Source organism: Coloeus monedula (assembly GCF_965178545.1).
Source record: "Coloeus monedula genome assembly, chromosome: Z".
Classification (NCBI taxonomy): Eukaryota; Metazoa; Chordata; class Aves; order Passeriformes; family Corvidae; genus Coloeus; species Coloeus monedula.
The window spans coordinates 10,819,310-10,891,212 of record NC_138822.1 but is presented as its reverse complement, the minus strand read 5'-3'; the positions used below and the strand labels follow the sequence as shown (position 1 = coordinate 10,891,212).

At 41.2% G+C, this 71,903-nt stretch overlaps 2 protein-coding genes across 2 annotated transcripts; one reads left to right on the top strand and one right to left on the bottom strand.

Annotated features, from left to right (window-relative positions):
• The first annotated feature begins 12,264 nt into the window (after nt 1-12,264).
• GRAMD2B (GRAM domain containing 2B) lies at nt 12,265-37,378 on the top strand. Its single transcript, XM_082300860.1, has 13 exons — nt 12,265-12,360; nt 24,050-24,172; nt 26,229-26,310; nt 26,628-26,694; nt 27,666-27,769; nt 31,196-31,291; nt 31,991-32,062; nt 32,184-32,264; nt 32,923-33,034; nt 34,683-34,805; nt 34,999-35,086; nt 35,607-35,708; nt 37,253-37,378. The coding sequence occupies exons 1-13, from the start codon at nt 12,332-12,334 to the stop codon at nt 37,362-37,364; spliced, it is 1,191 nt and encodes a 396-aa protein (XP_082156986.1). The 5' UTR covers nt 12,265-12,331; the 3' UTR covers nt 37,365-37,378.
• A 16,198-nt stretch (nt 37,379-53,576) lies between these two features.
• On the bottom strand, nt 53,577-69,620 carry ALDH7A1 (aldehyde dehydrogenase 7 family member A1). The gene is made up of 18 exons (XM_082301186.1): nt 69,423-69,620; nt 69,268-69,321; nt 68,312-68,377; nt 66,596-66,676; nt 64,167-64,290; nt 63,418-63,550; nt 62,750-62,794; nt 62,341-62,418; nt 61,347-61,444; nt 60,328-60,369; nt 58,652-58,746; nt 57,706-57,790; nt 57,310-57,416; nt 56,464-56,580; nt 55,924-56,021; nt 55,685-55,758; nt 54,844-54,919; nt 53,577-54,074 (listed from the first exon to the last, which is right to left on the bottom strand). The coding sequence occupies exons 1-18, from the start codon at nt 69,594-69,596 to the stop codon at nt 54,020-54,022; spliced, it is 1,602 nt and encodes a 533-aa protein (XP_082157312.1). The 5' UTR covers nt 69,597-69,620; the 3' UTR covers nt 53,577-54,019.
• Between the last annotated feature and the right edge of the window lie 2,283 nt (nt 69,621-71,903).

The following is a 71,903-nucleotide window of genomic DNA, read 5'->3' as shown; positions in this document are numbered from 1 at the left end:
GGGCAGGAGACACGGGGTTTCCCTAGCCCCTGGTCAGCCTCGTTCCCCATTGGTTGAAGAATCTTCTAACTTACAAGAGGTGTAGGCAGGCCCATTATCCATTTTGATTTCTTCAGGGACTCCCAGGGTGGCGAAGGCAAGGAGAAAATGCTTGATGACGTGGATGGCATTTTCTTCTGCATGGGCTGACGCAAACACTGCCCCAGAAAATGTGTCGACTGACACATGCACATATTTGGATCTCCCAAAGGATGGGAAGTGGGTTACATCGGTTTGCCACAACTGGCAGCTGTTCAGACCACGGGGGTTGACTCCAGTACCCATAGATGGTATTTGGTAGTTCTGGCAGTTCAGGCACGTTGCAATGATAGCTTTTGCTTGATCTTTTGAAAGCTTGAACATTCTGACGAGTGCAGGAATGTTTTGGTGAAAAAATGCATGTGACAACTTCGCCTGGGCAAAGATGTCAGGGACATTTGCAGTCTCTGCTGGCATGGCCAGTGCATCTGCTCTCCTGTTCCCTTCAGCAATGGGGCCAGGGAGGTCAGTGTGTGACCTCACATGCATAATGTAGTAAGGCTGTTTTCTGTGTGAGATTAAATGGATTAATGTCGAAACCAACTGGTATAATTTTTGGTTGGAGACCTCTTTTAGAAAAGCATGTTCAGCCCTCATAGCTATGCCAGTGACATAAGCCGAATCTGTGACCAAATTAAAAGGTTCATCTTTAAACTTCTCAAAGGCTCTGACAACGGCTGCTAACTCGGCAATCTGTGAAGATCCCTCTACTATTTGAATATCAGACTCCCATTTTTGAGTATTGGGTTGTCTCCAAGTCATGACAGACCGATGTGACGAGCCAGACCCATTGGTAAAGACAGTCAGAGCTTTGAGAGGTTTTCTACTTTGGATTAATTTTGGAATCAATTTAAAGGCTGCATCACAGTAGAAAAGTCTATGTTTTGGCATGTGGATGGAAATTTGGCCTGTGTAGCTTTCTAGGGCGAACTGGAGGCTCTCATTTGTCTGGAGCAAATGCTTCAGATTTCCAGTGGTCAATGGCAAGTATATGCATGTGAACTCACACCCTGCAAGAGAGCGGAGACGAGTCCTGGCCTTTTTTATTAAATGTGCCATTATTTCTTGGAAGGTGGTTAATGTCTTTGTAGGTTGATGGCTTGTGAAGACCCATTCAAGTATCAGCAAAGGGTCTCTGAGTTGAGGGTCCCATTGGAAGATCAGTCTGTGTAAACGGGGAGCCTTACCCAAAACTGCAAACTGGAGAGGCAGGCTGGGTTCAATGCGATGGGCTTGGCGTGAAGACAGGGCTTCCCGGACTGTGGTGATGGTACCTCGGGCTTCAGGTGTGAGGGCGCATGGAGAGTCCAAGTCTTTGCTGCCGCGGAGGAGGTTGAAGAGGGGAGTGAGGTCTTCTGTTGTGACTCCCAGTAGGAGGCGTATCCAATTTATGGATCCGCACAGGCTGTGTAAGTCCCTTAGGGTTTTGGGATCATCTCTGATAGCGAGTTGCTGGGGTACGATGGTTCTCTCACGGATCTGGAGGCCGAGGTAAGTCCATGAGCTGGAGTGCTGCACTTTGTCCTCACGGATCTCGAACCTGCTTCTTCTATGGCTTCAATTGTCTTTTTAAGAGTTCTGTCCAAGTAAGTTTTTTCTGATGCACAGATTAGGATGTCCCATATATTGGTGGATGATTGCTTCCGGGAACAGGCTTCTGATGGGGGACAGAATGTGGGCGATGCACCACTGGCAGATGATCAGGCTGTTCTTCATGCCTTGTGGGAGGACGAGCCAATGGTATCTTCTGAGTGGGGCTTGTTCGTTAATAGAGGGGACGGAGAAGGCGAACCATGGTGTGTCCTGGGGATGGAGTGGAATGTTAAAGAAACAGTCTTTTATGTATATGATGGCCAGCAGCCAGTCTCGGGGCAGCATTGATGGTGATGGCAGGCCAGGTTGGAGGGGGCCCATGTCTTCAATGACCTCATTGATCTTCCATAGGTCATGGAGTAGTCTCCATTTGTCTTTGCCGGGCTTTTTCAGCACAAAGACAGGGGAATTCCAGGGGCTTGTGGTCTCGGTGATGTGACCTTTGGCGAGTTGCTCTTCCACCAGGGCTTCCAATGCGCTGAGCTTTTCTTCTTCAAGGGGTCACTGTCTCACCCATTTTGGGTTGTCAGTCTTCCAGGTGAGTGGGGGAGTAGATGGTAGCGCGCGTTTCTCAGTGGCCTCTGTCAGAAATCCTGGCTGGGAATGGTGAGGGTAGCCCCCTCACTGGAATAGAAGGTCTCTGCCCCATAGGGTGATGGGGGCCCTTACCATGAATGGTCGGGTGGTTGCTATCTTGCCCTCGGGTCCTTTGATGATGACACTCCGTTTGCTTCTCATGGATACTGCTCCAATCCCGGAGATCATACCTGCCACTGGCTCCAGTTCCCAATTCCCTGGCCACTCGGAGCGGGCGATGATGGTCACATCTGCTCCAGTGTCCAGCATCCCTGGGCAGTAGACCCTCTCTCCTTTACAGAACAAGCTGCACTCGATGGTCGGTTTGTTTGAGCCCACAATCTCTATCCACATTGCTGTTGGATTGAGAGGGAGCTGTTCTTGGCAGGTCTATGGAAGTAAAAAGGATTGTGCAGTCAGTGTTCCCTGTGGGAGAAAGAAAGGTGTGTCCGTGCAGCAAAGCTGGACAAGAATCTCTTGTCCAGGGTGCACTGTTTGTATCTCAGGTAATACAAAGAGTTGTTCTGGGCCATGGAGGATATCACTTAGGATAAGAATGTCCCATGGGCCGTTCTGCGGTCCATACTTTCCTGTGGGGATACGATAAAAACGCTTGTCAACAAAGTTAAATGGCAGTGATGTTACCAGTTGGCGTCTCGTTCCGATCGGTAGCGCTCCGTGTGTTGGATCCTTCTCATGTGTTCTGGGATCACCTGGGATGATGGTGCCAGGTGAGGTCCAGTTGTCTGCTCTTAGTGATCCAATGTGGAGTTTGCAGCCGGGGCGGGGTAGTATGGCCTTTGATTTATTGTCTGAGTGCAGAGCCTTGACACTGCGCTCCGATAGAAGTTTTTTGGACGCTGCTGGTGCTGTTGCTGTCTCTGGTGCCTTTGGTAGGCGGCGCGACGGTCCTGGGTGGGTGACCTTTGTGGGCAGTCCTTTATAAAGTGTCCAAGTTCGCCACAATAGAAACAGCGGGCATTCTCCTTAGAGACTGCTGCAGCAAATGCACTGGAAACTCCCTCTGTGATTCCTTTTACAACTGCTTGGGTCATTGTGTTCTCTGTGGATGTGTGTCTAGTACAGGTCTCTATCATTTGTTCTATTGTGGGTTCTGTGTCCATAGGTAGGGCCCTCAAGATATTCTTACATTGTTTTTTAGCATTTGCCATGGTAAGTTTACCCAAAAGTTCTTTTCGCCCATCTGGGCTCTCTATCTGTTTCTCTAAGCTAGCTTTTAAACGATCAACAAACTGAATAAAACTTTCATTTACTGACTGTTTGATGTTAGAGAAATATTGTGTAGGAACAGAATCATCTGGAGTAAGGAGCAGCGATGTCTTTGCTGCAATAGCTATGTCTTGTAATGCCATTTCAGGTAAGGTAGTAGCTTGATCTGAGGGTTTTTTGGAGGTCACCTTCTCCAGCCAGTTGTTCTACTGTCCAATCTGTCTGGTTTGCATCTTTAGGATAAGTGTCAGACAATGTTTTTAAATGTCTTTTCCAATGCCTTTCCCATAACATATATTTGGCAGGGGAAAGGATGCAATTAATAATGTTTTTAATATCATGTGGCACTAATGTATAGGCAGAGAAGGTGGCTTCCAATAAGTTTCTAAAGAAATGTGACCCTCTCCCATGTTCTTTTGCTGCCTTGCAAAGCTCTTTGACTTCTTTGTATGGAATAGGTTTCCATGTTCTTGTAATTGATGGACCACCCCTCCTCCCTTTCCCTATAATGACTGGGAAGGCTGAGATTTTCTGGGCTAACTCCCAGTCTCCCTCCCGGTTTACCTCCCTGCGTGTCTGTGCCCATCGATCCTCAGATTCAGAGTCAGAGCTGCTGCTACTGTCATCTGAAAATGAGGGACTGGCTGTTGCAGGGCGGGGCTGGGATACAGGGGGCGTAGCACGTCATTTTTGAAATGCTGACTTTGCTTTAGCCAGGGCAGTAGTAGCAGGGGGTCAGGGGTGTTTTGAGGGATGGGAAGGGGGTCTATTGTGGCAGCATGGGGGTGGAGAGGTTGTACAGCAGCAGGTCATTTGGGGGGGAGGTCAGGTTGCAGGTGGTGCCGGTTTCGCAATTCCATGTGGAGTCGGCATGAGCTGTAGGAAGGTGTGGGGGGCCGGTGGGCTCTAGGGCAGGAGTGGAGATGGGAATTGCGCAAGAACCCGTGGTAAGGGGAGGGGGGTGTAGGGAGAGAGGGATTAGTAGCAGGGATTGCGTTAAGATGCAGCTGGGGGGGGGAGAGAGGGGGGTCTGCTGGCATTTGCCAGGGTGGCAGGGCTATTGGTGGTGGGGGGGGAGGGAGATTCCACTCCTTGGGCGGCAGCCTGGGGCGGTGGCGTGGATAGCTGGGTCCCGCCAGCGGTGAGAGGGACAGATGCTGGCGGGGGGGCGTGACGCCTGTTCCGTGCCCCTCAGTGCATCCGTGGGGCTCTGCGGGACCGGTCCCGTGTTGTACCATGCTTGCTCCGTGGGTGCGGGGGGGGGAGACAGTGGTGGAGGGACGGCTTGCTGGGACGGGGCTGCCGCAGTGGTGCTGGGGTGGGGGGATAGGGCGCGACACCACGGGGAGCAGGGACACGGCAAGGTGGGGGCAGTCAGAGGCACCAGGAGCTGGTGCGAGAGGGGGAAGGGTGGTGTCGTGCACGAAGGGTTGCGAAATACCAGGGGCACAGGGAGATGGGGCTGGGAGGGGGGTCAGAGCCGTCCATCCCAGGGAGGGGGGATGGGTCTGGGATGGGTCCCGCACACACTGCCTGGGGGGTGGCAGCGGGACCAAGGGGGCAAGCGGGGGGCTTTGGGTATGGGAGAACGGCTGGAAATAAGGGATCGGGGTAGGGAAGTGGGGTGGCCGGCGCCCCAGCCTGGCCAGGGTCGGGGCAGCAGGCGCGGTCCGCGCTCTGGCTGGCCATTGCCGGAGGCGGAGAGGGGAAGTTGGAGGGGGGGAGGGCAGAGAACGGGTTTGGCTGAGGGGGGTTGTCGCACAATACGTTTTAACCATTAAATGAAATAAAAGAATGAATTTGGAAACAGAGAGGTTTCCTGTGGCTTGAAAGGAATAGAGTTTCTTCTCCACTTTGTCCCAGAATGGATCAGAAAGGACAGAGTCTGTGGTGGCATCAGGAAAATTTTGAGATATCCAATTAGTGAAAGATTTGAGATTTTTCTTAGAAAGCACACCTGTAGAGAATTTAAAGTCAGATTTTAAGAGAAGGGTTAGAAGAAAGGGGTATAGGTCTCAGATTGGGAAAGGCTGGGTTTAGCTTGCCTATTTCCCATTTAAGTTCCTCCCTCAGCAGAAAAAAGAGAAAAAAAACCAAAAAGGACTTTAAAAGTATTGCGCACAAGAAAAAGAGGAGAGCCCCAAATTTAAACTTATAAATCCCATTTTCTGGTGAGGCTGGCTCCTGTTGAAGTCCAAAAAAGGTCTGCTGGGGAGGTGGTCCGGCTAGTTCAATCCTCAGAGACTTCTGTCCTAGTTTGGAGAAGCGAGGGTCTCGAACTGTCCCTGTCCAAAAGGCCTGCTAAAACGTAGGTCTATTTTCAGAGGATCAGCACACGAACGGCTGGCTCTGTCTTAGCGTAGTCAAGATGCAGCTCAGGCCAGGAGTCCGAGGTCCGGGGTCCAATGGCTGTTCAGGTGCCAGTTATGACATCTCTGACCCAGGAAGAGGTGACCGGTCCGGAGAGATGGTCCCATAAGGAATCGCCTTCCCGAGGCCCAGTGTCTTCCCTCAGCTGCTGGCCAGGAGGGCCCATGCAGAAGCTGTCAGCTCTTTAGTGATATCAGCTCGTGATTCCAGCTCAGCTCTGCAGGGCAGCCTCCACGCCAGACCAGAGAGGAGAGGCTCGTGTAATACACTACTTTCTCTCCCCAGACTGCCCTTCACCAATTAAAGAAAAACACAGCCCATATTTTCTCACAATGAGTCTCCAGCCTGATCTTCAAATACTTGCTTTACAGTATATGTATATATGAGCAATTATCACAGTACAGTAAAAGGTCCTTAGTGCTTTTTTTTTTCTTTTTCTGTAAGACTTGATCATAATGAAAGCATATGGTTTTCAAGTATATTCCACTCACATGAGCAGTTCCACATTTGCTTGTTTAATATAAAGCACTGCTCCACGAATATTACTAAGAATCCTGCTATTCAGAGCTTTTATCACTCATGAGTGTGTCCTCTCACTCTGGAGTTGCTATACCATGTACAGTTTGACAGAGCTTGGCCACAGTTTCTTTTTCAAATCCTCCAAAAAACTCACAAGCTATATTTATATATATATCATTGCTCATTGCTTATTACTACCACTGTCATTATCAGATAATAGCAAACTGGACTAAGGACATGTGTATTGGCAATTTGCCAGAAACGAGTCTCTGATAAAAGTTAAGATATTGTGATACGGAAGAAATTATTAAGCAAGGGTTCATTTTTTTAGTGTTGAGGCTTTAGGCATCAATTTATTTGAATGTAAGTTTCTTCTGCGTTAAATAACAGATTTGTTCAAATCAGAGAGCTGTGCACACCTTGGGAACAGAGCCAGATGAAACTACAAGAGAAACTGAGCTCCAGGACCAAGGAACTCCTTTCTAGTTCTTGCACCACTGAGGTAAACGCAGAAACCTCTGGAGATGAATGAACAAAACAGGCAGTGGTAGCATTTCTCTCCTACACAGGTAGCTAAACCTGCCAGACTGAAAACCTAAGCACTTGAAAGAAAGCAAATTTTATTTACTTAAATATCTAAAAGTCAGATTCTCACCTCCTAAAACCAGCACTTCTGATGAACTGCATATAGTTACACAGGACTTATTCAACAAGTCTGCCTCAAAATTAGGACTAAATTAGTAGATACATTTTTAGTGCAATAAAAAGCCTCCAAAAACAAGATGAGGGGTAGGCAGTCACTTTTCCTACTGGTTCCAATCCTCCCATGCATGCCTTGTTAGTGCACACTTACACAAGAACAATCCCCAGCATACCTAAAACCCCACACAGGTTGCTGCACCCAGGAAAAGGGTGCTGGGCCTGAACAGACACATGATGCTTTCCCCAGCCCTCTCAGTTCCAGCTCTACTCACAGTCCAGGCAGCTGAAATGGCTCCTATTCTGTTATGGTTGGATAAATGAGATGCTGTATATTACCACAGGTTGTGTCTGGTGTAAAGGGGTGGGAGAGGCTTTGCAAAGAAATGCCAAGTCCACTCAGCTGCTCCCCAGGGAAAAATAATGGAGCAATGTTTCACAGGTGCAGAGCCTAACAGGCTGAATAATCTCTCTTGTAAATTAAATCTCATTTCTTTTCCACATGTGCCTTGACTTAAATACTCCATGAATATTTGTTAATGGTGTCTCCCAGAAATACAGCCATTTTAAATGTCATCCTTTCTATGCAGCTTAGTGCAGAGTCTTCAAATTTTCCTGTACTGGAGCCAATTAAACCCACATGGTCTAGCTAAAATCATACAGCAATCTCACACTTTTTGCAGGATTTGCGTGCCCAACAGGTATGGCAGTCTTGAGCCAGTTCACCATTAACACGTCTTTCTTATTACTGATTTCCTGAACTTATTGCAACAATACCTAACACTTAGTTCTTGCACCTCCTAAAGACTAGGCATTGAAAGATAATTAATTCACTTCATACACTTTTTAATCTAAAACATACCTTAGTATCTATCTCCTACACAGATATCCACTAAAAGAAACCACTCTACTTTACATATTCTCCCTTTAGCTCATGTGAGTAGTCAGCTGTTAGGAAGTTATTCTATTATTAATTTTATTAATATGTTCTAACTCATTCAAACATGAATATAGACCTTTGTCTAGACATGTAACTTTGAACTCTCATCCCAGGATTTTCTCTCCTTTCATTGTGTACTTACAACCACAGACTCCATCTTAGCTTTTTGAAAACATTAGTTCACCAAACTGAAACCTGAGTTGGGTATTAACCAGGTAGTAAAAACATTTTCATATGCATGTTGACAGTTTGTGCCTGCCATGCAAGATGTCTTGTGCCAAATGCCACTTTAAATCTAACCTTCCTGAGGGCACTCAACTTGCCCCACAGCTCTGCCAGCACAAGCCCAGGGAAGGCCAGGGGTAAGTCATGCTTGCTGGCTTTTTGCACCATATTAGCTCATTTTGTCAGTTCGTAGAAATGAGACAAGGAAGGGCAAGGCCCATCTGGAATTAAATCTGGACAAGGATGTGAAGAACAACAAGAAGAATGTCTTTAAATACATCAATAACAAAAGGTAAATTAAGAAGACACAGAGAAGGCAAAGTTACTGAACACCACCTTTCCATTGGTCTTCACTGGGAAGACCAGCCCTAAGGAATCTCTGACCCAGGTGACCAGGGTAAAGGAATGTTGGAAGCAAGACTTTTCCTTGGTCAAGGAGGGTTGGGTTAGAGAATACCCAGGCAAACTCAACATACACAAGTCCATGGGCCCTGATAGGACACACCCAAAAGTGCTGAGAGTGCTGATAGACATCATAGGTATGCTCCTTATGATCATCTTTGAAAGATCATGGAGATCAGGACTGGTGCCTGAGGACTGAAGAAAGCAAATGTCACCCCAGTCTTCAAACATGGCAAGGAGGATTCAGGGAGCTACCAGCCAGTCAGCCTCACCTCAGTCCCTGGAGAGGTGATGGAGCACCTCATTCTGGAGGCCACCTCTATCCACAGGGAGGACAAGAAGGTGATCAGGAGTAGTCAGTATGGATTCACTAAAGGCAGATCATGCTTGACCAACCTGATTGCCTTCCACAATAAAATAACTACCTGGATGGATGAGGGGAGAGCAGTGGATCTTGTCTACCTCGACTTCAAGGCTTTCACACTGTCTCTAACAATGTCCTCACAGGCAAACTCAGGAAGAGTGGACTGGATGGATGGATTGAGAACGGGCTGAACAGGTCATAATCAGTGGCACAGGCTCTAGCTGGAGGCCTGTCCACAGTGGTGCCTCCCAAGGGCCCAGTCTTGTTCAACTTACCCATCAATGACTTGGATGAAGGGGCAGAGGCCTCCTCAGCAGTGTCACTGGCAATGTAAAGCTGGGATGACTGGCCAATACCCCAGGGTACTGTGCAGCCCTTCAGAAGGACCTTGACAGGCTGGAGAGATGGGCGGGGAGGAACCTTCTGAAATTCAGCAAAGGCAAATGCAGGATCCTACACCTGGGGAAGAGTAATCCCATGCAGCAGCACAGACTGGGGGCCAACCTGCTGGAAAGCAGCCTTGCAGAGAAGGACCTGGGTGTCCTGGTGTCCTCTGTGAGCCAACAGCATGTCCTTATAGCCACACAGGCCAATGGTACCCTGGGCTGCATTCAGAAGAGCATTACTAGCAGGTCAGGGGAAGTGATCCTGCCCCTCTACTTGGCCCTGGTGAGGCTTCACCTGGAGTGCTCTGTCCAGTGTGGGGCTCCTCAGCACAAGACGTGAAGCTCCAGTAGGGAGTTACTAAGTTGATCTAGAGTTTGGGACATCTCTCTTATGAGGAAAGGCTCAGGGAGCTGGGCACGTTCAGCCACAAGAAGGGACAAGTGAGCAAGGACCTCATCAATGTCAGTAGGTATCTGAAGGGAGAGTGTTAAGGGGACAGAGACAGGCTATTTTCAGTGGTGCCCAGCAATAGGAAGAGAAGCAACAGGCAGAAACTGATGCACTAGAAGTTCCACCTGAACATGAGGAAGAATCTTTTACTATGCGGCTTACCACACACTGGAAAGGTTGCCCAAAGAGGTTGTGGAGTCCCCCTTGCTGGAGATATTCAAGAACTGTCTGGACACAATCCTGTGCCATTACTCCAAGATAGTCCTGCCTGAACCCGAAGTTTAGACCAGGTGATCCACTGGTCCCTTCCAACATTACCCATTCTGTTGTTCTGTGATTTTTCTGTGCAGACAAGCCAGCCTGAGGTGCTGCTGATGAGAAATGAACCATAACCACCTGCTTGTCTGCTCAAGATGTAAAGCCACAGATGGAAATATTGGCTAATCACCTCAGAAGTTCAGATTAGTAGAGCAGTCCAGGGCCAGCATAAGTATTTGGACAACTGCCTGCTTCCACGAGTCACCAGGGAAACGCGCTGACAGAAACCGGCCACTGCCACCTTCCCCCCTGGGACCGCGTCTGTGTGAAACCGTGTATCTCCTGTACCCCCGCATAAAACATTAAGGACGGCTTTTGTTGGAGCCGGCGGGAGCCGGCGTCTCACGCGACAGCGTCGCGAATGAATAATTTAGGGCTCGTAAGGGATCGGCCTCACGGGGAGCGCGGGGCCGCCTCGGTCACAAGCTCCGGGGCGCGGGCGGCGCCGGGCCCGGCCGGGCGGGCTCAACCGGTTTGCGGCGGCTCCGGCTCCAGCCGGCCCCGAGCGGCGGCGGCGGCGGCGGCGGGTCCGCCCCAGGGCGGGGCGGCGAGGGCGGAGTGGGCGGCGCGGCTCGGCCCGCCGGTGGCGGAGTGCCTTGTGGTGGCGGGGCGAGTCGTGCTGCCCGTGCCGATGGTGCTCATGACCGAGCCGCGGTGCGATGCGGAGGAGCCGAGGGCAGCGCGGGCCGCTGGCCGGAGGGAGAACAGGGGCGCTCCGCGGCTGTGAGTAGTGCCCGCGCCGGGAGAGGGGCCCCGCGCGGGGCTGTGCCCGGGCCGCCCGCGGGGCAGCGCCGGGGCCGCGGGGAGCTGCGGGCAGGGGCGGAGGGGGAGCCCCGGAGCGGTGGGGCCGCGCTGGTGGGGGCGTCGGCCTGGAAGTTCCCCGGGAAGAGTGGCCAAGGGGCCTCCGCCTCCAGCCTTAAATTGAGCGCGAACACCCCCGCGCAGCCAAGACCCGCTCTCGAGTCCAGCGTTGAACTCCGAAGTTATACTTTTAGGAGCAAGGCGTATAAATACTGCTTCTAGTAATTTCACCCAATAGCATGGAAATCTTTCTGAGCCGTTTCACAGAAACAGAGTAGTTGTGCTTTATCGCTTAAGTTAAAGTATACGGGTTCCTGTGGGAAGCTGTTGTCCTTTCCTCTGGGTGCCTGGAAAACCCAGAACTTTGTTAAAAGTTCACAGAGTCTGATACAGACAAGAGACATTAAAATGGGAGTTCAGTCTGATGTCCCAGACAGATGGGGCGCTCTGAAAGGATGGTGGTTGCTTGCCTATCCTGGCATGGTTCCCCACTGGTCTCCTCGCCCAGCGTGGCCGTACCCATACTCGCGCTCTTCCTTTTGACCTAAGAGGTACCATAAAAAATGAGCAGGTGAAGAGATCAAAAATACTGTTCATGAGAAAGAGGAGGCCCTGCTGGCTGGTAAAGGCTTTCTGCTTGGAGTAACTGGTGGAAGGTAGGGAGGTCAGAGGGCTCAGAAGGGTGGGAGTACTCCCCTGAGGCTGCTGACCTTCCCAACCTCTGATGATGACTGGGAACATCAAGAGTTAAAGGTTCGTCTCCTGCATTGGTCTCTTGCTTGCTGCAGAGATCTCAAGTTGTTTAGGTGCTTGTGTGTCATGGCAATGACCATCCCATGAAAACATTGCTGGAATCAAGCAGCTGTCTGTTTCCATACCAGGCTCCCAATTCACATGGGTCTTGGCAGTCCCAAGGACAGTGTTTGAGAAGTTAAGCATCTGCAAAACAAGAAACTAAAACATGTGGGGCTTTCTCCTCAAAAGAAGTTAAATAGAGTTAACTTTCTCCTAATCTGAGATGACTCCTCTTCTCAAAGAACTTTCCTTCACGAAAATTTAATCTTAAACAGCTTGCAGGAGAAAGGAGAACAAGTTACTAGCAGCTAGCTCTTTCTCTTCAAAGAAATTCTGAGAAAGTCTGTGTTGGTTTTTTTCCCCCAGCTGTTGTATGTGTGATCTCTAAGCAGGTGTACTCCTAAAGTGTTGCCAGAAATAACTTGCTTGTTAGAGAGCACTGGGAATCAAAGTGTCTTCTAAGTATCCTTTATCCCGTATGATGTAACCACGAGTGACTTCACACTACAAATGAAACATAATTCCCAGACCTTCTCTAGAGTCTTCTGACTTCAAGCCTTGGATCCTGATTCCTGTGCAGAGTTATGCCAGTGAACCTGATGAAGTTCTTCAGGTATGCAAGATCTGTATCTGATTTTTCTCTTGAAAACAGAGCTTGGAGTCCAAGATAGTGTACGGAGAGCTTGATCTCGGAGACATTGCACATGCATGGGTAATGCCATCTCCTTTTGCCACTAGGTGTTGAGTCTTTCAGTCCTTCATCAATTAACTGTTTTAGAAGCAGGGTCAGTCTTAGCCAATGTGATAAATGGTGAAGTCTTACTATAACTCTCTAGGTTTTTTTAGCTATGAATTTTTGCTGTTCTGTAGGTGTCATGCAGGGGAGAGCGAGGCAGTCTTGCTGTACTTTAAGATACAGTGTTCAGCAATACTAGCCTGGGCAGTAGGAGGGTGAAAAGACTGGGAAAGACAAAAACCTAAAAAGCTTTGTCTTAAACTAGAAAATTGTTGAAGCATTTGCTCTTTGGAAACCAAGTTGGAATTAATTTTCCAGCCCCATTTAACTGAGAAACTACTGTGTTCATTTGATTGGGAGTTAACCTCACAAGCCAGGTGTCTTCGGTTTGACTAATGTGAAGTTACAGGGGAGATTGTTCAGCTCAAGACCAGAATCATGGCTTAAATTCAGCTAGAAGTGAGATTGCTACAAGCTGAATTGTCGAAGATTTGGTTTTAGAAAATGCATGTGGATTTGATGGAGTTTCATTCCCCTCATGTACTTGCAGGGAACTAACAGAGCTGATGATGACCTCTATTTGAAAAAAATGCTAGCAGGGTTATAGAGGTTTATGGAACCTTTCAGTGTTTTCCAAAGCTCACCGGGGAGAGAGATGTATCTGTGTAAAGAGATTTATGTGTATGCAGTAACCTGTACTTCCTAGAGGTATGCTTAAAATGTTGTTCAGTTTAGAGATGGACTTCATAGCTTAATATGCTGCTTCTACTGTAAACGTTCCCTGGGGGATAGGTGCATCTGATGGATTGAAGTTGTAAGTCTTTTGGGTTGTTCTGGGGGTGTTTTTTGCAGGGGTTTCTTGGATCAGTTTTTCTTAAATATTTCAAGATTGGAAACTAGAAAGTCTGTATTTATCCAACAGTGATTCAGAATAGTTAAGTACTTGCATACTGATTCAGAAAATGGGCTACTCTGGCATGATTAGTGATACTTATATATTTGCAAAGCTTGCAGTAGATCTTGGTGAGTTGTACAACCCCAGAGACAACACTGTGTGGAAGATGGGCACTGTTACTATGCAGAACCAAAATAGCAATGTGCCAAAAGTTTGTCATTATGTGGAGTTCCTTCCAAGCAAGTAAAAAATTTGTGGACAGAAAAAAAAACCTTCCAAGTGGAGTTCCCTAACCATTACACCCTGATGTGGCCTTGGACCAAAAAGGAGTTAACCCTTGCATTGTATTTAGAGGGTATTTATCTTTTTGACCAGAAAGTGGGATGTGTTTTATTTGTGGTGGCACTGGACCTCCTGTAGAAGCTGTCAGCTGTGCTGTAGGGACAGCTGGTGGAACAGATGTTTTAGCACTTATTTAGAAAATAAGAGCGTGGCATATTAAGGAGAAATGGCAGAGGAGTAAGAGCAAGCAGTTCATATGCCTTGTCAGCCTCCCTCTGCTTTTACCCATGCTTGCTTCTGACAAAGTCCATGTAGCACTTTCTGGTGCCACGGGTAGTGTTTATCCTGGTATGATTCAATGTGTCTGTATAAGTGTGATGTGATGGGTTACTGTATGGCAAGATTCTGCTAACATTAAGTGGCACATCCTGTCCTTTATGGTTTACAGAATCAGGTAAGGTCCAATTACCAAATGTAACTTTGTAACTTAAAGAAATGAAGACATTGGGACTTCAGAGTATGAAATATACGGAAGGTTTTAGTTGGGGGGTTTTGTTGGGTTTTTTGGGGGGTGGGGGGAGGGTTGTTGGGGTGGGTTTTTTTTTTGTCTGGGGTTTTTTTTGGTTTTTTATTTAGTAAAAATACATTGCAGATACTGGGAAAAATATGCTACTGCAAGCAATGGAAAACACTTGCAAGCAAATTGAGTACTTCTTGGCAGGAAGAATGTGATTTTTATGGGGTTTTTTTGTCTGGTATATTATTCTACCATAACAGATCTTTCTTAATAACTGTTTATCGGTTGATAAATTAAAAGAAAATCAATTGACTGACTTGTGCTTAATCACGATTTACTATGGTTTTTTTCTTAAAATCTCTTACTTGAGAGAAACACAAAACACAGAGAAAAAAGGGGAAATTATTTATTACTGATTAAAGGTTTTATTTCAACTTTGATCTAGGTTAACTCATTTCCAGCAGCCAAACTTCTACTGTGAGGTTTTTTTTCATGAAGGGAAAAAGGTGTAGGTATGTACTTTCAGAGGATGAAGATAGTAGCATACACTAAATATAATATTTTTTAATTCTTCCGTAGTAGTTCTTCCTTATTTTTATAGCAAAAGTTATAACACATGATCTGTAAAGAAGGACATACTTGCAAATGAAACATTTAAATTTAAGATGTGGCAGGGGTTTTCCAGTCTAGGTTTGAACCTTCATCTGCTCATGATGATGTTTTTTAGTCACTTCTGGTTTTTCCCTTTTTTCTCCCTGCCTTTCCTACTTTGTTCACTTTATGTGCATGCTTAAATTATAAAAGCAGCTTTTTAAAAATAATTGTTCCATGTGTAAATGCATGAAATGGATCTGAAGAGTTTTTTCATTCCACTCAGGTGCCTCAAGTGGCTAACCTGAAATATGCCCAAATTATTTATGGTTATATGCAGTCTGTGAGAAATGTTTGTTAGTCAACATAATAACTACAACTTTGGGCAACAGGATTTGTTGCTGGTATTTGACAGAGGATGCATAAACATCGTATCCCAGTATTGTCTTCTTGCTTCCATCTCCATAAATGTTGCAGTCATGTGGTTAGAAATTATGTGCTTATCTGATGATGCCACTGCTGGGACTCATGATCTTTTATGCTCTGTACACAGCAGCTGCCATGTCCATGCATATCCTTTCCGATGATCTTTTCAGGCCTGTGTTACTTTAACTAAACTTCTACCTGGCACTGACCGTCTTTGCCTCTGTCCTTGAGAAATAGTGCACTAAGTTTAGGGAGGTTAATAAGCTCCAGAAAGAGGGGCAGGAAACAATATGTAGGCTGCAGATAGGCAGCAGACAATTTCAGCAGGGTAGGGAACATAGAGGCAGACTGAAGCCTTCGCCCTCTGTGGATAGAAGAGGGAAACCTTCTAGTTACCTGACTATGAAACAGCAGTTCTGTACATCCCCCATAAAACCAGCCATACCCTGGCATGTCCTACACGTGCCTCAGTTTAGCCCTCTGGTTATCGTTTTAGTCTGTTCGTGGAAGAGAGACTACCTAGGCGAAAGACTCTTGATGTATTTTATAGCTGCCATCTGTGCTGTGCTAGCTCAAGAAGAGCTGTTTAGATTTGTTCAGTCTTTTTCTCAACAAGAAGGAAGTTTATAGTACAAAATACATATACAATTATATGTATTCCTATTTGGTTTTGAGAAATTCTAAAATACGTGTAAATATGCTATGGCCAGCATAGGAGAGAGTGTGTTTTGCCATGGAGGACAGCTTGTGGCTGGCGGAAGGGCTCAGATTGAAGAAGGAAGCTTTGAGAACATTCAGACTCAGTGTCCTGGTGACATAGAAAATAGAAAGTCCAGTTGGCCTTAGCAGGTGTCTGGCTACCATGTGTCACACCTGATTCTAATAAGACTACCTTTTCCCAAGAGTCTGGAAGGAAAATGGTTCCTTTTATTCACTGTCACAGTCAAAGGCACTGTTGTGACTAGTGTTGGTTAGACCCATTTTTGGAAGGTAGTATTTCCTAGTGTGAAATAGTAACTTTTGGGTTCAGTTATCCACATTGTTCTGATCTTTTCCGTGAACACATAGGCAGGCCTGTAAGAGTAACCATAGGTTGAAAAGATAATAGTGGGAAATTCAAAATTGCCAGATCGTTGGTGAATGGTTCACTTCTGTCCTTGGTGAAATGTGTGATGAAACATCAAAAATGTACCTAGGTATTCCTTGAAACTTCAGATTTTGTCTCTGTGATTAGTGTTGTTTTAAACAAGGAAAGCATGAAAAAGCACAGTAGATAAACACAATGAGAAGTTCATTTTCATCTCATTGTTTTACATTTGGCTTTGTTGTACACTATTCTTGCTGGGGGACCTCACAAAAAATGTAAATAAGATATGTAGGAGCAGAATCTATCTTTAACACACTTTAAACAGGGAAATCTTATCAATGATTTTTGGATTATCTTTTATCAATGCCAGTTTTCAAAGACACTGCTTTATGAGAAAATCCAGCTCTCCTTCTCTTTGTATATAATGTCAGAAGAATCAAAATTATTTTTTCTCATTTACATTGATAAAACACTTTGTGTAGCATAGTGAGTCATTATTTCTAAAAGTGCCATAGAGCAGAAGCTGCTGGTTGAGGTTTTCATGGCAGCTTCACTTTTTAACAGCAGAGAATGGAGTAAAAGTGTTGGTAAGATAGTTCCCAAACCTCTGCTTTCATCTCTAACTGTTCTGCATTCTTAATAAGTTGTTAATATAATTGCAAGTGTCTGGGTTTTTTTTTTTTTGTTGGTTGGTTGGGGGTTTTTTTAAGTATTTGAGTCTGATATAACTACTTAGGTGGTTTTTTTTTTTTTTTTCAAAAGCACAATTAATGCTGGCAAACTGGCATCCAAGTTTTGCATCATGTTGAGGTATGTTTCTCTGGAGTTCTTCCAGAAACAGAGGTGCAGCTTCAAGTAATGAGGCTAAACTTTTATGCTTATTCTCTGGTGATTTGGCCTCATTTGTAAAGATGCTTGTGCTTTTTCATATAGATATGTGTTGTTTCTGCCTGAGTTAAGGAACAGTTCTGATTGATGTCTATATGGTGAACATATAAATTGTATATAGATGCAGTATTTATCTTTTTTATTTAATTTGGTATTGAACAATTCACTGAAGTGCCTTTTCCCTCTTTTTTCACCCTGAACAAGTCATAAATCAGGAATTTTTTCTTTTCCCTTTCTCCTGTCACCTCTGGAAGCTAAAGATAAAAATGTTGAGTTAAGACTGTACACTTCCTTTTCAATATGAATTGTGATCCTGTTTTTGTATTGCTTTGGGTTAGAAGATTAGGTAGTCTAGAACAAAGAGACATGAAAACATTTTCTTCTGAAGGATGTAAGCAGGTTGAAGAATGAGAAAAACACATGCTCCCTCCCAAAGTAGAGGTGAATGAGTGTATTTTGCTTAATTTTCTTTTTTTTCTCCCCCAGAAATGTGTCTGTGAAAGATTTCTGTTGTGTGCTAGATCTGACTGTGCCTATGGTCAGATAAATAGTTGTTGGTGATCCTACTGAAACTCCCATCCTACTGAAAACTGCATGCTGGGAATTTTGTGGAGTTGAGTGAAGATACATAGGAGAGGGCTTTTGCTTTTTGAAGTGGATATATGAAACGGAAACTCTTGAGAAGACAAGACAGCTAAATGGCTTATGTTCCTGTTCTAGTGTTAACTTAGTAAAATATCTTGTTATAGTGTCTCTTGTTTCAGAGTGCAGGGAATTCTTCTGTGGTTTTTTTTTCCTATGGAATTTGATAGCAGTCTGGTTTTGATTAGACGGGGAATACAGACAGTTAATAATAGATGGTATTTAGAGCAGAAAATTTACATACTTGCTAATGACGTCTGCAGTGTCACAGTGATCTTGCTAATGTCCAAGTGGTAAGGCAGTGTGAAACTTGATCTAGTTATTATGTTAAATGTCTATTCAGTTAAGGAGAAAAACCTAACTTTCTCTGTCCTTAACAGTGTTGGAGGGGTTTCTGTTCAGCATTAACTCCAAAATTTCATAGATTTTTTAATAAAGACATTGCAACACAGACATATGAAACTACTCACAGGTGAGTAATTGTGTTCCAAGAGATAGGTGTGGAATAGAACACAGTAAGTATTTCTGCAGTTAATTGCCTTGATATATAAAATTAGATTCAGATTTTAAGGAAGTCCTAAACAGCTGGGTTAATTTCTCTTTTTGGTGCTATCTGACATCAAGATTCCAGCTCTGCCTGCAGATGTGTTTCATCCTAGAAATGCTTAGAGAAGCACGTGGTGTATGTGCAAGTGTGCTCATCCATATGCATGTTTTACACAGTTAATGTGCAGCTGTGTAACTCTGCCTCCATTATGCCGTGTTTGACTCTGATTCTCTTCTGAGGAGAAGAGAGTTAGCCTGCTCCTTGAGCAGCATGAGGAAGTTAAATCTCAGTCTGGTTCATACCTATTGATATTGACAAACTGGTCTTCTCCATCATGCAGGGTTTCGCATCTCTGTGCCGTGATTCATGCTTTGCTGCTCTCTCTGTTTGGTATAAATACATCTGCTGGCTGTAGATTTGCTATACAGAAGAATACAAAATCCTGCACTTCAGAATCAGCTGCTTTATTTCGTTCAGACTTCAGCCTTAAGTACAAGCTGTGCACAAAGTATATGGAATTTTACAAATACAAAATGGATACATTATGTCTATCTTTAACATCTATTATAGCAGTTGTTAAACAGTTTCTGCCCCCATGTAATTAGGGTAGCTGTAGCTCATTTTCTGCCTGTTTTGATAGTTTGGGAGTCTTAGTGATAGTCGATGTTTGGCTGTTCATTTGCATGGTAAAATTGGTATGTGATCTTAGAAGTACATTAAATCTTGACGTTATTTCGAGGCATTGTTTCTGCGGGATGTGTTATCTCTCATAAGCGGTGCTGTGTGCCATGTAACACTAGAGCACGGCTGTAGAGTTACAGGACGCATTTTGCTTCTGAGTGACCAGACTGTATAAACAGACAACACCTAAATCCTCAATTTGTGCACTATTGCTAATTTTTCCAATATGGAGACCATTCAAATCTTCTATGAAGAGGACAGCAGGAGAGTTTACAGTGGAAAGGTATTTTCTTCAGTCCAGGACTGAGGAAGTTGAACTGTGTACAGTATGAAAGCAAGCTCATCAGATAAAACACTCCAGAATCTGATGACACATGCAAAAACAGTTTATTCAGGCTGGTGTGGCATAGAAAAGACATCTAGTAGAATGATGAGATATGTCTTCTTAAAGAAAACTTCAAGACTTTAGACCTAGCAAAGGTAGTTTGGGATGATTGCTTCTCTAGGACATGATAGGTCAAGGAGAGTAAGTTCTTAGGAGGACACCTCTGACGTGCAGCATGCTTAGCAATGTCCTTCCAAGCATTGGTACTTCCCATCTGGCCCTCTTGTAGTCATCTCTGCTTGAAGCATGTTGCTGGTATGTCTTTCAGATAATGCCTAGATAAATCTCTTCATCCTGCTCCATGTTCTCTGCTTTTAAAAACCTGCCAAACTCTGTCATCTTTATTTGGGATCCTTAAATGTTTGTAGTCTCTCCCTTTAAGTTTCTGTAAGAGTAACCCATTCCTTTACCTGAATAGACTTATGTCAGGGAGTAAGAGTAGCTTAAATAACATTGTCTCTTAGCATTAAGACCTTTCACAGTACTTTGATTCCTTTGTCAAATCCTGTCAGTCTGCCAATGGCTACCCGATTAATCCAACAGAACCAAAACATACAGAATGTCATTGTATTTGTGATGGATATTTTCTCATGCACTTTACCAAGCATGGTTGTGGACATTAGGGGAGAAATTACTCCCCACCTATTTTGGTTGATCCTTTGCAGTAATACAGCAGTCTAACTGCTGTTGAAAAAATTAATTCTTTTTGTTTAATGGAAGTGAAACTGGACCAACAGAGCTTCTAAGGTAACATGATGACCTAATATGTATGCTCCATCCAAGAAGGAACATTGCACCAGTGCTGAGTCACATTAAACCCTTAGGAAATATGCTTTGACTCCAATTTTGCAAACAATTGAAGATGTACCTAACATCTCTGATTATTCAACAGGCATTTCTGTCCTTCTACATAACTGATCTGCAATCTGTAGACTGGAGGACTGGTTTGTCACAACTTATTGTGGCTTCTGAATTTCTAGACCAGTTATCAGGTGGACCAAGTAGCGTGGGTGCCCTGAGGAAGCTTTGTGGAAGGATTTGTGTGGTTGCAGGGATTTAAAGACAGTAACCACCATATAGTTCTGGAATTTTGGTCTCTTTTGTGTATGCCTGAGAAGTGATCGTGTCTGGTTCAGTGCTGTGCTTGTCAAAGACAGCAGTTGTTCCTTGAGGGTCACTTTCCAAACTGTGGCCTATCAGCACTTCTCTCTCACATTGTTTTTGTTCAGTGCTTCTTACTCAAACTAGTTTTGAAGGGAACAGATGAAAAGTTGCTATTTTAGATTAATGTATTTAATCTTTTTTTCATGAAAAACTCCCATAATGTGGTACTGTATAACTTCACAGGGAGTCTGAATTTTTCAGGTCCTGGTGAAGGTTACTGCCAAACAAGAAAGTTTGAAGTTCAGAGATGTTTATGCAATATGAGGAACTTGACACACACATCTGCCAGAAAATTTTGGTTTCCCAGAAACCATTCAGATCAGAAGTGAAATTCCTCTGACTTTTGAAATGTATTGATGAATAATGTGCTTCTGAACTACATTAGAATGGAACTTAGTCCACTGCCTTGGTTTATGTAATTCATAGCACTTTCCCTTAAGCACAACTAATGTTTATTTTAGCTTGCTTAGATGCAATGTATGATCTCACTGTAAGTGCAGGACTTGGCTTTGAAAATACTCCCTACAACAACTGTTCTTTATTTGGAAACTAGACACAACTTCTCTCTTTATTTATTTTAGCCATTATTTTAATAGGCTTGGTAGTAGTACCAAATATATGAGAATTTTTTCTTTCATTTCAATGGTTCCAGTGTCACAAAGTTCTTTTGCTTTGCCCTGACATTGCGAACCCAGTTCTTTTATGTGCATCTACTGCCAACAGTTGCAGTAGGAATCACTCATTTCTTAAGTGGTCTTAATCTAATTTGTTGTTGTTCCTGACTTTTGTGCTCTTTTTACAAAGCATTTATGAATACTGACTCACTCATAAGAATGTGAGGAGCGCTTTAATTTACTTGTGATTTGATAAACAGTATTTTACGAAGGGAGGGGGAAGGGAAGGTCAGCTAAGATGCTTCTGGTAGTTAGAAAACACCTACTAGTAACTTAGGTGCTGTGTGGAGCTATAATTATCAGAAATATAAGGTCAAATCCTTATGTAGTTTTTCTTTATGTGAAGGAGGCATAAGCAGGTAGGCTGAAGGATAGGCATGGCGAAACCTTATCAGCTAGTAGGAATACACCCTATATCTACTGTCAGTGTCATGTGTTCCATGGCTGAGTCTCCTCACAACTGTGCTGCTGTTCTCAGGCCATCCTGGAGAAGTGAGCAGGTTGGCACAGGTTAGCTCAGCATTCCCACACACAGCTGTCAGCAGGATTAGCATTTTGGGATGCCTGAGCTCTCTGCCATCTAAAAGCATCTAGGTGAGAGATTCAGGAGTAGTAGATAATAGGGAAGACAGACAGAATAGAACAGGCTCATAGGTTTAACTGCAAAGTACAGATTAACTTATGGATGAGGTAAAGGGAGTATGAGTAGTAAGTAAAAAAGGCAGCAGCAAAGCATCTAAGCATGCTGACAGGTGTGAGCGGTAGAACCTGTGTTATAGGTTTTTTTTAAAGGATATTTTTACTATAGAGGTATGAGACAGGCCTCCTTGATCAGTTGGTAGCATTGCTGTGTGAGAATAGCAGGCTGCCCAAGGCAGTGAGGGACACCAGTCAGGCTTCAGGCTCAAGCAACTATATCTTGAAAACAATGCTGTGTTATGTAGTTCTATTCACTTGGGAGTTTCCAAGCTAAGCTGCTTTCTTGAAACGCAGGTGTGATTGAATCTGACAGTTTTGCCTCACCCAGTTCCTCATCCCACTCATTTCTGGTGTTCTCTGGCCACCCTTGGAGCCCAAGGATTTGAGTAATAGAAATATAGCAAGACTGTGAATAAGATGTTTTCAGGGTTTGCAGACTTTTGGAATACAAACTCCCCTGTGTTTGCAGGGAGCACCTGCAGTTGGTAGTCTGTCTCTCTGTTTAAAATCACAAACAGCATAAAGCTGCTTATTTGGGTTTTTCAGGCAGATTGGATTCCACTTGAATCTCATTAATTGCCTATTTAATTGTAGTTTATGTCAACTGAAAATAAAAGCTGATGATGTGTGGTCAGGCAGAGCCGATACAAGAGTGAAGCTATGGGGAAATAATAGGGTTTTTTTCTTATTGGCTTTGTGTATAAATGAAAGGATTACGGCATTAATAAAGTCTGATTTAGGAAGTAGGAATTCAGTGTCCCTGTGGTGGGGAGTGCTAAGGGTGCTGAGGAAGGGTTAGATATGGAAATAGCTGTTCTATGTAAATATAAGATCCCTTGAGAATCTTGGCATTTGTCCTGTGACATAAGCTCTAGTTTAGCTGTCAGGTAGGATAACACCTCATTAGACTTCAATTAGGGTGTTGTGAGGCATATCTCCTGATCTTATTCATCAGAGCATAATAAAAGCAAAAGATCTTTTTGTGCCCTTCCTAAAAGAAGATTAAATCAGTTTGAGAACCTCTGTTAGCAAAACTTTTGTCATAGTAAGAAAAAAGCCTGTTCATAATAAAGACAGTGTCACATGATGGCTGTGGTATGCTGTAAAATTGCAGAAATTAAACATTATAACAGAAAGCTTCTGTAAATGGGGTCATTCAGGCCAGGCACGAAATTAGTTGGCAACATGGTTTGGCTTTCCTCTTTAATCCTAAGAGCATCCTATAGTTTTTCTGAGGCTTCAGGTTTCTGCGGGGAGGAGTATGTATATAGTTGTCATGTCATTTTAAAGTATTCTCATTCTTCACACCCTATTATTATTAACAGCTCTTTTTCTCTAAATTTTCTGAGTTGTCATTTTGTTGGAAAATCATGGAAAGGTAAGCCAGGGGCAGACTCTAATGGCATATTGTTTAGCCTTCAGACTGTGGGTCCATAACATACATTTCTGAAGCAGTGGCACATGCTGTGAAGAGATAATGCGCTGTGGCAGCGGTGCTGCTTTTATAAAATAAAACCAATGCTTTTTGTACTTGGAGAGAACCCTTTATTGTGAAAATTCTGCCTGTGGACTCTCACAGAAGAGGAAAGTGAGAGGCAAGATAGGACCCATCTTCCTCTTGCAATAATGAGCACATATTATCTGCAAAGCACCAAGTGCTGTCATGCAAGATGTTTTTCTCCTGGCTTGCCAATCAAATTAATTTCCATTAGTCATCTGAGTCTGAGTCCTGAACATGGAATGCATTTTTCTTAAACGAGACATTCTCTTCAGAACGGAAGCTAGAGTTACAAATTTTATGAGTGGTGAAATATCCATGGCAGTATTTCAATTTTCCGCTCTTCGTTGCTGAAATTCCAGTACTGGAGCTCAGAGTACAGCTCACATGTATAATACTGTCAAGTCAGTAGACAAAGATTTTTTCAGGATCTCAGTAGAAATACATGTTACAATTTTGTTTTTTAATATATGCTGTATTGTCAACATGTTGCAGTGGCATTTGACATTACTGTGAATCCTGTAAAACACACTTCTAGCTTTAGTTATTTATTTGTTTGTTTATTTATGTATTTATTTTTACCCCCACAGTTCAGATGGAGAAAATGGAACTGATGAAAAAAGAAAGGCTGGAAAATCACCCACTGTGTGGCTGCAGACCTCTACCAGTGAAATGGAGTATTTTGATGACCGGAAAAAAGTTGATGTTGCTAGGTAATATCAGAAATACTACCAGTTTTCTTCTAGTAGAGATAATAGAATGGCTGCAAAGCACTTCAGAAGCTAGACTGAGTAGCAATATTTATCAGATATCCTAGCTGAGGGTTAGCTTGCACACTGTGCAAGTGAATTGGAATCAAGGCACCTTCCTTGGTTGCTCTGTTGCCCATCACAAGCAGTCACAATAGAATTTTGACTTTGAGCTGGCTTAGTTTCCCTGTTCTAGGAAAAAATGTGTTGCACTGTTTGGTGCCGCTGCTAGTTACATTCCTGTCACAATCAATTTGACAGGCAGTCAAACTGAGCTGCAGTTTTAGTCCTGGCTTGTTTCCAGAGCTCTTTCATGCTGGAGTAGTGATTGTCCACGGTAAAACTGTGACATAAGTTTTAATTTTGTAGTCTGTGTTGTATATTGTATCAGATTTTTGTACTGTCCCCACAAAGACACTCATTCTTCTTTTGCTGGAGAACTGGAATGCATTTTAAGTGCTTATAAAAGAGGCTAAAATCCCACTTGGATGGCTTGAACATGACCTTTGCATCCCTTTCACTTTGTCAACTAAACAGTCAGTGGAAAAGCCAGTGGTCAGCCTGACACTGTTGTTTTGGTCAGAAGGCAAATATTTAAAAAAACATCACTTAATTTCATGAAGCATCTTTGAGGAAAAGGTATTTGAAGGAATACATTATCACTTTTTTTTTTCAGAGGTTGCAGTCTTACTTCTCATACTGTAATTGACTACTTTTGGTGAAGGCTAAACATAAGATTTTTGTCAGGCTTGCTGTTTGTTTCAGTTTCACCTGTACTCTACGTAAGCACACAAATACATGTACTCACATATTTTAGAGTTTTATGAGGGGCCTCCTGAGATATGCAGCCAGGTCCTCTGCTGTCAAAGTCAGTGTCTAAGTCAGATTGCTATACAATCTCTTTCCAGTTATGTCTCCGTAACACTCACGGTTTCTCTTTCTGTCACTCTTATGGTATGTACTAGAAGCCCTGAACCTCTCAAGCTTAGGGAAGTAAAGAAGACTTGTTGTGCAGGATATGGTGCAGTAATGGAAACTTTTGTAGCACCTTTATTTCCCTACTGTATCTTCAGCACAACATGTTTTTCAGGTCATTCAGTATGAGTCCTGTGATATGTTTCTTTCTTCTGCTGTTCAGTTTACATCTGAGGGCCTCTGAAAAAGAGCTACCTGATTTTTATAGTATGTTCCTATGCATTTGTTCTGTGCCACATAGCTTTCAGAGAAAATGGTCTCCTCTTTCTGATTTATGAGACAGTTATCCCACCTCTGTTTTTCTGAACAGTCCATGCCATTAATTCCTCTTGTGTAGAACAGGCATCCTAGTCATCCACAGAGAATTTGATCTACACTTGTTCTTTTCTGGAGTTGTTTGTGGTTTTGTTTGGTTTTCCAGTGTAAAGGGCTGGAGCTGTACAAGTACAGCTGCCTCTACAGCTGGCAGTCAGAATTCCATTTCGTTTCCTGTAGGGTTGCTGGTTGCCTTAATGATTTCATTACACTACACTACACCATTCATAGCCATCCTCTGACTTGTGCACCTATTCTTCTCCTGTTGCATTTTTCAAATGAGCTCACATCTTGTATTACAAGTTCATAGCTTTCTGTACACTGCCTTCCACCTCAGCTACTAAGTTTTATCTTGTTTTATCTTTCATTAGTAAGGAATGTGCTTACTTAGTATTAGTATTTCACATGTTGCCCAGAAACGAATGTGAAGCTAAGCACTGTGATAATTCATTAAGCTGTAAAAATGTTTTGAACTTTTTCTACTTCCGTACCAGCTAGTCAGTTACTTAGAATACCCCTTCTAAATTAAAAGACCTTTAGCAGACTGCCATAGTCAGCAGATCAACATGGTTTAAGAAAAAGATATACTCTTCTTTATCTCTGCATAATTCTTGATGAATTGGGTATGTTATCTAAAGGATTAATGCGTTCCGTGGAAAAGCACATCCTATTGGTAACTTACCAAGACCAGTGTGAGGCCAGGCTTACATCAAATGCTTTAAATCTTCAGGACCAAGAGCAGCACAGATAGTCCGGTCCTGACAACCAAGAGTGACTCCAAGACTGAAAGGAAAAAACGTGCCTCAAATCAGGTAAGGCAGAGACTCCTTGTTTGCTTACATATAGTAAGAGTAAACACATAACTACCATGAGAGGGCTTTTGTTTAGCAGCACTGTAGTTCATGGTTGTAAAAAGGACAGAGGTTACTTTTTCATCAGTGTGTTAGAGTCTGGGTGAAGCACAGTATGGAGTTAATAGGCACATAGTAAAATATGAGGATTTCTTGTAGAGCAAGTGGGCAAAATGGGAAGGTGTGGGGAGGACAGGAAGTGGAGCAGGTCTCTTGACAGTTGTCAGACTGTCTAATAAAGTGTGTGTGTTTTGGGTGTGGGGCTTTTTGTTTTTCAGCTGAAGGCAAACGCACACTTTCATAAGCTGTTTCTAGATGTTCCTGTTGATGAGCCACTGAAACAAAGTAAGTATTAATCCCTGTGTTGTTGTTGGCTGTGGATCCTAAATAATGTTGTTACCAAACAAATGTGATGTACAAGAGGAACTACCTAAATTTTAAAAACCTTTAACTCCAGTTGCTTAGAGCTATTGGGCCTTGATCCACATGCTATGGGCATCTTATTGTTACCTTGGAAAACCTGAATCTCTTCATGTTTGGTATATTTGGAAATTGTAGCCCATTTTTCCATTCCTGGGGAGTAGCCTAATGCAATATTTTTTGGTACTGAATCTTCCTTACTAAAGGCACTACTTGAGACAGCATTGGTCAAGTGATTAGCTTGAGTTTTTGCTGTTGGGGATGTTTGAATATTTGAAAGCACTAATAGGGAAAAGAATATTTAAATGTTTAAATATTTTACTGTTATCTGTGGTACTTATAAAAGGGAATTGTACATAGACATGTATAGCATGAAAGGAATACAGGGAATGTGGTTCATGAGTGAGAAATGGTTTGCTCAATGTCTCTGAAGTAAAAACTTATTACTTTACATGTGTTGTACCTCTTTTAAACATCTAATTTAGACAACAGCCATAGAGCTAGGAGTTTTAAAGATAAAACCTCTTGTTAAACTCTTTACATTTATGTAATACAATTACCTAGAAGTTAATAAAAAGTTTATAGGAAGCTAGGTCATACTCTCTCAGAAAAGATTTTTTTACCTTTGGAGGCCAGTTGCATGTTACTATTAATTGTATTCATTTCAGTTGTTGTCCTTCAAATATTTTGAGTCTAAACTTAGGCCCATGACATCATCTGAGCTTGTCAGTATTAGTTAAACTTACCAAAAATTTCAAGATTTGCCAATGTTAATCAAAAGGTATAAACCTAAACATATAGAGGCTGTGAAAAAAAAACAAACAAAACCAGAAGCCAAATTGGCTTGGCTTGGCTTGTAATTACCTTAAAGACTATAGAATATCTGTTTGTTTCAGGCTTTACCTGTGCTCTGCAGAAAGAAATTCTGTACCAAGGAAAGTTATTCCTTTCTGAAAACTGGATTTGCTTCCATTCCAAGGTTTTTGGTAAAGACACTAAGGTTAGTAAAATCTTTATGTACAGAACAGTACAGTTTGTTGGTTATCAGAAGTTCAAATTATTGTACAAGTCTAGAATACTAATACTTCTAAGTTTTATCTAATACAGTCACTATTCATAAGTGATGTTCGAAATTCACTCTAAACTGAGCACTATTATCATTAGTAGAAATTGAATCTCTTGCTTAAGGACTTCATGTCTGAAAGAAACAGATGAAAGGATCTGACAGGCAGCAGTGAGGGCACTGTCAAATCCATGTAGCATAACCTTCAAAAATGTTTCTCTTGGAATAAGTACTTAAAAGAGGAGGAGGAGGAGGAGCAGGAGAAAAGAAGGCTGAAAAGTATTAAGGACTCAAAGACTATAGTTAGGGAACTGGAGAGAAGGATCAAGCATATTAAGGCAGTTAAAGAGGAAGAAGTAAAACTGGCTTCTGCCTTGAGTAGCAAAGCTCTCTGAAGGATTCTTCTAGCAGTCCCATTTTACATAAACAGAGCATAGGATAAGAAAAAAGTTGACAAGGTTTTTACTTGTGGGCCTAGTATGCAGATCAGAAATGAGATGTGAGCTGCTGGGAATATCATAAATTAGTCTTTTTTGGTGATCCACCTCAAGCTTAGCACCCCTATGGTGAATGATATACATACGGAAAAATCACAGACTTTGCAAAAAGGTTTGGATCTGTTGATTCAGAGCTTTTGAAGTGCACTTTGTTTACATAAACTCTGCTTTGTTTTTGACCTCTTTTGGGAAAACAGATGGATTTGCTTCAAGGATTTCTTTGGCTTCTTTCTTTCAGGTACATCCTTGAACAAGGTTCCTGGTTAGGTTCAGTGAATTGAATGCTGAAATCAGTTTAGGGGTTGAGATTATCTCCTATCTCTGCGGTCAGCTGTTTTGATGGAATACCATCTGTTTTTAAAGGGCTTTTAATGAGGTGTAATAGGTTTAAACAATGCTTAAAATTATTAACAGCACGTTGTCCATGGCGACTTTATGGGTTATTATATTTCACCACTTGGCCCAAGATGGTTGGTGATTTCTAGTTAATGGATTCTATTAGTCATAGACAGTACATTAATGTGGATGGTGTATATGTTGGTGAAAGCTGTGTGACACAAAAGAAAAAAACAACTGGTTGAATACTGTCATTCAATATTAGTAACAGCGATCTTGGCAATTATTAATACTGAAGCTGCTGTACTAGCCATCTTCTCCAGTCACCATGAACAAATGTAACTACTTCAAACTATGGAACAGCTTTCTAATGCCAACTAGGCTAAATGTATACAAGAATATGGTGGAACTTTACTGAGTAGAAAAATCTGGAAAAAAAGATGCAGAATGATGACGTAGTACTAGGAAATTATCTTTGTCAAAATGGTAATAAATGCAGGAGTATATACATACACATAAGTGTATGCTGAAAAGTGAAAACATTTTACAAAATAGGGTAGAATAAACACTGTTTGTAAATGTGATTATAGCAATATTGCAAATTATTTGGTTCTGGGTCTTATTTTCAAAAAACATTGCGGGGAGCATTAAGAGTGAAGGGGATAGTGCTTATCATTTATTTACAGCTTTGTTCAGCTTTTAGGAATACCATCAAGAAAAAAGCTGGAAAATCAGGGATACGGCAAAAAATTATGTAGTGGGAGGGGAAGGAGGAAATCAAGCTGGACAGGAAGAGGAACATTCTTAGCAGTCATTCTTAGCACTGACAAAGCTTCCAAAGCTTCTATTGCTTAGAACTTGTAAAACAATTTAAGCTTAAGGATAAAGTGTTTTATTGAGTGAAACAGCAGATCTACACATTCCAGTAAATTTTTGACGAGAATTCTACCTGCAGATATTTTTTTACTGAAAGCTTTCATGCAGTGAACAGCTATGCAATTCAGGAGTTTTGAGTATGCAGTAAAGACACTGTGTATATTCGAAAATAAAAGATTGCTTCTAGAGGATTGAATAGGCATTGAAAGACATCACTTTCTTTCCAGGTGGCACAAATTTGGCTATATATATGGCCTTGGGTCTTTCTTGGATTTAGACATTATTTTACCCTTTTAAATTTCTTTCTAAGTTGCCTGCAGGTAAACCTTTTATTCTGAAATAATTAATATTCCAGATAGAAGTAGTTGTGATCAAATAGTGATTCCACCCTTTCAATCTAATGCTGTGGGAACAGAGCAATAAGCAAGTGCTGAATCCCACTGAAGGATAGTTTAGTTTTGATTACACTCACGTTATTCATCAAAACTACACACAGTAGAATGCCACTAGCATCTCTGATTTAAAGTTCTTTGAGGTGAATTGTGAACTGAACCAACTAGAAAAAGCTGCTTTTTTGTAGCTTGTAGCAGGATTTCTGTTCAAACAGTATTTGGCAGACTTGCAACCAGACTGTTCTACACAAAGATTTTTTTTTTTTTTTTTTTTTTTACCTGGAACAATTTTTCATTTAATGATTTCGTGTTACTGTTCTGAACAAAAGTTAACAAGAAACTACACAGAGTAAGTTCATTCTCCTCCAATGACATGTTTTAATTCAGATTGCTAACTGAACAGTTCATGGATACTTTCAAACTTGCTTCCAAATTTCTCAGGTAGTTGCGACAGCCTATGCCAAAGGTATTTTTAACAGGATCTGTTTCTTAATCATGTATATCCAGGATTATTATATTTGCCTAATTCGCTAAACCTCTAGGCTTTTCAACTGACTGTCTACAACCAAGGGTTTTTTTCCTTTGTAACATGGGGTTTACAGGAAGAGCCCATGCAGAATATATGAAGTGAAATACTCTGAAACTTAGCGGATGTTAAGCTAATGGGGTTGGATGTAAACACAAAGCAGGAAGGAAAATTGAGAACTTTTCAATGCAAATGTAGACTGCCTGGTTGGCACACACAGGAATCAGTTGAAGTCAGCAGGTATGTCAGTATTGAGTCTTTCAACATTGCTGAAGGATGATCTGTTTACTCACCTGCTTGTTGCAGATCTGTAAGTGGTGAGAAGACTTTTATGTTCATGATTCCAAAAACTTGTCTTGTTTGATGTGTTCTGAAATACTTGGTTTCTAAACAAAGAAGCATAACTGTAAGATTGGTTTGTTTTGCTGATCTACACTGCATTAAGAATGTCGTCTTGTGAGAGCCAGGAGGGATCAGGAAAGGAGGACACAAACAAAAGCCTGGATTAGCTTTTTATAAAAGCAGAAGTAAAAGTAGTTAGGTATGGTTTCAGATTATTACAATTTCTTATGTCACATGAAATAATGGTGATCAGAAATGTAGTGGAGACATCTTTAAAAGGTGAGTGTTGAAGGTCTGGCTTATCCCAGTAGGTGGGCTGGCCCCTCAGGAGAGAGCGTGATGCAGATTTGTACGTGAGTATTGGGATTTGAACGCTACGTTGATCTTGTTTCAGATTAGTATACCTGTGCTGTCAGTGACACTTCTGAAGAAGACCAAAACTGCCCTTCTTGTGCCAAATGCTCTGATCATAGCAACAGTGACAGATAGGGTAAGTACTAGTAGAAGACAATGGTACTTCTGTGAGAAAATAAAAAACAGAATCTGTTTGCCACCTGCTCTCTGTAGTCTTTCATTCCGTTTTCCAAAATTTCATAGCACCAGGGGCACTGAAAAAGCTGGGTCACGAGGTGCATGCACAGAGGGTTACCTGCTTTGTTGGCATCTCTGTCAGTGTTCTTCCATTTGCTTGTATCTCTTACCTGGCCAGTCATACCTTAGACACACAAAAACCTATTGCTTACAGTGATACTCAGGAATAGTAATTGCATCAATCAGTAGGAAATGTGATTATCCTATGAGCAGCTTCAGAAACAACCCATTTTCATTGCATGAGTATTTTGTGGGTGCAGGAGACTATACATAAGAGCAAGTTTGAGGTTTTGTTTGTTTGGGTTTTTTTTCAAGGGGTCGGTAAAACATAGCATGAAAAGTATTTTTAAAAGAAAGAGCAGATCTGGATTATGCTCTTGTTCCTGCATCAGAACATAGTAACTTTTGTGCCTATTCTGTGTTTGTGTGATTAACCTCAAGTTGTAGGCTTAGAAGGACTGCAGGTTTTTCCTGCCATACTAAAGTTCTTGAAAATAGTTACTTGATCAGCAAAACCACCTGTCAGTTTTATTTCGATAAAAGGAAGCTTGTGCTGTATGTCTTTTTGTCAAACAGTTGTGGAACTTTTGTTTTCTAGTACATGTTTGTCTCACTACTCTCCAGAGATACCACCTACAAGCTATTAAAATCTATCTGTAGACATCTTGAGGTAAGTACTAGTGGCAGTGAAGATGGTATGTAGCTTTGTGTTCATTATTGCTGCTATCCTGCTGTGAAATGCTAGGTACTTTCTGTTTGTGTTCCTTGTTAACAGTGGTGATTTTTTTCAGGATGCAAGCATGGGCAACAGTCCAAATCCCTCTTCTGCAGAAAACAGCTTCAGGGCTGATCGCCCTAGAACTCTGCCCCTGGTAAATGTTTTAGAAGTTTGTTGTTTTGTTGCATGGCATCTTTCATTGCAAGTGCTATTTTTAATGCTTGAAGAAAGGAAACTGAAGGAAATCATGACATCTGTTTCTAAAATTTCCATGAGTTTTTAACACTAGAAAACAGTAGGAATAATTGGCATAATTATCTGGTGACATACAGTTTATATACGTGCATACGCTTTGGATTTATTCAAGGTCTGTATGTTCTTCAGGTCTCTGTGTAGCAGCCAGGTTTCACTGTACTGACGTAAAGTTGCTTTGTCCTCTGCTATGAGCAGTTTTGGAAGTGTTTCTAGTAGCAGACCTTCCTCTGTAAGCCAGTTCACTCATCTGAAAGAGCTGTACAGCCACATGTGATGACCAGAGTCTTAAGTCTATTAGTGTTTGTCCTGGATTCATAATTTGTCTGACTTAACAGTCTTTCTTACAGACAAGGCAGGGGATGAAGCTTGAATTCTGGTGATCTTATGGAGCTTATTTTTTAACTTCATCTCAACATCTTGATATCAGAGATTGGTCCTGGTTGAACAGTTCTAATGCTTTGATATTTGGTTCAGATTCTAGACGAAGGTCAGAGGAAATTAGATTGTTTAGATTTAGAACAGGGCTGAGCCTTTTTGTGATTCATTCTCCTCATCAGGATTTCAATGAAGATTATTCTGATCTGGATGGAATAGTGCAGCAGCGAAGACAAGAGATGGAAGAGTCCAGCAGCACAGGCTCACAGACACCAGAGCTGGAATGCTTCCAAGGTGAGTGGGATCATGGAGCCCCAAGAGAAAGATAAGGGACTAGCTCCATTTTGCTTCTGTATCCCCTTCTGATGCAGAATCTAGATTCTCCACAGTCCTGGAGAAGTACGTGGATTTTGAGGTCTTCTTCAAGGCCCCAGTACCTACATATCTGTTACTATATCCTTCTGCAATCCAGATTCAGGCAATGACTTGGTCATCAGCAGATCTCAATTGTCACTACTGGTTCCAGTTGCCTAGCCGTGCGAGGAGAGATAGAATGTAGGAGCTGTTAGTGCTTTAAAACACAAAGGAGACCAAACAATCAAAACCTATTCTAAAGTAGCTCAAGTCACTGTGTAACTTCTGATCTATACAAATAACATTCTGTACCTTGGTGGCTTTTGGTCATCAAGAAGATTATTTTTGACATGCATTTTTATGGGGGTTTTTTAAACACTCATTTTATATTTGCAGCTGTTAAGACACTTGAAGATACTGTCCGAAGTTGTTCTTTCTTTACAATGCTGTTTGTAATCTATTGTCTCAAGTTCTTCACCTAATTAGCAGCTATTCTGATTGAAACTCACTACATATAACTTCATGAGTACAGGAATACTTGTTTTATGTAGCTCATGCTGAATGTTATTATGAAAACTTAGACTGTTCTGTTGTGCAAGTCATATATATTAAGATATTAATATGTTGTTATGCTGTTAGTACTCTGGGTTCCATCTTGACTATAATTTGTATAAGAAACTGTTGAAAGAAACTGTCATTTTTTATAGCAGTTTTCTGTCATGTTGTTTTTGATTAACTCTCCTTTTTGCTCTGTGTCTTCTTGTGTTCAGCAGGATGATTTGGGGCTATTTTCTTTCGTTGGTATTTGATATTTACTGTGCTTCTATCTTTTATTGTGGTGCCATAGCATGCCACAGAAGTGCTTCTGAATAATGATTTAACTTGCTGTCTTACTTTCTGATGGTTTGTAACTACTTCAAACCATTCCATTTTATATTTCCACAAATGAAAACCAATATCCAGGTAAAGAACCATTCTAGGAAAAGGAATTGAAGGCAGGGGTGGAGGGTAGCACATCTATCACTCATGGTTGTTTCTTGTGCATCATTAGAGCAAGTCCAGGGTAAGCAAGTAGAGCATAAAACTGAATGTGATTAGATTTTTCTGTCCCTTTCCTTTCAAGATTCCATTGGCATTTTTAAAGAAAGTCAGGAAAGGAAGTTGTAATGTCCTTTTTAAAGTAACAATGCACTATCTCCATTTGATGTTGCTGTTAAAGTAATTTGGAATCATTACTCCAGCAAACTCAGGCCTTTTGAGAGACAACTTTTGTGACTTTAATCTTCTGCCTGGAAATTCAATAGTAGCCTTCAACATCTTCATGGGTTGCCATCTTTCAAAAGCTCTGGAAATATAAATGCAACATACATCTTCTTTCAATTCAGGTGCTTCTTTTTATTTTGTGTTGATGTGGAATTAGTATGTAAACTGTTTCAAGGATACTAAACCAACTGCTGTTTTTTACCCAAAAGTACAGAAATGCACCTTTTAAAATTCTCCTCTTAGTCTATTTCTTGTCAAACATAAGCTATCAACAATTTCCTTTGACTTCATATTTCAACTTTATTAAAAATCTTTCTTTTGATAGATTATCATGTTGTTGAAACAGAGACTCACTTGAAAGTTTCCAAGCCTGAGGCCAAGTCTGTTCGTTCAGATGCACATAGTAAATGTGGGCCTGATGGAAAAGCTCGAAACAGTCCTCGAAATGGTAAGAAACCAAGGACAGATCTTCAGCTGGAATAACTTGAGATACATTTGCATAATTATGTCAGTTCACATAATTTGGGAGATCTCTTTCTTGTTTATCCCATTGTTTGCATTATCTGTTACATACTTCAAAACACTGTTTATATTCTGTGGTCTGCTCTGGTCAAAGTAAGACTTGGTTCTTTCCCTTGCAGGCCATTCTGAAGCCTTCAGGTTCCTCCACAGAGTGAAGTCCCAGAAGCTCTTCACTCTGAGCCATGTACTTGTGTTTTATGCAGTTCTGTAAGTTTGCAATAACAAGATTGTCAAAAACTAGGGGTTTCTTATGTTTATGTAATCAATATAATGTAAGCATGATTGATATAATCTAAGCTTTACTTGGAGAAAGGAAATTATTGGGAATTGTGGCCTTTACACTCTCCAGAAGTGTGTATATACATACATACATATATATGTATATGTATGTACATATATGTATATAAGCCTGTTAGGGCAGGTTTACTTAACAGGCCATTTACTTTTAAAAAGAAAAGGTCTTTTGATTGAGAAAATGTTAAAAGCGTTTAAATACTTGCACGTTCCTTTTGCATGTCACTTAGCAAACACATACTCAAGTCTGAGATTTTCATAACTGAAATTTCATAATCTGAATGCCACTGATGGTATTCCTGAAATGTTTCTAAGAATGATGCCTTTATTATTGAACATGTACAAGTAACAATGTAAATGGATTTTAACAATAAATTTGTCAGGTACTGCTAAAGTTTCCTTAACTGATATACTTTATTCTTCTCTCTTACAGTGTTTGTGTTTTAATACTTTCTACGTTCTACATGAGATATAAAATCAGTGTCCTGGAGGAACGCCTTATGTCCATGACAGCCTTTGATTCACATATTAAAGAGTAAGATAAACCCTGTAAAATGTTGGAGACTTAAAATCTTTTCGCGGAGTAATGATTCCATGAAAAAGGTTTAACTTCTGTCTTCAGTCTTAGTGTAACTTGATTAGTATGTAATTAGAAACATACTTCATACTCTGAGCTAATACATCTGTCTTGCTTATATAAAGCTTTGTGTTGTCTATATACTATTTAGAAATTGATATCCTGTCTTTGTAATATAAAAAACCCCACAAAACCAAACCAAAACAAAATCCAAACACAGCAAGGGACAGGTGTCTCTCTGTTTGAAGAGGAAATAGGGAAAGGGACCATAGTTACATAAATAATTCCTTTCTGTAGCTAGAGTCATGGCTGTCAGCTGCCTCTGTAGTTAGTTTTTTTGTTTCTTTGGATGTTGGTTTTTTGTCTCCACGTTGCACAGATAGAAAATATGCAAACATTAAATGGAGAGGCAGTGCCGAGGTATGTATATTTTCCACAGTAGTTTGCCTCTATAAGTTGTATTGGCTCCCTGCACTTGTCTTAGGAGGGAAGGAAGTTAAACTGGATACTGCTGAGAATATTAGTCAGTTTATTGAGCATTAGATTTTGCATTAACTCTTCTCCCCTTCTTATAATAGATTTTTTCCTGTGCTGCACTGAAAAATATGGCTTCAAAAGTCATTTGTAAACTCAGTGCAAAACCTGCAGTCACATGCAGCATGAGTGGAAATGCTGACAGCTGGAGAAGCACCACATGAAAAAGGGAGGGGAAAAATAAAATTCAAGACAGAGCTGACTTGGGCATGGTGGAACTGTTTGCAAAGTGGTTCAAATTCAGCAAGCTCTTACATAAGTGTGCTTTTTCATTCAGCTTTCTTTGATTACCCATCCATGACAGAACAGGTCACTCTGACATTGCACTTGTGGTCATATCAAACAATGACTGTGCTGTTTATGATACAACTTGTCTCAGTTGTCATCTGTGGAAAGCAGTAGGACTTATATGCATGTGTCAGAATACAGAGCTAGGTTCTTCATAAAAAAGGGATAGTAAGGAAATGGTGCTCTATCTATGCAGACTTGGATTTATCTTTTACCAGAAATGGAAGAAGTGGGGTAAACCTGCTTTCACATAGTAGGCAATGTCAAAAGCCTTTTTCTCACTTCTGGCATATTTTTATTAGTGGGATGCTGTGTCCCTCTTCAGAAACACTAACACAAGAAAGTCCTGTTTCTGTTGCTCTGAGCCCAAATAGTACAAGATACAGGAAGGAAGACCTAATGTGCCCTTCTACAGCATCTAGGGCTTGGGCTTTCTGATTTCTTCCAAGTCACAGGATGTGGAACTTACGGAACTTTTCAGCGGAAATAGCTGTAAATCCAAACTTTTGGAGAAAGAGATCACGTAAAAAATGTAGTCGAGAAGTGACTTAGCACTTTTTTTTCTGTAAACAAGTACAGGTTACAATTTTGCCACTCTGTTGCCATGTACATGTATATCCAGTTCTGTTTTCCTGTTCTTTTGAGTCTGTCACACTTATTTTTTTCATTCTATTTGACAGACATCAAGTGCACCAAGATTTGGGATCTCATCTGCAAATTAATGCTGATGCCGTTTGTGATGAGTTAACTGCTAATCTTAGAAAATTGGAAAAGGTAACATCTATGATATAATGCAAATGCTGATAGACCAGTCAGGTTCTTGCTTTGTTTCTATGATCTTTCACTTGAAAAGTGTCGAGTTACCCTCAGATGTGATACCAAAAGGTGGCATGTTTTCCTAGACAAAGGACTAATTTTTGGACTACAAATTAACCCAAGTACAAACACCGGTATGTGTAAAAGTTTTGCTTTGAACTGAGGCTTATAACCAGGAAAAGTATCCCTGAAGCAGACACTTCAGGGGTGATTACTGCATTATGTAAGGATCTCAACCTTTTTTTTTTCTTTCTTTCTTTTAATCCATCTGGGCTAAGGATTTTGAACTTAACTGTTCTTGGTATTTGATGAATTTGGTGTTTGCTTTCATATGTAGTCAGCTTCTTCACACAGAGTGGCTGGAATCTGCCTGTTTTACTTCAGTAACATAAATGCTGCTGTACCAGTTGTGTAATTCGCTATACCTGACCCTTGATTTTTACCATTCTCTGATTGCAAAGCTTAAATGTATTTGGTGACTTAAATTGGAAACTATGCAAAATGATTGGGTGTGCAGACCTTACTTCCTTATTTGGTGTTTTTCCCCTTTCTAAAATACTTTAACAGAGGCTCCACCACTCATGGCTGGGGCTCACCTGTGCCCTGCGATGGGTCCACTGGATGCTGCTGGAATGGCTGTGTCCAGCACAGGGCAGCCCCTGGTCCTGGCCACAGCTGCTGCCCCTGCACACCTTGCCCCACCTGCCCCCAAACCTTGACAAATGCACCCAGTACAGGTTGGTGAAATGTGTGTTGGAAACACGTACACAGGCCAAGCATGACAACAGCACTAGTGAAACAAAAGTTACTTGAATTCCTGTGTGCTTAAGTCACATGGGATATTTTTGCCTCTCTTTCTAAACTGAGTCTGTGCCAAGGTCTTTCAACACCTTTTTTCCCCCCAAACCAAGTTTCTCAAATAGCATAAAGCTAAGAGTATATAATATCACTGTTTACACGTGTGGCGTAGGTTTTAGAAACACTGCCAAATTTCTTCTCCTAAAAAAGGGTTTCTTCCCCCGCATCTTCACCCCTCTTGGCTATGGAAATCTAGAGTAATGCTGGCTTAACCCCTCTGTATTTTCTGGATAATAGTGTGAATACCAGGGGGAAATGCTTACCAGATGGTTACCAGATACAATCTTCAGCCAAATTAGGTCATTTTAGAGGTTACTGCTTTCTGGCTGTCTGGGACAGGCTGGCAAGATGGTTCATGGGAGACCTCATTTCAGTGGGAAGCCAGCCAGCCAGCCAGCCCTTTGCAGCAAGGCTAGGCACTGTCCCACTCCCTTATATAGTCTCTGCTTGGAGACAGTAATAGACAGCTAGATGGTTAGATCATTCAGCTGTTCCCAGAGAGGTGACCTTCTATCCTGAATTAGAGTCTTAAGTGGTGTGCTTTCTTCGTTTAGTGTCTACAGGACTGGAGCTTTAAAGACTTACCTTTATCTGACAAACATTCAAGCAATGAAGTGCTGTGTGTACAAGCTAAATCAGTAGTGCCTGTAGCTGCACATTGCCACATCCTGTTCGAATCTAAATGATCAGTGCCTAGAAATCTAGTAGCTTTTTGTTCTCTGAGCAAAGTTACTGCAGTTGCTTGACAGTTTCATATGCCTTAGTGAAAAGTGCTGGTAACTGGCTGCAGCAGCAAAGGTAGCATAAAAGTTCTGGTATAACTTGTCATCTCTCCCCTTACTTCCCCTGTGACCACGGCACTGTAAATGGGAGCACTGAGATAATCTAGATTAAAAACTGTAAATTATTCTGCAGTTAAAAAATGTTTAGTGCACAAATATGTTGCAGTGATTTTTTCAGTGTGACCTTGTGATTTTTACAAGTTTTCCTTCATGCTTGGAGCCAAGGAACTACCATGGTTTAGCAAAATTCTGCTAATTTGGCTTTTAATTGCATTTAGCAGCTTGTTAAAATGCACCATGTCTATCAAAGGATAAAGCATTAAATTGTGTGAGGGAAAATGTGGCCTAATATTACTCGTTCCCTTACACTAACTTAGCAGGCTAAAAGGAAATTCCTTTGTTAAGTGACTCTCATAAAATTAGCTCCTTCTTACTGTTTCCCTTTCCTCAAAATGCCCCTCTTGAGAAAGGTGTGCATCTGGGATAGAAATCATGAGGTAGGACTAAAAAGTGGTATCCTTGAACAGGAAGTGCAGTGGCTTCTCAAATTAAAGCCTAAAAGTAACTGTGACTAAACCTGTAACCAGGGCTGGCAAATTACTAAGATGCTGAGGTATTGAGAACGTGTGTCTGGGGATGTGACCCACTATACTGCATTACTCTAGATTTTAAGGACAAGGAGACAAAAACTGGATAAATAGGCTGTATAAAAATAGGCTGTTCAAATTATTCTCAAGGATGCAACTGGCTGACATTGCTTTCATTGTAACTAAAGGAAGGTAATCCACAATCAATTCACTAAATCTGGTAAATGGGACATGTCTGCTGATGGTTAGAAGACTGTTTTGCTGTGCACACATCATGGCTGAAGCTGTTACAAAACTATTTGGGTTATCCTTTTTAGCAATAGAGCTGTGGAAGTTTGAGGCTTTTACTGGATTTTGATCAAGGTGAAAATAATTCAGTTTCTTGTCCCATTCCTTCTGCTCTCATTTTTTATTTCTGTCTTATTTTCTTACTACTAATGGAGGAGACAGTCTATAGGAGAAAATTTCAGGGGCTACTCATCATATTAAACTTAGATGTCCTGCTGGTTGATTGTCTAGGTGTTCCATTTGATGGACTTGATGATTACGCTTATTATAAGGGAGGCATAACAGGAATACCATTGGTATGAAAAGGTGTGACAGAATTAACATGCACACGGAGTATACTGAAGAGTATGCCTTGATTTTATTTTTTATTTAAAATGCAGTGTAACACTTCTTGCCTCCCAACTCTTTCCCTCTCTTTTTCTAAGATACAGAACAACTTACAAAAACTACTTGAAGATGGTGAATGAAACATCAATGTTCTTGGACTGCTTCAGACCTCATTCTTCTGTCTTGACAAACCATTCCAAAGGAGCTCTGCTGGACAGAGTTCAAGCTTCTTTATTTTCAGTCCAAGCCAAGCTTAAACTACTGTAAAGTTCATGTCATCATGCAAAAAAGTCAGTTTATTCCTCAGCATGTATCTATATGTTTTGAAAACATATGTGGTTTGATCTACATGTATCTATATGTTTTAAAAATGTGGGGATTTTTCTTTCTCTATTGTGTGTGAATTAATGGATTTTATAGCTTGCTCGATTCTAGATTTGCTTACACCAGTGCAAACCTGGTGCATATCCTTTTACCTCAAGATTTACTTTATGCCTGTTGTCATACAAATGTAAATGTGAAGAATGTCTGTCATGATTCATGTACTGAAGTGTTGTGTGAATGAGCAGGTATCTGTTTTAGCTATGGTTATGGATTGGTGCTGTGCTCTTCATTTTTACTTCTCTGCACCCTGACATCCCAAAGATCAGAAAACAGACACCTCTGTGTTTGGGTATGCAATCATGAATGCTTGAGGTCTGCTCGGTTCTCCAGTGCTGTAAAAAGGCTCAATTCCACTTTCTGTGACACTGTTATCACCACTGAGGGTAAGGTCTGTTTCTGCTGGGCGTTCAGGTTTCATTGAAGTCAAGCCTGAAATCTCTATGGACTTGCCAACTTACAATCAAGTTGCTTATGAATAGCAATATGGGTGTGACACACCTGCACAACTTAGAAAAACTGCTTGTTTTCTGTCCACTCATGTGGTCTCTGTCCTTTAAGTTAATCAATGTGAAGACCTCAGTGAGCTTTCCTTGGCATTGTGTGGGGGTTTGGTTGGCTGAGCAAGTGCAATTTGTAGTCCAGTTAATGGTATGTGACTCCAGGGATTGGGTATTTCCACATAATGAGAACTGGCAAATTAATGGTGCAGCAATACAGTCAGTAGAGTGAATGAAAAAGTGGACACCTGCTTTGTAATATCACATACTGTTTTTTTCCAGAGTGCCTAAGATGGGGATTTTTAGCTTTCTGATTCACCAAGCAGGCTCATTAGTTTTTAGAAAGCAATATTAGAATAATAACAACTAGTATCTGTAAAGTAACAGTGTTGTTTATAATATGCTATGCATTTTATAACCATTTCTGTGAAATGTACCTACTTTGTTTAAATAAACTTTTTTAAAACAAGAGACTCAATACTATAATTTGGATGAACCCAAGTCCATCTCTCAGTTTTGATCAAATATGATATTCATGAGGCTTATACCTCACAGTACAAAGTTTGTGCAAAACCTATCACCCAACACAAGGGGTTGGGAACTGCATCCTGCTGCAGTCCTTCCTCTTATTTGGTTGTGTGTGACTTCTTCCCAGACCTCAAGGACAACACTACAAGCAAATTTGGCCCCCAGAGTTTTGAGGACATGTTAATAGTTTTCTCAAGTTCCCAAAGTTTCTCAAGTTTCCTCCTTGGAGGATATTGGAGGAGTATTAGAATGTTGAGGCAGTTTAGAGAGCCCTGTGTGCTCTAACGTGCCTGCCTGGCTCAAGATTCCACCTGAGCACAGTATGTAAGAAATATGTGAGATTTGACTGTTCTCCCTATTGAAGTCTCTGCCTTTGCTGCCTCAGCTGTCCTGACTTTATTGGAAAACTCAGCTTCACAAGGAAACAGTTGAATAAGGTACTTTTTAAATTATTTTTCCTTTGTTTTCCCTTCTTTCTTCTACAGTTGCATGGCTTCTGTAATGTTTTGGACTCTCACCTCATCCCCTACCTTCTCTTATTCCCTCCCTTTAATTCTGCATCAGAAGTCTCTAGTTCTGTGGTTGCAAAATTGATGCCACGAGTCACTTCTATCAAAGGAACTACAAGAAAACTTGGTTAATATCCAGCAGCTGAACTGAGTTAGCCTTTTACTTACCTTACATCAAGTCTGTGCTTTGCTATGGAAGAACAAGGAGAGAGATAATATTTGATATTGAAATGCTTAAGTAAATCAGGCACGCTAAGCCCTTATCATTAGCAATATAGGAACAAAATAATTACTGGAGGCAATGAGCAGTCAGAGGTGGATGTGTGCCCTTTAGCCTGCTGCAGCAGCGTGCCAAGGGCGGCGGGTCCGGCCAAAGGTGTAACAGTGTCCTTCCAATGCCAGAAAGTGAACTATGCTCCAGAGAAGGGACTGGCTTGTGACACAGCAGCCACCTGAGCGCACTGGTGCAATTCAGTGTGACCTCTTCCCTGCCCCTCAGGTGCTACCCTCACTTCCCCTTTTCCTAGAGGAAGGAAGATGTCTCAAGGATGTCACACTGTTCAGGTGTGTAGTGGGCAGTGTGTAGTATTGAGGTACTTCAGGCAGTGCTGCAAGGCCCCATGTGGACAAAACTTAGAAGTGAGTGGAGTGATTTAAATCCTGTGATTCAGGCTTGCAACTGGAGAGGAGGGGGTTTGCCCCAGCCATGCTTGGGAGGGAAGTACCAGCAGCAGGGATAAGTAAGGAAAAGCTGCTTCCCCCAAGGCTGGGAGTCTGTTAAAGAGCAAGGAGACTTCTCCCCGCATCTGTGGTAGGTAGTGCATACAAAGGCTACGAGGAGGGGGTTTGCCTTTTGGCAAAAATGCAAGTTTGCAGATATAGGAGGGAAAGATGTGTGACTTCAGGGAAGTCAGAAAAGCACACAGAATTCTTAGCACACACTTAGTAACATTCATAATTTGCTGCATAGGCTGAATGGAAGTCTGCTTTAAAAAGCATATTTTAAAATTTCTTGTGTGTTTGTTTTTCCAGTTTTGTCCACCTGTTGTCCTTCACAGCATAGAGGCTAGAAAAACACCTGAGTTCTACCAGCCTTGCAGGACCTAGTAGTAGTGCCAGGTGCTGGGAAGATGCTTTCAGTTTGCAGGTGAAAGGCAAGAGGGGCACCTCACTTGTGTTTTCTCTAGTTGCAGTATGTGAAAAAAGTAATGAGGGTTTGTATTGGTTGTTTGGATTGAGGGGTTGTTGAAGCAGTTTTCTGTCAAGGTACCAAGTCTGTGGTACTGCTGGTGTGAAGGATGCAACTAGCACTCTAGGCAGGAAGTACGATCTGCTGAAAGCCTCCCTCTCAGCGGAACATCAAAGGTAGTAACTCCCAGTATCACTTGCAGGAAAGACAAAGTTTTGTATGTGTTTTTGTCTGAGCATGTCTGAATTTAACACTATTAACTGCTATCACGTGAACCTTTGTACAGGTGTGTGGTAATGCTTTCTGCTTCCTGCTACACCTGCACCTTCATTTCCATGTTTCCACCTCATAGTCAGTTGACAAATGCTAAAGGAATCTCCAGGTTGGTCTTATCCAGGCCTTTGCATGCTATTGCTCAGCTGGTTCAGCTGCAACTGCTAGTGAGTGAGGTGTTATTCCCAGATATGTAGGGGTTTTTGCATTTACAGAGCACGTGTGACATGCAGTAATGATCAAAAAAAGCTGGCTATTTATAGAGAAAACTGAGCTAACAGTTACACTGAGCAAACAGTTCCTTTTGTGTTCAGTGCATGTGTGTATGCTTCTATAAACAGCAGAGGAATAATGTCATTTGAAAGGATTTTACCAGCACCTGCTTTTCAGTTTGCCTGGTGAGACTATCTGAGTCTGACAGACAGATTTGCTCAAGAGGGAAAATTGACTCATCTCATTTGACACTTCTAGGTTTATGGTTTGAACCCAGTGGAGTGTTCTGCTAAACATGGTTCCATGTAATGAAACTTTACAAAAGGGATGGGTTTTTTGCTTTCTTGGGTTTTAAAGTCGGTGTAATATCATTTTATGAATGTAGAGCCTCATAGAATCCTGTTGTTCACTGAACAGCCACAACAAAACATATGTCAGTAAATGTCATTAATTGTGTCTGAAGTTACTCCCTGTTTATCACAAACCATCCTGGATTTTAACAAAGAATCAGTCAAATGTGAACAATAAAACAATGTATAATCTACACTAACTGCACAGCACTTGGGAGCATTTATCCCTGAGCTTCATGGAATGTTATGATGCCTGTCAGTATTCCTGTCCAAAATACAGGCATTTCACTTATACAGTTGTTGTTTCAGACTTTCTGGGTTTTTTTGTGTTGACACCTACTGACCCTCGTTTCCGTTCAGTCAAACTGGCCAGTGAGACTGTACCTACTCTTGAATTAAATCTCAAATTATTTGGGTGACAAGGCCTAGATGTAGTGTTTGTAAGACTTTGACGATGCCTGCTATAGTACCTTCAAAAGGGATGATCCCAAGAAGGAACTGATTAGAAGTGTGCTCTGAGAGGATACTAGAGGCGTTAGTATGATAATCAGAAGGTTTTGTCTTTCTCCCATACCTAGTTTCATATCTGTTACAATTTACAAATAAGGGGTCAGGATGCAGCATCTTAGCAAGCAGACTTTGAGCAGGAATTCAAGGTATGTAAGCAAAGCCTTTCCCAAGACTGTGTTTCATGTACAAAATGTACAAGAATATTCCAGCTATCCTTTACTGAAGATACAAATGCTTTGCTTGAATCACTTTGCCTATTTTCCCCACAATGGGCAGTATTTGAGCCAAAAAAGTCCACCCTGAGTGGGATGTCTGTTCACTAAGTAAACACCTGTGTCAAAAAACTTGGAAATTAGTTTGAAGAGAGTTGCCATAAAAATGATTGCCCTCCATATACATTTCATACTGACTAGGCTCACACTAGCTGCCAGCCTCTGTGTATTCAGTCGAGATAGCTCTTCCCTCTGATTGTTTTTTTAACTTTTGTCCATTGTGTGTAGAGCTTCTGCCAATGTATTTTACTGTCCAGTGACCTCCTTATCTATCCTTATCGCCAGTTTCTGTAGTGAAAACTGTTTAAAAGTTCGTTATGCTCTTAAATTTGAAAAGGTACCTTTCCCTGGCTTTACATAAACAGCAAGTTCAAGTCATGATGATGTAGTAGCCGCATCCTGTTCTGGAGGTGTGACATTTTACAATAAGCTTCATAACAAGGATTTGATAGTCTTTGGCAATGCAGGTAGTTTGGACTGTACAATAAAAGGCCTCTTCAGCTGTTGTTATCACTTAATGGTATTGATAAGGTAATTTTCCACTGACCAGGCATTTTAGCAGTGCTTAGCAGGAGATTAAAGCAAAATCATTCCGATGTGCTGTCAAGGACAAAATTAAAAGTCAGCTCTTCATGCTATCTACAGATAGATGGATAAAGGCTCCCTCCAAGAAGACAAGGTAATGAGTAACTTAAATATAACCTTACATGCTGGATCTGGCATGCAGGGCAAAAAATAGCTCTGAATTCTTCCGGCACTTAGAGCCTGCTATCGTGGCAATGTGCACACGTGGCCTCATTCCAGAGCAAGGGCAAGGTGGGAAGAAAGTCAGCTTGTACTAACAGCTATTTCCACAACATATGTAACGAACCACAAGCCTTCTCTCACAAATGAATCATGAAACATAAATGCCTTGACACTGGCTTATGATACTTGCAGGAAGAGATGGCCTTTTCCCAAAAACTGAAGTGATGCCACTGACAGCACACATGAAGAAAACAATAAAATCTACATTAGCTGACTTGGAAATGGTCACACTTCTAAAGACTCTGATCAATAGTGATGGCTGTAAGGAAGAATGCTGTGCAAAAGACCAAGTTCTTGATTGTGTGGACACATCTTCCACACTTCTCTTCCAAGTCTCTTCATACATTTCTGATTCTGCAATCACTCTGTGACCATCACAATAACTACTACCACAAAAATAAGTTTGTGGGTTGGGGTCTAATTGAAATAAGAAAGCACAAGGTTTTTGTTAGGTTTAGGACTAAGGAAATGAGACTGCTTGTAGCTGAATATTGACAGCTCCAGTATTTAGCTACTCCCTCCTTCTGCTTATAGACTGTCCTCTGCCTCCATTTCCCATCTTGTTCTACCGAAGGTAGCCTGGATCCAACAGCTGATATTCTAAGTAGTAACCCATCCAAAACCAGTTAATTTTCCACCAGATGTGGATAAGAGTCTGTAAAAGAGCCCAGTATCAAATGCAGGCATGTTGAGCAATGCTTGAAATAATGCTTTAGGAGCTTTGCTGACATTACTCCTTTTCTCTTCTGTTGTTTCTGTAATTGTATTCTATGTAAAGTGAAGCAACACTGGAAACTGCAAGAATATTCTAAGCCAGGTTTTCTGCTCACCTGCCCTGTACCTCTGTGCTTCCCCAGGGAGCCACGGGCACAGGCTATGGACCAGATCTGTCAGGAGCAGTAAGTCAGGCTTCTACACAACTCTGGTGTCTTTGCTGAGATTAAAAATTAATTTAAAGAAATCAGTGCTGCCTGATCCTTAAGGTTTTAGTCCTTCATCTGCCTGAGTCACTTCAGATACAGGCACATGGCCATCCCCTCTGCCATTAAGCACTTAAGTGAAGCCAGCTGTGACAGTTGCCCCACCTGCCAGCAGCTGCTTTCCTTAAAGTATTACTGCCACTGTACCATCACCACCTTCCTGGTCATGTGCTGCTGCTTCCCATCAGTACCAGTGCCCCTGGGGTGCAGTATCCCTAATTTTCTTCTGGGAAAATCAACTGGGGTTATTTTGTGCAAAGTCCAAATTGCAAAGGTGTGCTGCATCACCCTTGCTGCATCAGCTTTGCTAAACAGATTAGACCATTTGAGTCGTCAGTTTGGTGGAGGAACGTGGAACTGGAAATGATGAGAGTCTGGGGTAATAACACATTCGCATCTTATGGGTAGAGGTGGAAAATGCTGCTTTAAATGTCTATCTCCCTTTTAGCAGCACTTTCCTATCTTTAAGGCCAAGGTTGGATAGGACCATTGTACACATCCCTGGACATAAAAGAAGACAGTTACAACTACGTTTTGTTAGATTCCCTGTCCTGGCTCAGAGAAAACTTACACAATCAGGCTGACAAATGCTTTGGGACAGCAGCTGATGCAGACTTCGTGGTGGGCCACAGAGAGAACAGCATTGTCTCAGAGGCCAGCACATGTCCTGTGTGGGAAACAGCAGGATGAGGCAACAGTTTAACCAAGATCCTGCTCAGCCTCTGATTGCAGGCACAAGCCAGAATCTTACTTTGTAATGCTCTGACCATATCTGTGTAAAGGAACTCTCTTCCTATTGAGATCTGTCACCGGGCTGCATGGCTGTGGAACAATAATAATTCCTCGGGAAATCTTGTAGACAGGAGCAGACCTCTCTCAGCCCAAGATGCTCATAGATTGCTCTTGCCCTGCAGTCAGGATATGCTGAAGTTGAGCCATCACATTTGTGGCTCATGCAGTGTGAGGCCTTTATTTGGTACTCTGACCCCTGGCAGTCAGCCCTGCTGATGAGAAACTGGGAGGGTACCCAAGTGGGTGGGTGTAGGCTTCCACAGTGGGGCAGGAAGGGCAGCAGGAAAGCACAGACAGCTTTTTCTCTTGGATGAGTAGAACAGCAGAAAAGCATATTGGAGAAAAATGGAGATTCCAAAATACCAATATCTTGTCCCAGTTTCAAAAAAAAAAACCCAAAGAAACAAGCTAAGACTCTGAGGAATTACAATTCTCACTTAATTAGGAAATTTGTGATGTGAAGAACTCAAAAAAGAATTGTGCAAAGTATTCTTCAAATTCACTGTTTCCCATAGGAATAACACAACATGGAATAACACAGGCTAAGTACAAGGAAGGGTTAGCCTTTCTGTGAACTTTCAGTATTTGTTGTTCATAAAGAAGGCAGTGAAAAGCCGGAAGAGAAAATGATACGATCAGCATGCAAGCCAGAGTACTTAGACAAACAATGGCTGACATAAATCTCACGGAGATTTGAAATGCATGGTCTGCAATATCAGAGATGATTTTTAAAAACACAGAACAAAGAGACTGGTGTGGTGTTTTGGCTTGGGGCTTTTTTTCACAAAACATGCTTCATGACACTGGGGCAATTTTTACAGCAAAGAAAACATTAAGAGGAACACTACCATCAAAACAAGAATGTTTCTTCTGTTCTGAGGTGCCTTCCTTTGTGTTGTTGGTGGGTTTTTTCCTTAATCACAATAGATAGTTGTGACAGCCTGTTAGATTCATGCTCCAATCAATGAATTCTGAACAGATTGGAGGTTTGGGGTGATACTGCACCCTAGTGAATATGTCTATCTATGCCTCATCTGCCATAAACGCAAACTTACGTGTTAGCTTAAACTACACCTGGCTCCTTTACCTGTATTTTCCTCATGCAGTAATCCTCTTATCCTTTTATATATTCAAAACCATGCTCTTTCAATTTATCCTTTTTTGTGCACTCTGCTCCACCTCCCACTTGCAGCAGTCTGACCTTCTGCAGCATTCCCAATGTAATAGCCAGCTGTTAATATCCTGGTACTGGGTCCTATCTATCTACAATCCTGCCTGTGCCTTTCACATTGGTTTCCCCATCATCAGCATCTCATCATCTTTTCTGGTGACTTTGAGTTCCTCATTCTCACTTTCAAGGCCCCTTCATTTTCTGCAGCCAGCAACAGGTTGCTGCCTTCCAACACATTCTCCAGCAAAACTAAGGTGCTTTTCAGACTTTGCAGGGAGTCACTTAAGCTTTAAGTTGGCAGAGGAAAAAAAAAATAAATCAGTAACACAGCTAGCCAAAAAATATGGGAAGAAAACAAGCAGGCAAAACAGAGTCACAGCAGCCAGTGTTGGTTAAGCCAAACTAAAGTCCTCACACTGTTTTTTTAACCTACAAGGATTTACTACAACAACAAAGCTTCGGAGGATAGTTTGACTTACTTTGTTTCATGAAACATCACCATAACCTTTTTCTGCTATTTGTTCTGCTTTAAACCAAGACCATAAATCAACTGCTGTCTAGGTCAAACTGAGAAGAGGAATGTGTCAAAGAGCCCCCATCTCTCAAACACATAATCATGAGCAAATACAGTTGTAAGTGAATACGCTCACATAGGAACTAGAAGGATGTTTATGTTCTGGGATTCTACAGAAATCCTGCACACTTCTCATGGTAAGTGTATTAATAAAAATATCAGCCACTGTGGTAAAAAATGTAGTTAAACAAAATACAACTCAAAGAAGAGGTATGTGCTACACTTTTGAGATATGTTTCTAGTACAGCTGCCACATTGGACTGAGCTTGTATTATAGGTCAGTCTAAATCACAGGCCAGTGAATGAGTGGCCTCACAAAATCCACAGAAGACAGAAGACAATAATCACTTAGCAACAGTTTATGGATTAACTAAAAATCCTTAGAAGCAAGAGGGCTTATATCAATCTCCCATTTTTAAACTTGCACACTGACATTTCATTACCTCTGTAACACTCTGCTCAGTAAGCAAGCAGGTGATGTTAACTTCACTATCACAGCTCAGGAGGTTTGGGACACCTGTAAGGAGAGTGTCAGGGAGGCATGAAACACAATTGCCACCTACTGCAAGCTTTCCAGACTTTAATGTATTGAAAGGATGTGCCTTCCTCTGAAATTCAGAGATCTCACTTGAGCTGTTTTTTCCTCATAAGTCCACCTTGAAATCACGCTGCAGGAAAAGAGGTATAATGCCAGAGCACAGCAACATACTGGGTAAAGTATGTATTAAACCATTTGTTCTTCCTGGCTGAAACACTATTATTTTTAACCTTTGGCTTTTGGAGTTAATGTTTTATATAACAATTGCACTAATCAACTGAGGCTTTTGCAGAATAGAGTGTATTTAATTACTAGCTCAGAGGCAGCAGTCCCAGATGTATTGGAACATAAAAAACATTCAGACAAAGAGGTCTGTGTTCTACACAGCTGGCTAGCAAATGCAAAGAATGCCCTTGGGCAGGCTTTAGCCCGACCAACAGCGACACCGGGAGGAACACACAGGTTCTTAAAAAGGCTTTGCTATGCTCTGCTGAGTAAGTCCCTGTCCCAAAATGCACATGCATTTTCCTATTATTTGGAGGAAAGTAATGAGCTGTATGGAAAAACAGTGCTAATAATTTAGCAGAAATGAGACTGCTAACCAGTATTTACCTTTGTACCAGCTATCCATAGGGCAACCATGTTTAAAATGTGAGAAAAGACACTTCTCACTGCAAGCAGCACTTCAGTGGCAGCAGATGTTTGCACACTGAAAACTAATGGATTGATTGCATTCAAACACCAAGCATGTACCACATGACAGCATGGCTTGCTGATTAAGGAATACCAAAGAGAAGACACTAAAAAAAATCCTTACAAAGACACTGTTTTTACTGAAGAATTTGATTCTATGTGATTAAGTCATTTTACCCCTATAATAAAAGCCTTAAAATATTTTTCTGCTTCCACCTAGGAAAATAAGAGGATACACTTGTGCAGTACATGACCAACACCTCAGTGCAGGACAAAATAGGCAGTGATTCACAAGAAAATAGAGGCACAGAAGTTTCTGTAATTTACACTTTTCCAAATAGTTATGAATGAGATCAATGCAGAGACACAAATGGATTAGTACACCTAATGAGACTTGAATGCAGCACCTGTACAGATGATTTTTCATACAGAAACATAGCTGCCACAAATTAAGAGTTCTGGCAGCTGTGTTCTTTTGAACTCATCCAGCAACAACACAAACAGATTAACGGAAACACAGAAAAGAACATGATGTAACATGAATGGGCTGGTGCGTTACTGCTGAAATAAAATGGGGAATGCTTTCCCAGTTGTTTTAAACTCAGCACTGTGGGATCACTTTTTGCAAAATTCCAAGCTGAGACCTACTACTGACAAGTAGTATTCTTGGTTCCTGAAAATCATCAACTCTGCAAGGAGAAGCTATGATAGGACACAATAAGATAGAAGAGAGGCAGCCTGCAGCTCACATTCTCACAATTCATTAAAAAAAGCAATTTCTCTGTTTTTCAGCAAAAATATTAGCAGAATTTTAATTTTTCTTCAGGTAATAATATGGCAAAAAGAAAGGAAGTTACTTGCAAGACTATTCCCATCAAGGTCATTTCACAGTAAGCAATACTGTGCTAACAAATGAATTATTGATCACGTGTCATTTAACACTTGTTATTCACTGGTGTTACACACTCAGTGGTAATTAAGTTTATGCAACAGTGGAAGACGCTGATAGAATTTGTATTAAAACTGCAAGTTCCATTATGTTGCACATACCAGTAGCTCCAAACACATTTTCGGAATTCTCAAAATTGGTTTCCTTGGGTGATATAACTGACTGACAGCTAATGCAGTTTACAGTCTCCTGAGTGAACTTTCTAAATTAAAGCAGAAATTGAGAAGCTGGGTGCTTACCATATCTTTAAACCTCCTTAGTTTAATACTTCATCATAATCATAACTACTTACAGGGACCTAAATCCTTGCCAGAACATATTATAATCTGTAGCAGTCCTTAAAAATCACTCTTCTCAGAGCCACTTCACTGGAAGTCACTCAGCAAGCCAGTTCTGGTAGGATTGTTCAGCACCACATGTACGGAATTCAAAGCTGTCCAGAAAGAGAAGCAGCATTTTGATTACCTGCTCTGATGCCACACTAGCAGTCCAGTGACAATGCAGATAACAGATCTTTGGAATAGTAATTCCCATACTCAGCACAAGTGGGGCTGAATTTGTAACCTACTTACAGAGAGCCCATTCTCTGCCTACATAATGTGGATCTAACCCACTTATTCGTAACACACAGAGGTAGTGACAAGTACTTCATGCTGAGTTCTCTGTAAGGCTACCCGAAAGTTTCTGCTGAAGAAGAAATTATGTATCAAGACGTCAAGTTAACCTTCAACTGGTTAGCATGTTTGCTATGCAGTCACCTCTTCATCACATTTGTGTGTTTATTCCATTCATACTAGTTTTCAGATAATGATTTGAAGACCAAACAACACTCGCCGTACCAGTTTTGTTCCAATCACGAGCTGACTTCCGGAATCTAAAGCCAGATGGCAGAATCAACCTTATTCCTGTAAATTAAACTGGACTTGTGAAATTATTTTACCCTAAAAGAGTACTTTACCCTACAAAGAGCTTCTATTTTCAAGAAAAGCAGATGTGACATGAGGCTATCCAAAAATTATAGTAAGCAGCAAGAAAAGAGAATTCTTGAACTTATTTTGCCATTGTTAAGAGTTTCATAGTAACATGCAGAGCCACAGAACAGCATTAAAGAGTATTTTCTATAAACTGGTGCTATTTGCTGAACAATTAAATTTGGGAATTGAATTGTTTCTTTGCTCTATCTGCTAGTGATTATCTGCCTGCTTAGGGTATGTCAGTTCATTCTGTGTGCTACCATAAAACACTCTGTAATGAAATGTCCAAATACAAAGAACTAGAGGAGAGAATACACCTGGCAGTGAGAGATTCAGTAGGAAAAAAGCTTTGCAAGCCTAAGGTATGATCTACAGAACGTGACACCCAGAATACCTTCTATAACACAGATGTAAAATTCTAAACACTATGCACCGTAAAAGTACAAACAAAGCCAAAAGGAGACCAACTAGCAGTGTGGTATGGTGGACTTTCAACCCAGTTTGTATGGCATTGCTATTAAAACATCAACAAAATAAATCAATAGTCAAGTCAGACTCTTGGAATCTTAGCCCATAGTGAACAGTTCTGCCATGTTCAGAGATTGATTCCTCACTGAGAAGAAAAGAAATCCCCAAAACCAATGCATTAAGAACCTCAGAAGTTCCTTTGTGAAAAGCTAAAATCAGTCTAGTAGCATGGTGTTTTTTCTCATCCTGAGTCCTGAGCAAGGCTCCTAAATGAGCTGTTGTTGCCTGTAGTCTCCAGTGGCCAAAAGAAATTCCCATTTGAGGTGAAATGCAAGCAAACAATGTGCCTTTTCCCTGGAAAAGTATTTCCTCTGACTGCATCTCCAGTTCTCATCTCTAGCCAGTTTGGTTGTAGGGTTTCACAAGAGCTGGGACAACCTGAATTGGCTGTAATCCCTTCAAGTGTTAAAAGGCTATTCCAAGACACTACAGTAAACCTCTATCTCCCAACATGTGTGGTCAAAGTCTCCTTTCTGAAGGAGAGACAGGAAAACTAAAGCAGTGCTTTTAGTCCAATGATCCTTCTCCCAACTAGCAGCTCAGTGTGTGAAAATGGGCAATCCACTGAATGTTCCTGCTCAAAAACAGTGAATAAAATAAATGAGAAGCCCAAGATATCTCACAAAATGTACTTTTATTTATGCATTGAAAATTAGCCCTGTACTGCAGCCCAAATATCCCCCACAGCACCAGTTACCTGCAGGAAACTTGGCACACAGTTTGAAACACAGACCTCATAGCTAGAAATATTAGCAAAAAAGTGAGGAGGGAACAGAGGCAGTGTTGGTACTGAAACACAGTGTTAAGGCAACAGGTTATCCAGGCCACCTGAATCCAAGCCTGTGAGTTTTAGTCACCCTCCCTTCTTTCCAAAGACCACATACTTCCCATTTGAGGACTAAATTAGTAAATACATACATAGAAAGCGAAGCAATTTAAGAGTGGCTGATTTTCTGAAGAATTGGTTTCATATAATTATTTTTTATCCCCATAATGCTTAGGAGCTGCTTGATTCTGAAACACTAGGACGGTTCGTAGCACAGCCATTCATAAGGTTGTTACTGAAACTTGATTCCTTGAGCCAAAGGCAAATCTTTGCTGTAGTTGATTGTACTGAAAGAGAAACATGAATTTAGAGACCACACTTAATCACTGAGACAGATTATGCAGTCCACTTCCTACATACAAGCTTCTGATTCCTGTCACATCTAAATAAAAGACTTCTCAAAAGCAGTTTGCCTATTTAAAATTATGAACTAACTTAACTCCTGTTTTCAACATAGTAACCATGTACAGAGAAAAACCACATTTTCCATTAACTCTTCCTTTATGGTGAATCTTCTTTCTCTTCATCTATTTAATCTCTTACTAGGAAAACATCCAGATAGAAAAATCAAGGTGGGATTTCTCATGTTCATAAGCCTTTGCATGGGAAGCAAAGACAGCACAGGTAAAGGCTATGGAAGTCAGCAGAGGATACTAATGGTCATCCACTATGAGCTGTCAGATTTCTGGATAGATAACCAATTCAGCTCAATCACCCACCAGAGGCAGTAGTGGTGCCCTCATGATCCCCTCATTGTAGTAGCAACTTAGTGTATTTCCTGACAAGTTTCAGTAATTTTTCAGATGAGTTTAAAATCAAGAAAAAGGAGGGAAAAAACCCCAAAACCACCTTATTTTTTTTCCTTCAGAAAGTTAAGAAAAGATCTTTATAAAAACCCTCCAAATCTTCTTCTACTATGAACATGAAGAAAAGGCAATTACACTTATAGATGATTATCTCACATTCAGTAAAGATAGTAGCCTTGTAGTCAAGGATTCATATATTTTGAACTTTTGGAAGTTCATCTGTAATATAAATTTATTTGGTTTGTCTTACCAAGTAGATCGTCTCATATAAAGTTTCCATGAATCACTTCCAGATTCTCTTCCCCCACCAGTGTGCTTTTCACCACCTGTAACAAAAATGTTATAAACGAAAACCTATTTTTTGACATGGGAATCTGGACTAAATCCAGGAGGTAAGACATTTGAATAAAAATACATGGGAAAAAGTATTCCTTTACCCTTGTCCTATATCTGAACTAAATTACCACCCCATACAACACACAGAGCTAGCACTCTCCTCATGCTTGATGCAAAAAAATATCTGCCTGGAGTTCAAAGTCGCATCACGCTGGCACCCGAGGACCTTGTTTGAAAAACATTTTGTCTTAACATGAGACAAGAGTACAAGAATGTGCTGGTTCTTGTAGTGTTTAAATGGTAATGTAAATACTACTTCTTCCACCCCCTCACTTCCTTAAGTATACACAACAAGGAGAAATAAAGGCAAAAATGTTCATTTAAAGACTTTCTCACAAAAATACTATACACTGTACATCTTATAGAAACCTGCAAATATACACAAAATTGCTCGAGATTGTTTAAATTAAAACTGTTTTAAACAGTTTTCCACCTGGTCATATCTTTAAACACCTCCAGAATATAACTCTGAGTTACATTCCTTTGATGGAGGGGAGGAAAGGAAATAACATGTGCAACTTTTAAAAACCAAATACAGGTATTTTTATAAGTTTAAACCCAACTACCTCTAATCAATATCCATTCTCTGCTAAAGCAGTATGATTCAAAATTAACTTCATTGATTTCTTCACATTTAGTCATTTAAATGACTAAACCTTGAAAAAGGAGACCTGAAAAAAGCACAAGTAACATACCAAAAGCACCTCCAATCTCAGCTCCACTGGTTGGGATGTTAACATTCACAATGCCACAGTCAGATCCCTTTGGCCTATAAACAAAGGTAAGACACAATTCCTCCTTAGGATCAGGAAAGGCTCCCTTCCTAAAATGAGGGCTATAAAATGCTCAACTAGCATTATGCATAGTTTTACAAAGGACATGAAAGACTGTGATCTTATGCCTCAGGAAAGTATTAAAGTAATTTAAATTATACCCAAGCCAGCGGAAAATCCTTCCCAAATCCTTGGTAAAGATACTGCTGGAAAGACCTTGTTTTACTTCATTATTCCAGGCAAAAACCTCCTCTTCCTCCTAAAGGGAACATGTGTCAATGGTTAAGACATGGCTATCCAAAGCAAAGCAGTTACAAAGAAGCACTGTGAGAAAAAACCCAACATGCCACAGCCATAATGCAAATGTCCAGAATGGCAGTGGGCAAATACACATGTACCACGTCAGCAATACCTCCACTGCTGCACAAAACACAGTCTGCTTTTGAACAGATACAATCAGTATCAACAATGAACACTAACAATAGAAATCTATTCCTGTACAGATTCTCATCTTAACTCCAGTGCTCTTCACATAAATGCAGCCAAACAGCAAGGTGAACAGTGGATATGTCACAGTGCAAAATAAGAGCTACCACTTCTTGAAGTGCTGGGACAATTGCACGGATATGACACACACATCTGAGATCTCTCTCGTGACTCTGTTACCATCCTTGACACCTGTTTCCCCACTGTTATTTTACCTTAAATTTCAGCACATACAGTATGGGAGCAAATGTCTCAGTGTGGACAATGGGCGCGTTATGAGGAAGGCCAGTCACAATGGTTGGTTCAACATAGTTTCCAGGGCGGTTTATAACCTTCAAAATACATAAAAAATAACTAAGTAAGTTCCAGTCAGCATCCAGCTTGGTACTAGTGTAGGAAAGGAATCCATCATGGTCTGACTACTATAGTTGAGCAATCAGAAACAGAAGGCCAGGTAGTCTGAGTAACTTAAAATTTATTTAAGTATTTAAAATACAGAAGCATAACTTATATCTACTAAGGATGTAATCAAATTGTAAAGTCTAGCAGATGAAACTTCCTTTCTCCTACTTGTAAGCTACTTATAGAATTTTAAAGGTATAAAACGTTGCCAATGAAAGACAAGAAATCCCAGAATGGTAAGTCAATGTGAATTAAACATCCTGTATGATAAAGATGCACAAGTAGTTGTCTTGAATCTCCAGTATTTCCTCAAGTTTTATATTGTGAGGGACAACCTGCAATTTTCCTTTGTTACATGTTTGACATTTACCATTTAAATTGCTGTTTTTATTTTCACTATTGCTTGCAACTGGGGAGTGGTGTAAGAAACAGCCAAAAGCTCTTAACCATTTCTTGGAGGAGAAAGTAGCCTCCAAGTAGAACTGCCTTTACCCTGAAGACAGGATTCCAATTCAAACTGTCTCAGCCTGACTAAACTATCATCCTGTAGTGGCTGACAGGACAAACTGACGTACAAGCTTGGCCTTAGTCATCATGTTATTGTATTTTTTTTTTTCCTAGAGCACAAAATGTAGCAAGGAAAATAAAAGTTAAGTCACCTTTCCACCACAGACCACAGAGCCTCCCTGTTGTTTTGCTTGTTCTACTGCATCAAGGAACATTTTCACTGCTTCTTTAGTATGAAGAGGCCCATACAGAGTGTCAGCTAAAAACAAAAGATTCAGAAGCATACTTTCAGCAAAACTGCATATGTTTGCCAATATTCTTATCACGACATCTTGGGACTAACTGTTTAATCTGTCCAGGATAAGCAGTATTAGCCAGATTCTTCATCTTCCTTTCAGAGTTTGTATTCTAAATAAAAACAGCTATTTCCACCCCCGGTAAAGTGCTAAAATTAGATAGTTTGGATGTATAATCCCATCAGAATTTAAACAGAAAGAAACCAACAGCAACTTGTTTCCTAAACCCATGAGTTGGAAATAGCTACTTACAATCCCATGGATCACCGATGCGGACCTGGGCATAGGCCTTGGCAAGCTTTGCCACCACCTCATCATGGATGCTTTCATGGAGAAACTAAAATGTGGTAAGAAAGTTGTAAGACAGTGCAGCCTATGTAACTGTTCCTGAGGTACTACTGCACTTTGAAGGGGGCTGAATGAAGAATGGAAATAGTGCTGTTCCTATTCAGCAAATCCCAAAGTTAAAAAGAGACAGAGGCCTTGGCCTTCAAACAGCAGCAACACCAGAAAATGAAGATGTAAAATCTTCACCATGAAGATTTAAAACAAGCCAAGAAACAAAAATCTGTTTTAATTTTACCCCATCTCAGATCAGTGTTATTGATGTGCTCTGTAAACATTTCACTTTAGTGTTCTAGAACAAACATTCAAGAAATTTTATTGCTACAGTTTGAGGAATTACTGCCCTTCCAATACACCCAAATCAATTAACCCACATCCATTTTGGCTAATATTTACCCAATCAACCCAACTCTGAAAAGACTATACAGACACTGGCTGACACTCTAACACCGATAAACTTGTTGAAAATGATTGGTTAAGAATTACTAACGAAGTAGGCAACACACACCCCCTTGCTTTGCTGAAATATAAACACTGCACCAAAATTTGCAGCAGTCACAAGCAAAGCTCTGGCAATGAAAACAGATAGAAATTTCTGTATGCCAAGTAGCATTCTCCTGGCTTTCAGCATATTTAGAAATACATACAAACAAACTGTTTAGAGCTAGAATTACACTGGACTGAAACTATGTTCTTATTTTTCCACCATACTTATTTTTCACAAAACAAAAATGTGTTTCAAATATTATTTGTTGCTCTTCACAATATTAGGAATTGTTAGGCATTTTCTGAGCCAATCTGGAATTAAGATAAAATTCAGAGCTTCCCAGACAATACACATTTATTTACTCACCAGCCTTCTAGCAGTTGTGCACCTCTGGCCTGCTGTTCCCACAGCAGCAAATAGAGCAGATGGGATGACTAGGTTCAGATCTGCATCTTCGAACACTTAAAAAAAATTAAAACATGATCATGTTACTGAAGTAAACAGGCCATTCCCAACACTTAAGATGCTAAACAATATTAGAAACTGACAAGCTGGTCAAGAAGCATTAGGAAAAGTTGCACTAGCACAGCATGGTAAGATACAAAGAAACACCTTAACGCTCCTACTATTTCTCTGCAGCTGGAATTAGACACATGCAATTAGACATAAATGTAGGTTTGAGCTACTGAAGAGAGCCTTCTGCAAGAGTCTGCAAATAATTTCAGCTTCCTTTTAATTCAAGAAACTACAAACAACTTCTTGACATTTCTCCACCTTGTCCATCTCTCACTGAGAAGTTTATCAGCATAAAGTAGCAACTGTAAAGTGTATCCAGGCGGCCTTCCAGAAAGCATAGCTAAAACACACAGGTGTACAGTAATATAAAATGTACAATGAGCTGAACAAATTCATCTGGCAAGAAGACATTGAGATGTTTCATAAAGCTCAAAGGATTCCCAAAACACCACTGAGCTTAACCAGCCCCACAAAAGTCTCTTTAAGCATCCAAAACTACTATTAAGTTTGGGACAAAGTTCAACCAAACAATGACTTTGCAATTGTTCAAAGTCAATTCCAGACAAAGTAGGACTTTGATATGAAAAAAGAAACCATTTCCAAAGCATAAAACAAGTTTATACTACTGGCTACAAAGCAGCATAGGGAAAAAGAAGGACCTGCTCTAATGTGATTTTCAAAAGAGTAGATGAAATATACGTAAAAAGCACATTTGTCCAGAATATGAGAAAGGTGAAACAAAAGGCAACAGTATAAGAGGACAGCAATTTACATATTTATCAAAATTATATATTCTTTCCACCATGTTGCTCAGCTTTATAGTATTTATGTTGTTCATCTAGGAACTGGATCATACCCTAAAGAATTTAAACCTGAAAAATGCGCTACTGAAATAAATGCCTGCGTGCTTTTCTTTCAAGTATCATAAGTATCTTAGACTTTATATATATCTACTTTTACTCTAAAACCCTTGAAGTATAGTGCTCACGAGATTACATATAAAAGTGCAGTCAGGCATTGGAACAAGCTGCCCAGGGAAATGGTGGAGTCACCATCCATGGAAGTACTCAGAAGGTATGTGGATGTGGCACTTGGGGACATGGTTTAGTGGTAAATATGCTGCTGCTGGGTTAAGACTTAAGAGTCAATCTTAGAGGTCTTTTCAAAACTTAATGATTCTACAACTAGAACTATCCTAAAATCAAACTTACTTAGTTTAGCATTCTCCACAACCCATTACTGAAGCTTACTGCTTCTCTCATTCTGTTCTCCTCTTCAACACTGATTACTTAGAAGACCTTGGACTCTCACATTTTATTTTAAAACACTACCTCCTCCACAGTACCAAAGACAGAAAAGCCCGCAACATTCTACTATTCCATATGTACTACATGTACTTTTAAAAGTCCAGTGTGGCAGGGAAAAACAAACAAACATGCCAGAAAAAAGGGACAATTAGCTATAAATATTTGCAAACTAACTTCCAAATATCATCTATGGGACTAAATTTCTACAGTGCATATTACCAATAATGGCATTGTTTCCTCCCAGTTCCAGCAGGCTTCGACCTAATGAAAAACATAAAATAAGTTATGCCATGCACACATGTATTCGATGCACCTCAGTCAGTGAGGTCACCTTTAACTAGAGCTAAGCTTCATTAAACATATTTTTCCGGATGAACAAAAGATTTTAGAGATCACAGTCAATTCTTGCCAAAGCAGAAAATTACACCAAATACTACATCTATCACATGTTGTGAAGATACCTGCACAGCAGTTACGGCCCAGAGAAAGGCAAAAAATAGCATTGGAAAGAAAAGATGAAAACAGGAAAAATTTACAGCATAAACAGTGCAACATAGGTAAAGAATAAGGTCCTACAAAGATCAAAAGGCACATGAAATTTAAGTAAGCTCATTCATTTTCCCAGCAACTGTTTATCTACAATCTGAGGGAAAGAATCCCAACCTACATCTGCGTGAATATTTGCTATCTGTTCTGGTTTCTGGGGGGCTTTTTCACATTTATATGAACTTCAAATGTATAAAATGAAAAAAACATGTTTGCAAGGGGCTCTTTTTAAAACTAAGAAGTTAGAATCCAGCAGCTGAGATTCTTGCCTATACACTTTTAAATGTGTAATAAAAAACCAGCACCTCAAAAATCACTTTTCTACTGTATTTATCAGGAGTAAAAGGTGAGGGGGAATGTGTTCATGTATTCTATTCACACTGCAAAAAGATCATAAGCTCTGGTTGTTCACCCTGACAATCTCCATACAATCGAAGACTAATGAACACCACCAAACCCCTTCTCAAATTAATTTAGGACTATGGATTTGTGGATAACATGGAAAAAAAATCTGAGTTGTAACAGAAGTAACTGAAAAATGCCATCTGTATCTCTGAGCAGTTTCAAACTCCCATTTATCCAAAACAAAAAAGAGATAGCACAGCTGAAACAAACTGTTATTTTAAAATCTTATGGGGCACCGCTGCCTTCACCTAACATGGAAAGAAACAGAGAAGAACCCACACACTCACCAAATCTCTCCTGAACCATAAGCGCTACTTGCTTGCCCACTTTTGTGCTGCCAGTGAAGGACAAGAGGTCCATCCTCTCATCTCTTGCCATTGCTGTCCTGCACAATGGGACACAAAGCACTGTGGTCAACAAAAGACATGCAGACAGAAAAGCAGCTTGCACCTTCCACGTACATCAGCTTCAACCAGGGAGCTCTTTAAAGCCAGAGCCACTTCTTTGAAACATCAGGTGACTGAGCTAATGGCAGGAAAGCTGCTTCTTGGCCAGAAAAGAGGAACAAGGCTGTTTGCCTATACTTTTTCAGGCCAAAAAAAGCATTTTGTAGTAATTTCAGTATTTCTGTAGTAAGACTGAAACAGTCTAAAGTATATTGTGAGATTAGCTCCAATTGCTATGATCCATAAGAAAATACGCAAATCTATGACTTTTTTTAATGCTTGCCACATGTTTTGCTTTCTCTTAAAATGCTCAAAAGATATATTTGAATGTGTGTTTGTACTGGGAATTTCCACATTGTAAAAATCCAACTAAGTGATTTGGATTGTACAGCTTCCAAGCTGTACAAGATGTATACATCTATGAGCAAGTGCAGAGTCCTGCATGAGCTCAGAAAAGGGGAATTATTCTCTTCCACAACTAATCTAAAAGGCTAATGCACTATACACTGAAAACTCTCAATAACATGGCAGGGGGACTTTAATATCAGCTGTATTCCTTGGGTGTAAGCATATGCAGAGGTAGAATATTAACATAGTCATGTCTCTTCATTAAGTATCTGATAAGTTCTTTGTTAGCTGCTGATCTCACAACAGCAAGTAGACATACATATTATATTTAGCACAGGGCCAGAGTTTCAGACCAGATGATAAAAATCATGGCAACATGTGCATGTACTGGGAACTCCTAGACACCAGAATAACTTTATGAGAAGTATCTCAAAGAATATACCTTACCTCCTATAAAGGTTCACAAAACACAAGAAATGTTACCTACCCGATGTCTGCTCCACCACAAACCAGAGAGCAGATTGCTCCAGGCAACTTGTTATCCTCCAAGACTTTGGCAATTATCCTGGAATCAAAGATGTAAAAATGTTAAAGATTTCTGGCAGGTGCAAATAGGGAATGAACCATTAGAACTGGCTGGAGGTTTTGGGGTAGTAGTGATTTGGTTTAATTGTTCTCAGGCGTTAATATTAGATCACAAGACTTAGTAATTACCTATTTTAAGGAGCCTACTTTTATTTAGTATTTTAAAAGAAATCTTACTGGTAATGCAGAATAAGTATTTAAAATGCTGATATAGAGTAACAATAAACCTAAAGTAAGTATCACTATGAAATTTATTCTTTGGAGAAGTTCTCCTTTTTATTGAGATGAAGATCAAGGAAACCAGAACTCACTTTGTAACAGCAACACTAACAAGGGATGTTGTAGGAGCACCCTTCCTAAAAAGAAAAGAAAAAAATAAAAAGAGCTACATTATCTTCTTATTCTTTCCAATTCTTTAAGAATAAGAAATAATTCAAATAAGCAACTTTTATGGTCTCTGATCTACAGCACACTTTGATTAGGCTGGTTTTCAGGTACAAATGAAGACAGGAACTCAAGCATTTCCTTCTGCAGCTGAGCATTCAGAACTTCTACTGAAATCCATGTGGACAAGGGCTAGGCCAGACATTAGAGCGAAGCAGGTAGATGAAAGCAAAGCAGGAGATGGGAGAAAAAGTAAAGCTACTTATTTAGATTTTTAACCTTAGCTGTATCAACTCTGAATATATTAACTACCACTGTTGCAAGCTCTCAACCTGGGTTCTTTATTCACAGGCCATTTGGCTAAGTCCTGGATGCATCTGTACCTTAGTACCTCAAAAAAGAGGTTACCACAAAATAAAAAAAAAAAAAAAAAAAGCTCAGACTACAAACAGACCTAAAGATAAAGAGAATTTAAGCCCACATTAGACAGAATCAAATATCCAGAAACACCTGATACTCAACAGCAATTTAATGCCTGAGTTAATAGCTCTCTAATTTAAAAATACTGTTAGCTGGCTGGAGAGCCAGATCTTACCAGAGGCAAGCATTTCCACAAATCATTGCAATTGCACTGTTCCACCCATAAACTGCCACGGGGAAGTTGAAGGCTGTGATGACTCCTACTAACCCAACGGGATTCCACTGCTCTATAAGGGCATGGCCAGGTCCTGAAAGCAAAGCCACAAGAGAATGCATTCAGCCATTTCATGATTGAGGCTTTTTTATAAAGGGAAAATACGTAAGCAAGAAACCTAGCACCACTCTTCAGTCCACCACAGCACCAGCTTGTAAAGAGCTGTATTATTTGTGCTCTGCAGCTTACCTGGATCAAGGTTAGCTAGATTGTGCAAAAAGCTAGTGACCTCACAACATAAAGTTTTATTATTTTAGCTATTCAGTTAACATAATGATGACTGTGTGCTAATCAACAACTGACAAAGAGGTCTCTCCTTTATAAGTACACTTCCAAACCCTTTACATACTTTCCTCTACCACCTTTCATCAATAAAGAAATCAAAGACAACCTAATGCTTCAAAGAACAGAGAAAATGGATGGACTGACCTGCTTATCTGTCACTTTATTCTTTACTTCATTAGCTGGCACTACTGCCCACCACATCTATTCCTAAATCTCCCTAAATGACACACAGAACAGAGAGCTTGCTGCACTACCAGACCATATATTTAAGTTACACCTCCATATCTTCATTTCTTTAAGAAAAAAAAAAAAGAAACAACAACAACAAACACAAACAAAAGCAAAAAAATAACACACATACTTACTTTCTGAAGGCAAAATAGGTCCACCAATCATTCGGGACAAACCAACAGCGTAGTCACAGACATCAACATACTCCTGCACTTCCCCAACACCCTCGACAAAAATCTTTCCCATTTCCAAAGAGACCTGAAAAAATTCATATTATGACAATTTTTTTTACAAAAATCCCTTGGATCCCAAATATATTTTGTATCCCACTAATGTCAGGTGTTTCTACTCACCAAGTAAGATTTTACCACACATTTTTTCATCACAAGAGATTTACCTCTTCCCACTTACTCGCAACTTAAAGAAACAACACAATGGACAACTGGATAAGGGCCACATCCCAATACAACAGGAAGAAATTAGAAAAGGAAATAAATGAATAGATAAAAATTTTTAAAAAAACTGCTGGAAGGAGTGTCCAACACTAATGAGATTCATATGCTTAGATCAACAAAACCTTGGATTTACTTCAGCACGCTTGCCTACATTGTGGGCCAGGCAAGGAACAAGTTGGGAAAAGCGGGATTACTCTGCTCCAGCAAAAGAAAAGGGCTGCTCTTTCATAAGCAAACTACTCATTTTACAACATCTCACAGTGAATTTGAGAGATTTTGTTTGCAGATACTGCTGAAAATGTGTACACATGTTTAGTATTTTAGTAATCTGGGATGTTTAGGATCAATTTTTTTTTCATGAAGTCAATCATAAACTACATCCTTCTCTTAAAAATATGTTAGACTTACTCAGTTGAAATATATCGAGAATAAGCTGGTATTTGAAGATATCTTCACCCAAAAGTGAGAAAATTTAGGAACTGAGAAATCACTTACTTATCTCCACTCAATTTTCTAGACTTGCTCTGATAGCTAGGTGTGACCTTCATGCAGATATCACCTACCACTTTACACTGATGATTGTACTTTAAAAAGGCTGTTAAATGAGGAATCAGGTTCAAAGCACTTCCATGGGATTCTTCTCTCCATGTGAAGGTTAACATAAAGATGACTAACTGTATTTCTATGACCCCTGTGGTCATCTCAAGACAGAAGGAACAGCCCCTATCTGTGACCAAAAACAGAGGGGCATCAGACATATTTACTAAGAAACACAGCAGTGGGTCTGTAAGTGCAGTAGAAAGACCTGGATACTTCACCAGGGCATGGCAAGGCAAGGCTGGAAATTTCCTACAGCGTATGAGAAAGATGAGTTTCTACATAGTTACTATTTACATATCCTTAAGCCAGGCAAAGTCCTAAAACTTGAATACTTACTGCACTTCTTTCACCCTGAAGTTCCTCTTCAATCCTAGCAGAGCTGAACAGACATATTATCTATTTGGGAAAACTAAGAAAATGTGGCAAGAAGCCTTAAGTTCTGGTCAAGGAATATAGAGCAAACTTCTGTCTGTCCACACTCACCAGGGAAACTGTACTGTTTTTGAATACAGGAGCACGTTAGCACTCTAACTCCACCACAAAAACTGTGCTGAGGAAACAACATCAAGGGAAACAGCAGAACAAAGTTTTGAAGGTTAACAATATGGGCTTGACTACACATGGAGTTATTCACTGACAGCTGCTTCTGAACAGCAGCACAGACAGGCAAGCCCTGTATAAAGAAAGTGGAAGTTCCCCACTTGTCTCCTTTTCTTCCCTAGCAACTAGCAAGAGTTTTAAAGGAGCGGTCCTTCAGCCTTTATGTCCTGCACAGCACTGCAAGATCATCTCATTAAGACCATCTCAACTTCAGAAGCCTCATGTTTCCACATGTCACTTGGCAAATTCCTGCAGATCATGAGAAAGAGCTCAAGGTTAAGAGCTCTGTATTAAAAGAAGGTTTTTTTCAGGATACTTTTAGTATTAGAAAATGCCCTATCTGACAGACAAGAGAGAAAATAGCAGGGCAACAGTTGCACCACTCCTCCCAGACAGGCCCATAATAAATTAACTTTTCTTTTCCTATTATATATTGTCATTTCATAGAATCACAGAATCATAGAATGTCCTGAGCTGGAAGGGACTCATAGGGATCATCAAGTCCAGCTCCTGGCCCAGCACCATCACGTGCCTGAGAGCATTGCCCAAACACTTCTTGAACTCTATCAGGCTGCTGCTGTGACCACTTCTCTGGGGAGCCTGTTCAATGCCCAACCACCCTCTGGGTGAAGAACCTTTTCTTAATAACTAACCGAACTCTCCCCTCACACAGCTTCAAGCTGTTTCCATGACATAATACTTTTTAAAATTTTTTCCTTCTTTTCAAAATTAAAACTTAATTAGGCAAGCTAACAGAACTAACAGCAATTATTTAACCATTACCAAGGTTAGTATTGCAGAGAAAACTGTTAATATCACTGAAAAAAACCAGTGTTGACACACCCCTTACCCTCATTCCCCACTCCCCCCCAGCCAAAAAATTTAAGCTACTTCTCAAAATACCTTACCAAGCTTCCTAGAACTTTGATTTTTTGTCTCAGGGCATCACCAATCTGTCGCACTATTTCTCCACGTTTAGGTGCAGGGATCTAGTCAAAACAAAACAGAAGAATCTATGTGAGATGCAACATCTCTAACTTCTGCTGTATATATACTGCTAGTTTTCTGTCCTTGTACTAAGCAATCACTGACTGCTGTGCTTTTTCTTTTATCTTCCCAAGATAAAGAAAAGTAACGCTGTTACTTGTTCATTTTTATCATGTGCACTGCTTTACAAGAAACTGTTTTCTGTCTCACAGAGACTGATAACACTGCACACATTTTGTCTGTTCAAAGCTTCAGTTCCACTGAATATTGCCAGAAGCATTCAGATTGTTAATTCTGTTACTCCTGTTCATCTACGTCACCCGCAATGCCACCAAACAACCAGCTGCACCTCAAGAAATGAGCTTTTTTCATAGAAGTGCATTTATTGGTTTCTGAGCCTTGAAGTGTACTTAATGCCACATTTTCAAACTTCCTTTCAGTATGATATTTAGTTTGTTAAAAGAAATTAAGACACACAGAAACCTCAATCATGAAAATATTGAGCTCATATACCAACCCTTAATAGATTTTTTTAATGTGGTATCAGTATGGTAAATAACAATCAATAGCCAGGATCAATTTGCAAACCATATGCAACAGGATTTACAGGATTAGAACAGCAGTTCTCTGTAAAAACAAGACTGAGGAGAAATACATAAACCATGCAAGCATATCTCTTTACAGACAAGTAAAGTAAGCTCATTACGAACAACAAAATTCACAAATTATTAACAAATAGCTTTGAGAAAAAGTCTTCAAGAAACATTTGATGTGTTGATTTTGTATGTGTTGGATTGCTTTCAGATTATTACCAAAAATGTTACAAGTCACCAAAATTGTAACAAAAGTACATGTACTAACATATCCTGAGGAAGCTGTTGTGTTTGTCCTAAACTTTGTTGTCTTCAGACAAGGCAAACTACTTTGATGGCTAAAACATAGAATGCTTTCAAAAATGCTCTCAAAATCCAGGTTTCAGGTTCTACCAAAGCAACACCAGATAGCTGTAAGAACCAAGCCTGGCACAGCCATCAACAGAGTGGGTGCTGGCTGGGCACAGCTGGTGCAGCTGCACCAGGAACTACAGCCTGCTAAGGAAAAATAGCTTAGCTACTATACACAACATAATACTAACGCTTTTGAACAACACAGTTGTCCTGTGACATATCAAGTCAGTGGGTGAACAAAAAAACCCCACATTCATAACTAGCAGTCTTCTTCATGCCATGAGAACAAGATGATCAATACATGTTACACATCCAAATACTCCACAGAATTCTCCCAGAAGAAAGCAGGTGGTGACAGGAAGTGAAACATGCACAGGGATAGTTTACTTGCTACAAGGTTTCTGAACTTCACCAGACCTGTTGGGAACAGCTCACAGACACAAGCCTCGGTAACTCTGCCAGGGTTTTCAAAACAAACATATACCACAAGTCCATGTCCTCATCTTTGTACCCCAATGGTACCACACACAAACTGTCTGGGTTTGTTTCTTGAGGTCTCTATTGCAGATTTTTGCTTTAGAGCACCTCACACAGTATGAACATATTTTTACACCTCCCCCAGACAGGGGAATTTAATAGCCTGGCTCTGACAGAGATCTGTAATTTAAAAAATAGTCTCCATTAACTTACATCAGCCCAGACCTTCCATGCCTCTTTAGCCTTCTTTACTGTTTCTTCATAATCCTCCAAATTACCCTAGATGAAGAAGCACGTCAAAGTTAGGAAAATCAAAACCCCAACAGAAATGCCACAAAAAAGCTGCATCCAACTCAAGACATTTTTATAGAGTACTTGCACTACAGGATACCACTTTTACAGGATATTTGTATCCTGACAGAATTTGGCCCGAATGACAAGTTGTTTGAAGTCACTGTCAATGAAAAGAACATATGCTGCCTAAATAAAAAAAAAAAAAAAAAAAAAAAAAAAAAAAAAAAAAACAACAAACCACCATTTTCATGTTAGAGGAAGTTCCATAAAAAATAATGGTTTTATACATGTTTGTATATATACATACACGCACACACATATATATACATCCTACTCCATCAGCCTCACTGGGCATCAAGGGCTAGTTGCGTCCTAATACACAAAAGGAGTCAGTTTATACAATAGTGCTATTCTTACACTAAAAACTTTCACAAATTTACTACTTGAATGCCACGTTGCTCTTCTTCCTACTTCCCCCGGAGCACTCAGCCACAATCTACCCCTAATCTGCAACTCCCCTAGGAACAAACGAAAAGGGAAGGGAGGGACCCTTGCTCTTCCCTTTTCTGCTGGCAAGAGTGCGAGGCGGAGGGCTGGAGAGACAAGACGAAAAGTAAATAAAAGAAGGCAAACAGCCTGTTTTTCTTCCCAGGAAAGCAGCAGGCATATTGCCAGCAGCAGGCCCTGGCTGCGACGAGCCCCGGCGGCCGCCCTGGACTGAGCATCCCCGGGACCCCTGACGTGGTTTCGGGAGTTTCGTGCCCTTCGCCAGCGCGGTCCGGTCGCGGGCAGGCGCAGCGCCCAAACCAACGCCCCAGGACGCCTCGCTCCGGCCACAGGGCCCGCGGAGCTCCTCCCGCCCCGGCCGCGCTCACCTGCCGGACGCTGGCGATGGGCTCGTTGTTGGCGGGGCAGTACGTGGTCACCACCTAGAGCAGGACGGCAGCGGTGAGCGGCGGGGCCCCTTCACCCGGCGAAGGGGGCGCGACCCCCGAGGCCCCGCCGCCCCTCGCTCCCGCGCCCCCCGCACCTGCCCGCGGCCGCCCCAGCGCCCGTTGTACACGCCCGGGTTCTCCTCCTGCAGCCCCAGCTCCCGCAGCCACGCGTAGCGCTCCTGGCTGATCAGCAGCGTGGACATGGCGGCGGCTGGCGGCAGCCCTGCCCGCGGCAGCAGCGCAGCGAAGGCGCGGCGGAGCCCCAGCATGGCCGGCGGCCGCCAGCGCGGGGGGACGGGGGCAATGGCGGCCGCGCCCCGCCCGCCCGCGGCCATTGGCGGCGCCGCGCCCGCGCCCCCCGCCCCGCCCCGCCCCGCCTGGCCCCGGCCCCTCTGACACCGCCTGGCCCCGGCCCCTCTGACACCGCCAGACCGGGCCCCTCTGACACCGCCTGGCCCCGGCCCCTCTGACACCGCCAGACCGGGCCCCTCTGACACCGCCTGGCCCCGGCCCCTCTGACACCGCCAGACCGGGCCCCCTTGACGGTCCCAGCCTGACCGGACCCCCCTGACCCCGCCTGACCGGGCCCCCCTGACCGAGGCCCCCTGATCGGGGCCCCCCGCACTGCCAGCGCTGCCCAGCCCGTGTCCCGTCTGAAATCCATCCACACTCTGCTTCTTTTCGAGAAGGTACGACTGAGGTAGGACCTCATCGATCTCTATGAGTATCTGAATGGAGGGTGCCAAGAAGACAGAGCCAGGCTCTGCTCAGGGGTGTCAAGCAATAGGATGAAAGGCAACAGGCAGAAACTGATGAACGAGAAATTCCACCTGAACATGAGGACGAATTGACTGTGCAGGTGACTAAACACTAGGACAGATTGCCCAAAGAGAGTGTGGAGTCTCTTTTGCTGGAGACACTCAACAACCATCTGGACGCGAATCTGTGCCATGTGCCCTGGAATGATCCTGCTTGAGCAGTCAGGTTGAACCAGATGACCTGCTGTGGTCCCTTCCAGTGCGATCCATTCTGTGATTCTGTGTGATTCCATATGCCCTTCAAGAGCTGCAGGGGCAGAGGAGTCCCCAAGTCAGGTGTTTCTAATTGCTGCAGAAAATGAGAGCACAGGAACAAGGGAAACATATCCTTATGCAACAAATAACAACAGTAATATGCAGGAGTATGCACAACCCTTTCCATTCCATTGAATCTCAGTTAAAAATCTCAGTGTCTCTGGCTTCTAAGCCAGCCACTTTATCTACAAGCCAGTGTTTGTGGCGTTACATTTTTCTTTCCCATATGCAGGACTAAAGCCCTTACTTGATATGTGCTCACCTTGCAAAATTGGAAGTGATTTCTATCCCATATTTTTACTGTAATTACACTTCAGTGGCTTTGGAAATTTAGATGACTCACTGTGATAATGAAATATTATTTATTTTCAGGAATGCAATATTTTCTGAATGACCAAACTAATGAGGAATAAACTCTGATACTAAGATCTAAATGTCTCACTACTTACTTATAGGACAGAAGAGAAATGCCGCTGCTCTCAAGAATGCCATTATTTATTTTTTGGTTTTCTACAGCTACACATTTTTCCTTAATGTGAATTGCATTAACTATAAATAATAATTTGCTCTTTAAGTAATGGTTGTTCAAGCAATTTTTTCAAAAGAAAAATATTTTTGGATGATGTAAACAGATTAGTAGTCTTGTCAAGGTTCAAGAACTGGCTTTGCCTTTGGCTTTGCTGCATGCAAGATCAAACTGTCTCTTTTACTTGGAAAATGAATTTGGATACTATAAAACTTGTATCAAAAAGGCAGCAATGTTTTCTTTCTGCAGACTTTCACCTTTTTTAGCCTTATGTGCCTTTACATGATCAAACAGGTGTTTCACAACCACATAGCTGCAACCCATGCATTGTGTTTGAGCAAAAACGTGGGACTCTCAAATGTTCAGGGCAGTATCTGAGGCATGGACAACTGAGTTTCAGTTCTGCAGTCTCTTCTCATCACCATAAGCAGGCAGCTCCTCTATCAACAACTGCACACAGCTATTGGTACAGTAGCTACTGGTTGAGCCACAGAAAAAATCTGAAACCCTGGCACTGTGCCTGACTTGGATCTGTTCACTTTTTTTGCTCCAGAGTGTCCAAGCAGATGAAAATATCACTGTCATAGGTGGTGCCAAAGTCCTTTCCGGAGGGACCTGGGGCTGGCTTGTGTGCAAGTAGCCAGTGATCAGATATGCAGGACTAACTGTGCGAGTTGCATTGTTAGTAACCATCCACCACAGTGAAGACATGCTTAGACCTACATTCAACCGCAGTGTGGGGCCCAAGCTTTTTTTATTCCCTGCTGTGTCCAGCTGCACAGCTAAATCTAGGTACGTCTTCAGAGCTGACAAGCACAACAGCGGTGTGAATTCAGAGCAGTGTCTGAAATACAGCACAGACACAATCTGTGCTCTGTCCCACAACTGCAGAGCAAGGCTAATTGCAGGAGAGTTTGTAGGATAGAAAAACATTGTGCAACAGCCAGATACGTGGGGGTGGGAGTGGGAGGAGAAGC

Bases quoted from the DNA above. Each gene is read 5' to 3' on its own strand.
- ALDH7A1 (XM_082301186.1), bottom strand. From the start codon at position 69,596: ATGCTGGGGCTCCGCCGCGCCTTCGCTGCGCTGCTGCCGCGGGCAGGG. The intron at 68,378-69,267 runs GTGAGCGCGGCC...TTCTTCATCTAG, and splicing joins CCATCGCCAGCGTCCGGCAG to GGTAATTTGGAGGATTATGA. The intron at 58,747-60,327 runs GTAATATGCACT...ATTTTTTTTAAG, and splicing joins AGGAAACAATGCCATTATTG to TGTTCGAAGATGCAGATCTG.
- GRAMD2B (XM_082300860.1), top strand. From the start codon at position 12,332: ATGCCAGTGAACCTGATGAAGTTCTTCAG. The intron at 24,173-26,228 runs GTAATATCAGAA...TTAAATCTTCAG, and splicing joins AAAAAAGTTGATGTTGCTAG to GACCAAGAGCAGCACAGATA. The intron at 32,063-32,183 runs GTAAGTACTAGT...GATTTTTTTCAG, and splicing joins CTATCTGTAGACATCTTGAG to GATGCAAGCATGGGCAACAG.